The sequence below is a fragment of the Mus caroli genome, unplaced genomic scaffold (genome assembly GCF_978045245.1).
Source record: "Mus caroli unplaced genomic scaffold, Mus_caroli_1 scaffold_10, whole genome shotgun sequence".
Taxonomy (NCBI): domain Eukaryota; kingdom Metazoa; phylum Chordata; class Mammalia; order Rodentia; family Muridae; genus Mus; species Mus caroli.
The window spans coordinates 62,897,472-62,969,560 of record NW_028227265.1 but is presented as its reverse complement, the minus strand read 5'-3'; the positions used below and the strand labels follow the sequence as shown (position 1 = coordinate 62,969,560).

The 72,089-nt window shown below is 39.8% G+C and overlaps 1 protein-coding gene and 1 pseudogene across 1 annotated transcript; both read left to right on the top strand.

The window, feature by feature from the left end:
* The first annotated feature begins 6,008 nt into the window (after positions 1-6,008).
* LOC110300840 (RNA-binding protein 7 pseudogene) lies at positions 6,009-6,644 on the top strand (annotated as a pseudogene).
* Positions 6,645-21,516: 14,872 nt separating this feature from the next.
* Naf1 (nuclear assembly factor 1 ribonucleoprotein) lies at positions 21,517-50,395 on the top strand. Its single transcript, XM_021170337.3, has 8 exons — positions 21,517-22,205; positions 25,714-25,873; positions 38,830-38,923; positions 40,747-40,829; positions 43,031-43,191; positions 45,602-45,653; positions 47,599-47,701; positions 48,928-50,395. Exons 1-8 carry the CDS (start codon positions 21,658-21,660, stop codon positions 49,377-49,379), a joined length of 1,653 nt encoding a protein of 550 aa, XP_021025996.2. The 5' UTR covers positions 21,517-21,657; the 3' UTR covers positions 49,380-50,395.
* Positions 50,396-72,089: the final 21,694 nt, after the last annotated feature.

The following is a 72,089-nucleotide window of genomic DNA, read 5'->3' as shown; positions in this document are numbered from 1 at the left end:
TTAACAGCTAAGTTATAGAACCACGCTAGGTATCCAACAGCAGAGGAGTGTAGAAAGAAAACATGGAAAATATACACAGAGAATGCTTTTCAACTTTAAACAATAAAACCATATTGTTTGTAGAAAAATGGATGTGACTTGAGAAAACAAATCAAGCAATTTTAAGGCAGTCGCACAAGGACAAATACACATTTTCTCTGATTTGGGCCTCTTAGATGTCACACTGTCACATAGAAAGCATGCATCTACATTTAGAATGAAACTAAAAGTAAAACTGTCTAAGGGACAAACAATAAGGTGGCGACATTCCCATATGAAATATCCCTGCATAAAAAGGAGTAACATTCTAGTGAGTTTTGTTTTGCTTTCTTTTGGCTTTAACAGGGTCTTGCTATTGCTTGGAACTGGCCTTGAACTTATGGTCCTTCTTCTTCAGCCTCTTAAGTCGCTGAAATTGTAAGCATGTACTACGAAGCTCAGGTCTTAAAAAGGTTTTAAGCCGAGAAAGTTGAGTAGATAGTTGAAATGGAGTGCATGCAATTAGCAAAGGAGTATTTCTTAACTGGATCCTTCCCCGGTAAACAGTAAAAGTGGTTATTGGTAGGAGAGATTCTGACTTTGTATAAAGGCAAGATTCAGGGAAATGGCTCAGTGGGAAGGGAAGCCTGATGTGGATCTAGTTTGATGTTTGGAGCCCACATGGGGTATGGGAGAACTCTTCTGACTTCCACACAGGATCCACGGCATGGGCACATGACAAGCAGGCACAGGCACACACCAGGCAGCACACAATAAATTCAAGTAAAAGAATTTTAAAATCCTAAGAAGTGGGTTAGTCTCAGGATTTCAGAAGGAAAAAAAGCCTGTAGAAATGTCATTGTCTGATTTCATCAGAACACAAGATTGCATGTGGCAATAAAACTTCAGGGTTAATTAGGCCAAAGTATCTCTTTTCAAAAGGATGGACCATCTAGAGACTGCCATATCCAGGGATCCATCCCATAATCAGCCTCCAAACGATGACACCATTGCATACACTAGCAAGAGTTTGCTGAAAGGACCCTGATATAGCTGTCTCTTGTGAGACTAGGCCGGGGCCTAGCAAACACATAGTGGATGCTCACAGTCAGCTTTTGGATGGATCACAGGGCCCCCAATGGAGGAGCTAGAGAAAGTATCCAAGGAGCTAAAGAGATCTGCAACCCTGTAGGTGCAACAACATTATGAACTAACCAGTGCCCCGGAGCTCTTGACTCTAGCTGCATATGTATCAAAAGATGGCCTAGTCGGCCATCACTGGAAAGAGAGGCCCACTGGACTTGCAAAGTTTATATGCCCCAGTACAGGGGAACGCCATGGCCAAAAAATGGGAATAGGTGGGTAGGGGAGTGGGGGGGGGGAAGGTATGGGGGACTTTTGGGATAGCATTGGAAATGTAATTGAGGAAAATACGTATTAAAAAGGGGGAGGGAAAGAATTTTAAAATCCTAAGAAGTGGGTTAGTCACAGGATTTCAGAAGGAAAAAAAGCCTGTAGAAATGTCATTGTCTGATTTCATCAGAACACAAGATTGCATGTGGCAATAAAACTTCAGGGTTAATTAGGCCAAAGTATCTCTTTTCTGTGTCATTCAAGTTTTAAATTTCCAGAGATACCTGCATTAACTAATCTACTGATTGGCATTATAATTCTGAGAATAAGGGATAAATAACATTGTCACACTTGATTTTTGAAACAAGAGAAAAATACAATATTTCCTGTAAGCACTTTCACTCCCCTATGAGCAATCTCAATGAAGCAGGGTGAAAACAATTTTCTCCCATCCAGCACACAAACTACAAAATATCTGTTTTGATGGCATCTTTTCCAGATTGAAAATGGTGACAGCTGCTACATTTGCTATTTTGTGAAACCATTCAACTATTTGATTGACCTCTGTTTAACTTTCATGTGGCTTTATATAGTGCTTGGAAAAGAAAAATCACTTTTAGTAGCTCCAAGACTAAATTACAGGTAACACATGGAAACACTTGGACTACTTGAAAACTACTATTTAGGAAAAGGGGATTAACCCCAAATGTCTGAACATGAACAAAAGTCAAACACAGCAGAGTTTCTGCTTGAATTATCATGTGTCCACCTTGTGTGGGCTAAGTCCAGATGAACTCTGCCTCCTCCTACTGCCATGTTTAGTTCTCAGGTGGGTGGTAGCCAGGCTCACAGCAGCAAGTCCAGCTAAAGGATGCTATAGTGTCTGTAAACCAGAATTTATGAAGCAGGATTAGCCAAGATAGCAACAGGAGACAGGAGCAAGGCAGCCCAGCTTTGTAGGTAGTTGAGGGTTACAGAGCCAAAGACAACAAGACGTCTATAAAAATCCCGAGGGACCCGTATTCTGCTCAGGTTTTACGATGAGTTCATAAATGTAGTCTGAGGCAAAAAAAAAACCTACAATCCAATTCTTTTTACTACCTCATTCTTCTTGCCCCCTTGGAGCTTTTGAATGGGGTCTCCCTCCTTTGCTTGCATGATTGCTAATCTGTGGGTCCCATGGAACAATCTGAATCCCCGCCAAAAGCATTCAATTTTACTGACCACATTCATCTCAATTGAGTGTCTAATGTACACACAGGCAGGACTAAATCGACCTGTTCCAGAATATAAAAGAATATTTGTATTAGATTTCCAGGCTACCTTTCAAATGGCCCTTAATTTCAGCCATCTCTACACATACTCCCTCCCTCCTTCATCCCCCTCCCCCTTCCCCATCAGATCTGCCTGTTCCAGCCCCTGCCATACCCCTCTATAATATTTATTCTAATGCCCTTTCCTAACAAGATCTGTACTCTATAACCCAACCTCTGTGGGTCTACAGATGGAATCATGGTTGTTCTTGACGGCACAGCTAAAATCTGTATGTAAGTGATTATGTACCATACTTGTCTTTCTGGGTCAGGGATACCTCACTCAGAACGATTTTTTTTTCTAGGTACATACATTTATCCCCAAATTTCATTATTTTTTATGCTGAGTTATTAATACTGCATTGTGTAAATGCAGCACATTTTCTTTATCCATTCATGTGTTGAGGGATATCAAGGTTGTTTCCAGTTTCTAGCTATTAGGAATAGAGTTGGAAGAAACATGGGTGAGCAAGTGTCTCTGTGGTGGGAGGAGGCATAGCTTCCCTTGTGTATATGCCCAAGAGTGGTATAGCTGGGTTTTGAGGTAGATGGGTTCCCATCTTCCTGAGAAACTGACATATTGATTTCCATATTTGATATACAAGTTTGCACTCCCACAAGCAATGGAGGAGTGTTCCCCTTATGCCACATTCTCATCAGTATGAGCTGTCACTTGTTTTATGAATCTCAGCCATTCTAACAGGTGTAAGATGAAAACTCAAAATTTATTTTGATTCGCATTTCCCTGATGGTTAAGGATATTGAACATTTTTAAAGTGTCTTTCAGCCATTTGAGGTCTTCTGAGAATTCTGTTTAGATCTGTACATAATTTTTAAACTGGGTTCTTTGTTTTGTTAATATCTAGTTTAGTGAAATCTTTATATATTTTGTATATTAGCTCTCTATCCAATGTGCAGCTTGTAAAAATCTTTTCCTACTTTCTAATATATATCCAAATGAAATTGCCAAATGAAGGGGGAGGCAGGGGCCCAACTGGCCATCTCTTGTCACCAATAAAGCTATCAGTACAGAGATTGGAGTACATTGGGGTACATAAATGAGTTGTTAGCCTGGAAAACAACAACACCCAAACAATCCAGGCTGTTGCCAAAACTATAGATTAATCTCCATAAACTGAGATCAAGGTCCTATTGTTCAAGAGAACACCTACACAACCCATCGAACATGGAAAAGTTGAGCTGATGCCTACATAGAGATTTAACCTCTATGTGCTTGTGTTTTTGGTACATGAAATTATTTTTCAGGATACCAAAACAACAACAACAACAACAACAACAATAAAAAAAAACATAAACACCAAGCCAGGAAAGAAACCCCTGATGTAGAATGGTGTCCTGATATGCTACAAGATATGCTAGGTCAGTGCTGGCACAAAGCTTTTGGGAGTAACCAACCAGTATCTGATTTGACTCAAGACCCACTCCATTAGATAGAACCCATTCCCAACACCGCTTGGATGACCAAAGACTAGATAGCCTGGGAAACTTGAGTAAAAGCAAATGCTACTGGTGAAAGATAAAAGAAAGGCAATAAAATGAGTCCTGATAACATCCTGCTATATTCATAGATCAATGCCTTGCTCAGCCATCTTCAGAGACGCTTCCTCCTGCAGCAGATGGGAACAAATACAGAGACCCACAGCCAGATGTTACACAGAAAGTGAGAGACCTCGGAACACTCAGCCCTAAATGGGATGTCTCTATCAAATCACTCCCCTGAGAGCTCAGGGAACCTTGTAGAGGAGGTAGGAAGGTGGAGTAGCTAGATGGGCTGGAAAACACCATGAAAACAAGGTCCTGTAAATCAAAGTTCCTTTGAACTCATAGAGTCTGATGCAGCATGCACAGGGCCCACAAGAGTCTGCATTAGGTCCTTTGTGTATTTATTATGACTTTAGTGTTTAGTGTTTTTATGAGATCCTTGAGTGAACAAGTGGGTCTGTGATTCTTGTGATTTCTTCTGGGTTCTTTTCCTTCTTTTTGTTTGTTTTTTCCAATTTGGAAGGGTTCCTTTTTGTTTTATATTATATTTTATTATATATTATTATTATATTATTTACTTATATTATATATCTTATATAGAATATAATATTATTTAATTATATTATTATTTTATTATTCATTTATGTTACTATATCATTATATACTTACATTATATTATTATGTTACATATTATATTATATCATATTATTTAAAAATTGAAAGTAAAAACAACATCTAATATTAATCATATTTTGCAATTCACTTTTGGGTCCTTCCTGGAAGCAGCTAGCTGTTTGTTTGCTTCTCAATACACTCTGCAGAATTTTGCTCTTCTGTCCTCCCAGTGATGAGATTACTAGTTCTGGGAAGGAAACTCTCAATAATAATTCTGAGATCTATAGAGGATAAAGAAGCAACTTTGATATAGTGCCTCGTCTGGATAGTTAGATGTCAACTTGACACAAGCTGGACTCACTATGAGGAGGGACCCACAATTGAGAAAATGCCTTAATAATACTGGGTTGTAGGCAGGCCTGTAGGGCATTTTATTTAATTGTTTGTTTCTTTTTCGTTTTTCAATAGTGGGTTTCTCTGTGTAGCCCTGGTTGTCCTGGAACTCACTTTATAGACCCGTCTGGCCTTGAACTCACAGAGACTGGCTTGCCTCTGGCTCCTGAGGACTGGGGTTAAAGGTGTGCACCACCACTAACCAGCAGGGCATTTTCTTAATTAGTGATTGATGTGGGAGAGCCCTGCCCATTGTGTGTGTGTGTGGGGGGGGGGGGGTCACCTTGAGGCAGGTGATCCTGGGTTCTGTATTTGTTATAAAAATAAAAATAGTTGGCTGAATAAGTTGTGGGAAGCAAACCAGAGAGCAGCACTCCTCAATGGCCTCGGTATCAGTTCCCGCCTCCAGGTTCCCGCCATGTTTAAGTTCCTACCCTGACTTCCTTCAGTGATGGACTCGAATGTGGTACTGTAAGCCAAATGAATGCTTTTCTCTCGAACTTGCTTTTGTTCATGGTGTTTCATCACAGCTATAGGAACCCTAACTAAGAGAGTGTTCAAAGGACAAATAGACTCAAAACATGAATTCAAGTATAAGATGACAGTGGAGGGAAATTTTACAAAGGGGTTCCAAGAAGAATAAAAAGTGAAAAAAATATAATCGCGATACTTGGTAAATGGAGCCAAGAGGATCTAGAGTTTAAGGTCAGCCTGGCCTGCAGAGAAAGTCTATAGAGACTACAAAGCAGTATTTGTGTCCAACATGTCACAGAACCCTTTAACTTGGCACCCTACTGATTTGCCAGGAAGAGCATGATCATTCCTCCCTTCCTCCTGTGCTCCCTACATAGTAGCAAGTCTAGGATAGATTTTAGGCAGTGTGTTGGTTTGATTAAGAATGGCCTCCATAGCAGAGGTGAGGGCAGCGGTCGCACTCTGTTCGTGAGTAACCTGGAGACAAAGGTGACAGAGGAGCTCCTCTTCGAGCTCCACCAGGCTGGGCCAGTAATAATGGTGAAAATCCCAAAAGACAAAAATAGCATCCTGAAACAGTTTGCATTCATGAATTTCAAACACAAAGTGTCTGTTCCCTACGCCATGAATCTTCTCAATGGAATTAAACTTTTCGGGAGGCCTATCACAATTCCGTTTAGATCAGGAAGTAGTCATGCCTCTCAGGATGCCAGTATGTTATATCCCCAGCATCGTGTTAGAAGTTTAAGCCCTACCTCCACATCTTCTAACAGCTATGAAAGGACAGTGAGTGACGTGACTCCGACAGCACAGATGGTCCAGAGGTCCTTTTCTTCTCCAGAAGCTTATCAGTGGCAAGCTGTGGTAGATGAACAACGTTTTCAGACAGATGTCATAGGCTGGGAAATTTGGTTCTCTACATGCACTTCAGTTGGGATTTTCACCATCAGCTCAACCACATGGCCATACCTTTAATCAGCCTTCCAGTTCGCAGTGGTGCCAAGCTGCACTGTCATCACAGCATAAAAGACAGAATTCTCACCCCTACCTAGCAGATAGACACTATAGCCGTTTGCAGCGCTACTCTGACCATGGGTCTGATTATCATTACAGAGGAGGCCGAGAGGATTTCTACTATGACAACAGGAATCATGATGGCTGGAGCCATGACTACGATAACAGAAGGGACAGTAGTAGAGGTGGGAAGTGGCCCTCATCAAGCATTCCAAGGACACTGTTCTCAGGGCCATTGTAGGTCCTTTTAATTAAGTTGTTGCAGAAATATTTCTAAATCTGTACAGAGTAATCCCACAATTTTCCACTTGTCTTTGAAAAAAAATTAAACCTAGTAACAATTTGTCAGAGAACTGAGAACTGTGGTTCCTTGTGTGCTACTTTAATTAGCTAACCTCAGGGGTTCTGAAGAGGAAGGTTCATACAAAAGGATGTGTCAACATTCTGGTCATTTCAGACAGAAAGATGAACTGTATAGATTGGTTGTATTATAAAGCAAATATTTTAATTATCTCATAATTGGTGTTGCAAGAAATTTCTTGGTAATGAATCAATTTGGTGTATATAAAAGGAAACATCTAAGTTGGTAGTCTGAAATGGGTGTCTGCATTTTGTTAATAAGTGAGAAAAACAGAACTTCTCAGTCATCTGTTTATTAATAGTTTATTTAAAACAGTGTATTGGCTTTATTTGGAGATAAATCATATTTTCTAACTCAGAATTTAAGAATAATTTCTGTGGAATGCTCTTGAATTTTATCACAATTGAACATACATTACAAATCTTTACTAGTTCATTCTAAGCACTTTAAAATTCTTTCATTATATTTGATGTATGAGTAGTCATTCAGGAAGTTAAATATCTACAATGTATATTTTTACATAAAATGTACAGTGTTGGTGAAAATTCTTTTTAGAATGATGTTAATACATAGAGAAAATGGCAAAGTGTTTCACTGCAAGGATTGTAATTTTGAAATTTTGTTTAACAAAACTTCCATGTTTCAAGATCCTGTTGCTCTTTCACTGCAAAATCCTTTCTAAGAATTCATTCCATGAAAACTGTGGATCCTCTTTATACCACAGCATTTATACTATGTTCCTTTTAATATATTAAATACACAAAAAGAGAGAGAGAGAGAGAGAGAAAAGAATGGCCCCCATAGGTTTATATATTTGTGTTTTGGGGGTTGTTTTTGTTTTGTTTTGTTTTGTTTTGTTTTGTTTTGTTTTGTTTTGTTTTGTTTTTTGTTTTTCAAGACAGGGTTTCTCTGTATAGCCCTGAATGCTTAGTCACCAAGAAATGGCACTCTTTGAAAGGATTAGAAGGATTAGGAGGTGTAGCCTTGTTGGAGGAAGTATGTCATTAGGGGTGGGCTTTGAGGTTTCAAAAGTCCATGCCATGTTTAGTTTCCCTTTGTGTCTGTGGTTCAGAATGTCCCTAACAGCTACTTGCCTAGCACCATGCCTGGTATTCTTGTTGCCATGTTCCCCACCATGATGATAATTGGCTAAACCTCTAAAGCTTTAAGCAAAGCTCCAAACATTTGCTTTCTTTTATAAGAGTTGGCTTTGTATGGTATCTCTTCATGCAATAGGATGGTGACCAGGCAGCAAGTAGACTCCTGGTGGGCACATTGGGATCATACTCTAGTGAGCCATTGGAGTTGGGCATTAGGACTGGGTTTGGGTAAAATATATTTTGCCATGTACCAAACAGACAAAAAATAAACTAATGAACACTAGACACTGCTGTGGGTCACTTTGCAACCGTTTGTGCCTTTGCTTGAATTGCCCTCCACACTCCGGAAAGCGTGTTGCTGGTGAGCCTTGTGGATTCTCAGCTGTGGCTATAAGAGTATACCATGGCAGGAAGTTTCCTGTGTTTTGATTAGTAGCTGATAGGTCTGAGGACTATGCCTATGTACCCATGCCTGGTATTTGGAATGTGGAAGGCTGATGTCACATAAAAAGCAGATTTCTACAAATATATGAACACAACCTGTGAGATATCTGCATATAACAATAATAAGCAAAGGAAAATAGACTACTAGAGAAGAGAGGCATAGGAGGGGTTGGAGGGAGGGTTGCTGGGATGCAGGAAGAAAAGGGAAGAAGTAGAAAGTGATGAATTTTTTTTTAATTAAAATGTATTTTTAAAATGCAATACTGAATTTAAAAAATGGAAAAAAAAATCAGCTTTACAATTTTTTTTCTTGCACCATCCCATTAAATGTGCCTAGTGGGGAGTAATGCCTCCATCTTCCTTTGTGGGTACATATGTATATGCATGTGCATATGTATAGGTGATCATATTTGTAAGTGTGTATGGAGGCTGGGTCAATGTTGAATGTTTTCCTCAACAGTTCTTCCTTTTATTTTTTGAACCAGAGTCTCTCTCTACATCTGGAGCTTACAGATCTAGCCAAGCTGGCTAGATTTGGAGGTCCACAGATCTGTCTGTCTCTGATTTTCCAGGGCTCTAATTACAGGAACGTGCCTTTGCACCTGGCATTCACATAGGTGCTGGGTTCTTGTGCTTGCATGGCATGAACTTTACTGATGTGATCTCATTTCCAGTCTCTCTTACTTTCAGTCTCTTTTGTGTTGTTTTGGGTAGGCAAAACATATTTTAATGGAGTTTGAGAAAATAAAAGGAATGATAACTAAAATTTAAAGGAAGAAAACTAAGTTGGTGACTTGACGATTGGATTTCCAATGAGATAACATTTTAAAAACTGCCTTGCTTCCATGAAACATCAGTTCCAAATGAAATAAATGTGAAGTGTCCTCAGCATGGGCCACTTTTGGGAATCAGAGATAGCCAGGGTCACAATGGAATGACAAGTGTGGTAACAGTTGACCATGGGAGTGTCTACTGGTACGGGAAGTATTTCCACCATAAATGAAACCCTAGAAACCATACAAGTGTCCACTGGGAAGTAAAGCACTTCCACCATAAGAGAGACACTAGAAAGTGTCTGAGCAGGATTACAAACATTTGAAATGGCATTATCCAACATGGCCTCAGCAATATATGACTTTGGCTGTAGATAGGTATATCCCTTGAATTTAGTCTCACTGGTCTCTTCATACCCTACTTGGAGGAACATGTGAAATGAAACTAAGTAATAGTAAATAGAAGTACATATTTTTGGTTTCAGCCACCTTATCTACATTTCAAGTTCTCAGTAATTAAGTGTGGCTGCTGGGTTCTGCCTTCATCAGTAACAGATATATGTCTTTCCCATAAGTGAAGAGATTTTAACAGGAAATGCTAGCTTGAAATACCCTCCTTGGAGAATGTTACATTCTATTTGTTTCCTAGCATTTGTTCCTAAAGGGAAGAGGTGTTCTTATTTAGCCCTGAAAAATTCATTTTGTAGGGAGTTTTCACTTCATGACCTCTGGTCATCAGTAGCTTCTGGAGTTTCCAATAAACTCCATGTATTTGTTTTCCATCAGAGTATAGAGCAATCTAGAAATGGAACTCAGGAGTGCTTGGTGGGAAATTATCCTAATTACTGATAAAAACTAGAACACATTCTCATAATCCCAGTTACTCAGGATGCAGAAGCAGGAGGATGTCAAGTTTGATGCCAACCTGAGCAATTTACTAAGACCTTGTTTTAAATAACAAGGTAGACAGTGCCTAAAGTTGTCCTCTTGCCTCCACATGCATTCATTCTGAACATACAAATACAAGAAGACACGCACAAGAAGAGGAGGAGGAGGTGGGAGAGGAGGAGGAGGAAGAGGAAGAGGAAGAGGAAGAGGAAGAGGAAGAAGACAATCACAATGATTTGATTGGGAAACCTGATTTTGGACCTGAAGCAAAATAGCCTTTTTGAGATCAGACAGATCTCTATTTACTCACTTTACCAGTAAGAATTTTCAATGTTCCTTTGTAGTAATAGTCAGAATCTTTCCTAGCTATATAATCTTGTGGTGCTAATTAAATCTCCTTAAGTTTCAGTTTCCTTATTCATAAAATAGAGATAATAATTCTACCTATCTAATATTTATGGAGAAAGATCAATTTAATATAATGCTTAGAACAGTACCTGACACATAGAACAGCACTAGCACATATGTGCACTTGTTAGTATTATACTACAATATGGAGGGTATTTCAAAATGCAGTCTCCGTAAGGACACAGAACTTCCAGAGTTCCCAGATATATGCAGCCAATGTGTGCAGTTGTTACTCCAAGCTCACCAGTCAGCTGAGTCATTTGCTTCTCTCTGAGTGTTAGAGGAAAGTAGGTAGTTAGTGAGTTACCAATTTTTGCAAAGTTCAGTTTGTCTGTGTGTGTGTGTGTGTGTGTAGTCTCTCTCTCTCTCTCTCTCTCTCTCTCTCTCTCTCTCTCTCTCTCTCTCTCTCTCTCTCTCTCTCTCTCTCTCTCTCTGTGTGTGTGTGTGTGTCTGTGTGTCTGTGTGTCTGTGTGCATGTGTCTGTGTATACTTGCTTGGAGGTGCTCTTGGAGGCCAGAAGAGGGCATCAAATGCCCTGAAGCTGGAGTCACAGGTAGTTAACTGTGAGCTGCCTGGTGTTTTTGCTAGAAACTGAGCTCTGGTCCTCTGAAAAGTCAGCAAGGGTCCTTAATCGATGAGCCTTAAATTAGTTATTGTTCAGTCTTACAGAATGGCAACCTTTCTGTGAAAATATGACATGAAAACAACTGGAGCTTGTTGAGAGTCAGCAGGGCTTCCCAGAGGCCCAGATGACAAAAGGAAGCTAGTTCTGTGTTCTTGCCCAGGGCACACTTGGCAAGGCCAGCCTGGGGCTGGGGCCTAGAACTGAAAGGAGTTAAGGTTTTAGTTCCTGGGAACTTGACATTTCCCTCTGAGGACACAGGAGTTATCAGTTCCAAGACTGCTTGCTATGTGTCCAGGTCATAATGCTCTTGGGAGCCCTGTGTTCCCTTTGTGCATATTACTCAATTAGCCTCCTGTTGACTCCATTCCAATGACTCTGTCCCATCTTTCCCCTGAAAATTGTGTACTTAATAAACTTGCTTGCTTCCACAGGTTATGTGAGAAGACTTCCTGATCCTAAACTTGCCTATCTTCTTATCTCCTGACCATCCTAGGACCTTGTGGTTAACTAGTCTTCCCTCAGTTAAAGTAATCGAGATTATGCCTCGCAGACCTGCCCAGAGTCCCATTTCCTAGGTCATTCTAACTTCTGTTGAGTTGAGAATTAGCACTAACAATCATATCAAGTAAAATGATTGGGGGAAACATCAAGACTTGTGCTCCACTTTCCCTATTTTATTATTCAACTATTAGAAAATCTCTCATTGTCATTAAAGATAGTATAGGCTTCAATCTGAACTGTACACATGTCTACTCATGTTCTTATACACACTGAAATGAACTTGAAACAATCATTGTCATGGCCAAATGTTTCTGACTTCAAAAAAGTTAGAAATTAAAGCCACATGACATGAAAATTTTAGACAATCAGATATCAACTCTTTAGTGCTCTTGTACTTCTTTGATTAAATGCTTACTTCAGCTGAACTCTTCCAAGAATCCCATGATATACAGGTATTCTAATATGCCAGCTTCAGCCTTTTTTGATCTTCTCCTTGAGGGCTGCCTAAAAAGTTCCAATACATGCATTCATCCTTGCCCTTGTGGCCATATGTTGAAAACCCAAGGGTGTAAGGGCACAGACATAAATACTGGGTATGAATCAGCACAAAATGGCTGACAGCAGATGTCTAAGGACACCAAAGGTAATTGGAATCTGTTGTAGAACTGTTTTGTGCAGAGTAACACTTTTGTGTGGCTCTGTATAATTTTTCTGTGGTAGTTTGAATGAAAATGGCCCCATGGGCTCATAGAGGTGAGCACTGTTGGCAGGTGTGGCCTTGTTGAAGTAGGTGTTGCCTTATTGGAGGAGGTGTGTCACTAGGGGTTGACTTTGGATTCTCAAGATGCTCAAGGCAGGCCCATTTTCTTTCAGTTATCTCTTCCTGCTGCCTTCCAAGCCAGATGTAGAACTCTAAGCTCCTTGTCTAGCACCATGTCTGCCTAAACATCACTATGCTTCCTGCCATGAAGATAATGAACTAACTGCACCTCTGAACTGTAAGCCAGCCCCAATTAAATGTTTTCCTTTAAATTCTCTTTCCTTTCCAAGAGTTGTCATGGTCATGATATCTCTCCACAGCAATAAAACCCCGACAGTGACAATGATCTTGATGTCAGAGACCTTTACTTTTGCCAAGATGCCTGTGTACGTTTTTCTGAAGGTCTGGGTGTCTACTTCCTTGAAGTTTGTGTGCCAGTCTATGTGTGTGCTGTGCCTGCCTGTGTGAGGCCTGTGTGTTAACACGTGCATGGGTTCCTGCAAAAGGCTGTCTGTTGGTGAATAAAATGTTTTATTTGTCCAAGGCTCCTGTCTTAGTTAGAGTTTTATTGCTGTGAAGAGATGCCATGACCAAATTGGGGCTGGCTTACAGTTTCAGAGGTTCAGTCCATTATCATCATGGTGAGAAACATCGAAGTGTTTAGGCAGTTATGGTGATGGAAAAAAAAACAAAAAACCTGAGAGTTCTAAATCTTGATCCAAAGGCATCAGCAAGATACTGACATCTGCAGGTATTTAGGAGACTCTCTTCCCTACTTGTCTGAGCCTGAGCACAGGAGGCCTCAAAGCCCATCTACAAAGCCTCCACACTTTCTCCAACAAGGCCACACCTTCTCCAACAAGGCCAAACCTCCTAATAGTACCACTTCCTGGGGGTGGGCTGGTTAAGCATATTCAATCCACCATAGCTTGTCTCAATTCCTTCAACCTCCCAGCCTCCCAGGACTCTAGTGCTTTCCTGGCATCAAAGGATGGGCTTTACATCTCTCCTGTAAAACAAAAAATGTAAATTATGAGTTCCATAAGCTCATGAGCTTTTTAATTTACTTAATCTCTCTTTTAACAATAGCTAGGGTTATATTTAACACAAATTTATTGATTTGCTGACTGAATGAATAAATAGCAGACAGAGAAAACTAAGTGACTCAGACAAAAATCACTCAGCATTTTTGCAAGGCTGGGACTTTGGACACAGTGAGTGACTATCAGACAGTCGAACTGTTATCAGAATGGAGACCAAAGGAGAAGTGTGAGGAAGGGATGCTGAGCATTTGGAAGTGTGAGGAACTTGTTGCTAACCTAAGTACATGGGTTGGCCTACAATAAGTATACTGGCTGGTTTTGTGTGTCAACTGGACACAAGCTAGAGTTATCACAGAGTAAGTAGCCTCCCTTGGGGAAATGCCTCCATGAGGTCCAAATGTAAAGCATTTTCTCAATTAGTGACCAAGGGTGGGAGGGCTCATGGTGGGTGGTGCCATCCCTAGGCTGGTAGTCCTGGGTTCTATAAGAAAGAAAGCTGAGCAAGCCAGGGAAAGCAAGGCAGTAAGCAGCTCCTGTCTATAGCCTCTGCATCAGCTCCTGCCTCCAGGTTCCTATCCTGTGTGAGTTCCTGTCCTGACTTCCTTTGGTGATGAACAGCAATGTGGAAGTGTAATCTGAATAAACCCTTTCCTTCCCAACTTGCTTTTTGGTGATGATGTTTGTACAGGAATACAAACCCTGACTAAGACAATAAGATATTCAATTCAATACCTGGATTGTACTCACTGGCTGCGCATCCACCATAATTTTTGAGACAAATATTTTCAAGAGCCTAGAACTTACTATGTAGAATAAGGCTCGCTGGCAAGTGAGCCTCCAAGATCTGCCCTTAGCCTTATTTTTCCTCCTCAGAGAAGGCATTGCTATACATGACACTAAATGTGGTGGTTTGAATAGGTATGATCTTCATAGATTCATGTGCTTGAATGCCTGGCCACAAGGAATAATAGTATTTGGAGGAGAAGCCTTATTGGATTAGGTGTGGCATTGTTGGAGGAAGTATGACACTGTTGGGGTAGACTTTGATGTTATATATGCTCGGGGACACTCGGTGAGATGACAGTCCCCATCTGCTGCCCGTGGATCATGATGTAGAACTCTCAGCTCCTTCTCTTGTACCATGTCTGCTTGCACATTGCCATGGTTCCCATGATGATGATAATGAGACTGTAAGCCAACCCCAATTACATGCTTTCTGTAGGTGCTTGTATTCTAATGCTAATTGGGTCCCCCAAAACTATTTGCACAAGGGGGTCTGCAGATAGCTTCTGAGAACCTGCCATCAGTTAATTCTCATTGGTAAATAAAATGCCAGCAGCCAATAGCTGGGGAAGAAAGGCATAGGTGGGTTTTAGGTTTCCAGGGCTTGGGACCTTGAAGAAGTAGGAGGAAAGAGAGGCTATGCTTTAGGCCTGTGATGGAGAGAGATTATAGAGAAGCACGGAATGCGCCCTGGGCTCTGGGCCAAGAAAATGTGGCCTAGAGGGCTGACTAACTGGATTTAAGAAGAGCTAAGATGGAACATAGAAATTAGTAAGTAAGTAACTTGGAGTTATTGGTGGGAGGTGGATTCTAACACCATGCAAGGTAGGCAGTTGCCCAGCCACTGTGCTGCTTAAGGAATATTAAAATATAAAGGCTATGTGTGTCCTTCGTTTGGGAACATAAACCATAGAGGCGGGTAGTAATCCCACGACCGGATTTATTACAGTATTTATACTACAGCTTTGCTTTATAAGAGTTACCATGGAGCCGGGCGGTGGTGGCGCACGCCTTTAATCCCAGCACTTGGGAGGCAGAGGCAGGTGGATTTCTGAGTTCGAGGCCAGCCTGGTCTACAAAGTGAGTTCCAGGACAGCCAGAGCTATACAGAGAAACCCTGTCTCGAAAAACCAAAAAAAAAAAAAAAAAAAAAAGAGTTACCATGGTCATGGTGTCTCTTGACAGCAATAAAACCTGAGCTAAGACAGCCCCAATATGTGTCTGTCTGACATTTCTTTTTTCTTTCTCTTTTTCCTTCCTTCCTTCCTTCCTTCCTTCCTTCCTTCCTTCCTTCCTTCCTTCCTTCCTTCCTTCCTTCCATTCTTTCTTTTATATATAGGTTAATTTGTTTTCTTTTTTCAGCAGGTTCCAGGGATGGCACTCAGCCCTTCATGACTGTATAAGCAAGCACATCAGTGACGGAACTATTTTTCTAGCCCTGGTTTTTGTTTTTGAAATAGGGTCTCACTAAGGCTACAAGCCTTAAATAACCTTAAACTCCCTAAGGTGCTCCTGCTTCAGTTCCCCAAGTGAATGCTGGGATTATAGGCAGGAGCCCCCACTCTCAATTAAAATGTGGATTGTGATGCAGACGGTCTGGGGCAAGGCCAGAGATTGTGCCCTGTGCGCTGTGAGAAGTGTCAACCTTCTTTACATTTGAACAGGGAGAGACAGCACAGAGCAGCAAAGCAGCCTTAAGGACTGGGTAGGATTAGTTCTCCTTTCTCTTCTTTGCAATATAACTTCTCAGTCTTAACAGTGTACAGAATATTGTAATTTGTTAAATTGTTTTCCTAAATTTTATTTTCACATATGAAATAATGTATCGTTCTGAAGATTTGGCCTTTAATTTGGAATTAATTCAACTCAAGGCAAATTCTCCTCATGAAATTTTATTGGTGATTCTGTCAGATATTCAGATGACAAAAAAGTTAAGAGTTAGCCTTGGGCTAAACACTTCAGGCTAAGTTTAGCAGCTATTAGGAATAATGCAGTAGGCAGGAAGGTTCTGGAAGTACTGGAGGTAAATTCAGGACATTTTGAAACATTCAAGCACTTAGAAAAAGAACCAATTGTGAAAGAGTGACCTATTTCAAAGTCAGGCACAGGTACAGCTATTATTATCTTAAAACTCAGGCTGTCCCCATCTCAGAAAGAAGAGATTTTTACCAGCAACAGTGGCTTTCTTAGATATCACTGAAGTAATATACAGAGAATGAACAACTACAGTGTCACCTTCAGTGCTATCTAAAATATAAAAAATAAAATATAAGTTCTATATTTTTTTGTTTTTCTTTCATTCTTCTATTTAAATACCTCTTCAGGGGCTGATAAATGGCACAGTGGGGTAATTCCCTTGCTGTTAAACCCAATGAGCTGAGTTCAATTCCTAGAATCCACATGGAGGAAGACAATGAGAACTGGCTCTTTTAAGTTTTCCTCTGGCCCCTATATGTACCTGCCCATGCACGCGCGCGCAGGCACACTCACACACACACATGCAAAATAGATGTTTCAAAAAGTCTTCATAATATTTGTTTTAGGGGTGTGGTGGCGCATGCCTTTAATCCTAGCACTTGGGAGGCAGAGGCAGGCAGATTTCTGAGTTCGAGGCCAGCCTGGTCTACAGAGTGATTTCCAGGACAGCCAGGACTACACAGAGAAACCCTGTCTCGAAAAACCAAAAAAAAAAAGAAAAGAAAAGAAAAGAAAAGAAAAAAGAAAAGAAAAGAGAGAAGGGAAGGGGAAGGGGAAGGGGGAGGGGAGGGGGAAGGGGGAAGGGGAAAGGGAAGGGGAAGGGAAGGGGGAAGGGGAAGGGGAAGGGAAGGGGGAAGGGGAAGGGAAGGGGGAAGGGAGAAGGGAAGGGGGAAGGGGAAGGGAAGGGAAGGGGGAAGGGGAAGGGAAGGGAAGGGGGAAGGGGGAAGGGAAGGGAAGGGGGAAGGGAGAAGGGAAGGGGGAAGGGGAAGGGAAGGGGGAAGGGGAAGGGGGAAGGGGAAGGGGGAAGGGGAAGGGAAGGGGGAAGGGGAAGGGAAGGGGAAGGGAAGGGGGAAGGGGAAGGGAAGGGGGAAGGGGAAGGGGAAGGGAAGGGAAGGGGGAAGGGGAAGGGAAGGGGGAAGGGGAAGGGGAAGGGGAAGGGGAAGGGAAGGGAAGGGAAGGGAAGGGAAGGGAAGGGAAGGGAAGGGAAGGGAAGGGAAGGGAAGGGAAGGAAAGAAAAACTATTTTTGCCGGGCGTGGTGGCGCATGCCTTTAATCCCAGCACTCGGGAGGTGGAGGCGGAGGCGGAGGCGGAGGCGGAGGCGGAGGCAGGCAGATTTCTGAGTTCGAGGCCAGCCTGGCCTACAAAGTGAGTTCAAGGACAGCCAGGGCTATACCTGTCTCGAAAAACAAAACAAAACAAAACAAAAAATATTTGTTTATAATCTGGACAAGAAAGAAATATCTATAATAGATAAAGTTCTTAGGTCCATGAGACTTAATTTTTCAGGAGAAAAAGAAACAATAAGGGATAATAAATACAGTAACTAGTACCTAATTTCATAGGTATAACTTGAAGATATTGAACAGAGAAAAATGAGCAATAATTTAGGCAGTGACTACTGCTTGAGTACCAAGGTTGAGTGCAGAGGGTCTCTTCTGGAGTGTTTCAGTTACCTGGGAACAATGAGCAAATGGTCCCTGCTCTTATACCAGCAAAGGGAAAAGGTCAGATATGGAGAATAAGTCTGCTAGACTGAAGGACTTCTCAACCAGAATCCATGGGTCACAAGAGAGGGGGAGAGAGCAGAAGACAAAAATAAGAGAGTTAATTGCATCCATATCAAGATCAAATGGAGCTTGAAACCTAAGCTGGGCATTAAGGTTGGTTATTTTTGTTTGCTTGTTATTCAGTTCTTCCTTGTGCAGTTTTCCTGTTTTCTCAGATTAACATATTCATGGATCTCTTTAAAGGCCTAGCTCACTCAACCTAATGTAAAAGCCTGCTATAGTGCTGGTCGGGTAAGGGGTGGTCTTGGGGCTCCCTATCTATCTTGGGGGACAGTTCTCCACTTTGTTTTCTTTTCTGTTAAAGATGATCTTAGACATGGCTGGAATGCACCTGTTTTCTTCTGGTCCGACAAGATATAAAACAGAGAATGTAAGGCTAGGGTGTGGCTCAGTGGTAGAGTTCATCAGTAACCTATTAGGTCCTGCCATCACTCTCCAAAGCGGCAAGGAAGGACATGGGTGACCCAGCCCATGGGACAGATATAGTCAGATATGGTAGCTATCAGTTAGTTGAGTCTCTGTGTGGAGACCATCCTTGGGCTTGATGATCCTTTTCCCTCTTATTGTTGTATTTGATTCGGGGCAGTTACAAAATTTCGGCTTCAAAGAGAAAAGTCGGAGCTTTCCTTAGAAGGGTTAGCTTTGTTTTAAGGTTCAAAAAGGTTGCACCCGTGTGGAAGAAGTCTTGTTTTCTGGAAATCTCCGAGGCCAGCAGTATCACACTGCTAAAAGGTCTGTAGCGAGGACCTTGAAATGTGCTTGAGCCAGGTTTATGGCTACTGAGAGTATTATAGTTACTTCCCAGACTGCTCACTGCAGTTTCTTACCTTACCCAGAGTCTTCTCCATTCTCAGGTTTCCAAATCTGTGCATTTTTGTCATAAAAATGCACACTATGAAAACAAACAAACAAAAATGCCAGGTGAGATGGTGCACATCTTTAATCTCAGGGGGCAGAAACAGGTAGATTTCTGTGAGTTTGAGGCCAGCCTGATATACATACAGTTCCAGGATAGTCAGGGCTACACAGAGAAACATTGTCTTGAAAAACCAAACCAAACCAAACCAAACCAAACCAAACCAAACCAAACCAAACCAAACCAAACCAAACCAAAGGCCATAATCTGTGCTTTTAAAGTACCTTCTTCTACTACACAAATATCTCTTGTTTTCCAACTTATCTTTTTTACTGAACTATGAATTCCTTCTGAGGAGGATTGTGATTCATTAGTCTTCTTATACAAACAAGCTATACAGCAGTGCATAGCTCAAAACAATGCTAAGTAAACAATTTTGGAATGAGCAGATGAGTTCTGGAATTATCCTTGAGCTCTGCTTCTGATCCTAACTTTTTATTGATTGCCTGTCTTGTATCTTTAAATTTCCTTTGGCATTTTCAATTGACTACGATTTTTTTTTCTGAGTCAATTTTAAACAGTCATTAGCATTTTTCAACTTCTCCAGTTTTACAGGTGTCTTAGTCAGGGTTTCTATTCCTGCACAAACATCATGACCAGGAAGCAAGTTGGGGAGGAAAGAATGTATTCAGCTTACACTTCCATACTGCTGTTCATCACTAAAGGAAGTCAAGCAGGTCAGGAAGCAGGACTGGAACTCAAGCAGGTCAGGAAGCAGGAGCTGATGCAGAGGCCATGGAGGGATGTTTCTTACTGGCTTGCTTCCCCTGGCTTACTCAGCTTGCTTTCTTATAGAACCTAAGATTACTACCAGCCCAGGGATGGCACCACCCACGAGGTGCCCTCCCCACTCTATCACTAATTGAGAAAATGTTTTAAAACTGGATCCCCTGGAGGCATTTCCTCCTTTCTCTGAGATAACTCCAGCTTGTGTCCCAAAACCAGCCAGTACAATAGATAACATCAACTTCTTTGTTCTTCCCTAGGTCACACATTTTCTAGTACCTTGTTAATGTCTTAAGATTTTGAATTGTCATTTATTCTACCTCATTGACTTAACCCCTAGTTTAGACTGCAATTATCTAATTTCTGAAAAAATTATGACATTTTGCTGCCCACAGAAATATTCTAAATAACATGTTGTCTCTTCTAAAATTCAGCTGTGTATCTCTACATATCAGTCATTATCAATGATACATATTCATAAATCCATGCTTTGGTTCACTTTGCAGGGGTTTCTCTACAATGAATGCATGCTAGACAAGTCTTGCTTCTCTATACCATCTTATTTAATGTTCTATAAACTAAATGAGATAGTATTTTTGTCTGTATTCTACAGATAACTAAGATTTAGTTACACCCGGTTGCATATTTCAAGAAAAAATGATAGAAGTGGGGTTTTAGGATATGAGTATTTACTTCGGAAATTTTGCCTTAGTACCTGCCGTCCTGAATTTCTATTTCATCTGGAAGGGTTTCCAGGACACAGCCCACCAATTTTAACTTTCCATTGTTGTGCTTTTGAATAGTCTATTCTATACTTCAATTCTCTGCCGAGGATTTACCTTTTAAAACTCATGCTTTTAAAACTCATACTTGATTGATTGTAAACATTGTAATGTGTAGGGATGCCTGGCTTGCTTCTTCTTTTACTTTAACTGAGAGTCTTCCAGGGAGCTCCTACAATCAATTGTCAGTAAATAACATATATAATTTTACATAGTCCTTCATGAATATGTATGCCTACTAAGATGTTGCAATATTATTAGGTGAGGCATTGATGCATCAAATTGAAGACCCAGAAAACCAGAAAAGTTTGATCTTTTCCTAAATCTTCTTCTGTAGTCTTGGCTGTCCTGGAACTACCTCAGTAGACCAGGCTGGCATCAAAATCGCAGAGATCCACCTACCTCTGCCTCCTGAGTGCTGGGAATAAAGGCGTGTACCAACACCTGGCGACCACGCCCCAAGTCTTAAGAACTTGGTGCTTGAGTGTCTTACAATCTGACTAAAAGATCTCCAGATTAAAATGCTACATTTTAGATCACCCCACACTTCCTATGAAGCAGCATCAACTATGATATAGCACTGCCATAACATTATCAGTAAAATCCTTTACAACTCTTGTCTTTTCAATATACCGGAGAAAGAAAAGTATTGTTTTTTTCTTTCACGGTGAGAATGTAAATGTGTTTTTATTTTCATTTAACTTTCAAGATAAATTACTAAAAGTGTCATTTGAAGACGTTCTGACTCAAGATTCTCAAGTACAGAAACTAGTGCTATAGTCCTTTCTTCATTCCCATCACGCCTGGAAACCCTCGCTTTAGTGAGCAGCACAGTTCACCAGAAGCAGTGAACTCGGCGGACTTAGGACCGCGCGGAAGCCAAGTTTCCTCCATAGTTGGAATCCTTCAGCCCCTGGGAACCGGCGTCTCGTTCATGACGTCACGGCCCTCCCGGAAGTCCCGTGAATGATGCTGGGGGCGTGTCCTCAGGTCGGTCCGCGTGCGGTTACCTGAGAAACGCGCGGGCTTCAGCGCGGCCGCGTTGGCTAGTTCGGCTTCTGAGGAGACCCTCGCGCTGCTCTGCGGCCCGGGCGACGCCATGGAGGTGGTGGAGGCCGCCGCTCAGCTGCAGACGCTCAAGTTCGGTGGCTCCGGCCAGGGGTCGGCTGCATCGCCGCCACCTGAGGAGCGCCGGGAGGCCCCGCCTCCGGGGGTGCAGCCGCCGCCGCCAGCCCCGAGCTCGGATCCCGGCGGAAGACCACCGCCGCCGCTAGCCCCGAACTCGGATCCCGGCGGAAGACCACCGCCGCCGCTAGCCCCGAACTCGGATCCCGGCGGAAGACCACCGCCGCCGCTAGCCCCGAACTCGGATCCCGGCGGAAGACCACCGCCGCCGCCAGCCCCGAACTCGGATGCGGACGGAAGACCACCGCCGCCGCCAGCCCCGAACTGGGATGCGGGCGGAAGACCACCGCCACCGTTAGCCCCGAGCTTGGATGTCGGCGGAAGACCACCGCCGCCAGCCCCGAGCTCGGATGCCGGCGGAAGACCACCGCCGCCGGGCGGGGCCTGGGTCACCGGCCCGAAAGCCACGGAGCCGCCGCCAGTGCTGCAGGCCTCAGACTCATCGGACTCGGATTCGGACAGGTCGAGTGCACGAGAGCCCGGGACTGCCCGGGCCGGGGACACGGGGCCTGGGGAGCGGGGCGCGCGGGCGTGCTCTGCAGGGCGGCGCAGCCGATCTCCGTGCCACGTGCTCTCTGAGAGCTGGGACCCCGGACTCGCCGGAGTGCTCCCTACGGCCCCAGCTACTTCTAGGAGTTCCGGCTTCCTTTCCAAAAGTGATAGTCCGCAAAGTTACACGTGAAGTTAGTCACATGTTTGCAGTGTAGAAGCCTCGACGTTTGTAGATTATTTGTAAAATTACTCTGCTGTTACCATAGGAACTCAGTTTAACATGTGCGTTGGGGTTAGAAATTCTGACTCTTGTTTCAGTTCAGAATTGCTACGTTTTTCGTCGAGACTACTTTTTTGAGACCTCAGGAGTTGAGGGTCAGGAACAGGAGTACTTTAAGTTTCAAAATTCATTCTCCCCCGTTCCAGTGAGGATCTGGTGTAGCCCAGGCGGGTCTGTAGCCTGGGAGGCTGACGATGAACACCTCGGTCCTCCTGTCTCCACCCTCCCAAGTGTAGGGTTGTACAACTATCCACTACCGTTCTCTACAAGTTGCTTCTTGACAGTTAATGGTATTCTGTAGACTCTTCGTAGGGAGCTGGGTTCTATGAAATTTGCAAACCATTTTCTTGGTATTTGGGGTTCTGTGCTTTACACAGACATTTCCTCTGTGTGTGGTTCATTTGTGGAAGAAGGCCCAGAACATAGAAGGTTATCAAACTACAAATATTTGAGTAAGCATGGGGTGAGGGGGTTTCGGGAGATGGGACACTTTTAGGAAACCACTAAGAGAGGCAAGGGAGAATGGTTTCTACAAAAGGGAGAAGGTGTGAAGAGATTGGTGGAGGGAGCTAAGCCAATTATGACCAGCTTGGTTTCTTGGCAGTTCTTAAGATGGTAGTCATCTTGTAAGCAGAGCCTGCACTATTGGGGAACAGATTCAGGAGCCAGAGTTGGAAAGGAAGCATGGGATATAGTAGTGTCCTGACTAGTAGTGTTGGGAATTGACTTCTGACCCGTGTGGCAGAGGATGCTAGATACTTGAAGAAATGGGAAAAGGTACTGCTTTTTGCCTGTGTGTTAGGTAGAGAATGTTTTGTTAATAGAACCATTCATTTCAAGTGTTTGATAATCGCTCTGTGACTTTTTCTGGGGAGACATGAACAGACATCTCTTCATTTCAGTTTGTGCACCCAAGCCTAGCTCCATGGCAATGCACATATTGTGCTTCTATTCAAGAGCACGGGTGACTCAAAGGTAGCTGTATCATGGGCAAGCCCACGTAGCCCGGGTGACGGAAAAGCAGTATCGATGGAGCCCCTTGCCGTGGGGGCAGCTCTACCAGCAGTCTGGCCAGCAGTTTACTGCTTTTAGAACTTCAGGTTAGGGCCTTGTGAGTTTCACTAGTTTCTTGAGTCTTCTAGGCCCTTCTCCCTCTAGGAGCCAGGGCTTCAGTTGGGAGGAAATAGTTACACAGTGGTAGCCCAAACTAGTAGTTTTTAAGAAGTTGTGGGCAGCCTCCAGTAGCAATTTGAAAAGTGCACTGGAGAATCAGGAAGGAGAATGATTTGGTAGGTAGGGGTGACATGGCATACATGTCTTCTAGGCTGAAGTACTTGAGGCAAATGACAGTATCATTGCATAATAGTGAACATACCAGGAGTTTAGAAAGTTCCGTGCACTCCGAGCTAGAATTAGGCTTCATGCATGTAGTGGGAGGAGCAAGGTCCTCAAACTTGCCAGAAACCTGATTTTGAGGCAGTCTAAGGCTGACATACAAAGGAGCATGTGTCTTTTTTATCTTGTCCACAATATAGATATTTTGGAGGAGAATTAACATTTTTCTCTGAATATTTTCTTAGTTTTAAGTACAAACCCATATAGCTACTGTCTCAGTATTTTCCTAGTTGAATGTTATTGAAACATTTAAAACTTGTATCTGTTATAATTGAAATTTTTTTTTTGTCATATAGCATATTCTGATCATGATTCAACTCCCTTTTCTCCTCCCATATCTTCCTCACCCATCCAAGTTCACACTTTCATTCTCCATCTCTAGAAAGCAAATAGGCAAATAGAGAGCATTCTCTCTCCAGGGTCTCAGGTGGCTAAAGGTGGCTGGCTTCAGACTTGGTATGTAGCCAAGGACGACCTTGAGTTTCTGATTCTCCTCTTCTGGGAGAGCCAAGGTTTCAGCCATGTACCACCAGAGTCGGCTCAAAGTGAACATTCTTTTATTTGAAAACAGCTCTAGTACCACAATCATAAGTACTGTCTTATAAGATTATTCTTATCTCTTGTCATATTTATGTCAATTTACATCAGTTGTAAGTTTTTCCTTTAAAACAAGACGGGGAGCTCACTTGGATGAATGGTCACAAGAATGCTAAAGTAACTGTAGTGGGGTGGAGAGAAGTTAGGAGAGAGGCTGTGCTTGGTATTGATACAGCTATTACAGAAAAGGTGGGAATGGTGAGGAAGTGGAATAGGTTAGGAGACTGGACTTTCTGATTGACCAAGTAAGAAGTTTTTAAAATGATCCCAGGGTCTCACCATGACTGGAGGAAGACTGAGTAGTGAAATAAAAAAGATGTTCCAGGAAAGAAACCCATTCAATAAGAAGAATAATTTTCCCTCCTTGCTCTTAGCTTGATGGAAATATGAGGTATGTATAGTTCATACAGCCTTGATTGGTATATGCCTAGGTCTTAAAACTCTAGAACAGTAATGTCAGGACTGAAAACGGAGGCATTTATTTGTATGTGGATGAAGTTTGAGATCACTGGCATGAATGTGACTATGGGTAAAACACTTACAAATAGCACATAGAATGGGCTGAAGTAAGGAGGCAGTTGAGTCAAGCCAAAGAAGTTTTCAGAGTTGAGTGGTCACCATGGCAACTTTGAAGCCTTCCAAGGTGAGAAGAAACTCATTAAGTAGTCTCATTCATAAGTGAATCAGACAGGTACTTGGCCTAGAGTTACCATTAGTTACTGATTGTCACATGCTTGATTGTTATTTGTAGAGATTTATAACAAGGTACTGTTAGCCCAGAAAGGGCTTAGGTTTTGTATAACTTTAGTAGTTATATAGCCAATGTCAAAAATGGCCTCTCCCCACAATTATTCTTCCTCCCAGTGTTACTCTTGACTTTCTCGTGACCTTTCATCCAAATGAGTTCTGTTCTTGTTTTAAGTCAAGGATTTAAAAATAAACAAAATGATCTGGGTACTGTGATGTACATCTTTAATTCTAGCACTTAGGGGGTAGAGGCAGGCAAATCAGTCTGAGTTGGAGGCCAGCCTGGTGTACAGAGGGAGTTCCAGGACAGCCAGGGTCCAAGGAGAAACCTTGTCTCGAAAAACAGCAAACTAATATCCCACCAACAAAGTCAGTTTGAAATGTTAGTTTCCTGCTTGAAACAAGGTTTTATTTTAATCGTGATAGTACTTGACCAAGTTTTCAACTTTTCCTCTATAGTGAAACAGATTCAGATAGCTCCAGCTCCTCCTCTTCGTCGTCCACTTCATCTTCATCCTGTGGATCACTTCCTGTGTTGTCAGATGGAGATGAGGATGTCCAGATTGAGAAAGAAAATAAGAACTTTCCTCTTAAAACAAAAGATGAATTGCTTCTTAATGTAAGTAGTTACATTGATTGTTCCGAAAATGTAGTGCATGTGCCTCTGATGGGCTGCTTCTAACCCTGACACTTGATACTTAACTCTTGAAGCATGGGCTTCACTTTGGTGGCTTACTTGTTTTCAAATCTTTAGAATACCTTCTAGGCTGGATGAAGGACAGTCAGTTTTGGACCACTAGCATGCATGAAAAACCTAAAGCTCAGTGTTCATTCTCTAGCACTACCAAAACAGTGTGGAAAATACTGTACTGGCTTTTGTGTCATATTGTTTTGTGTCCTTTTCTGTCAACTTGACACAAGCTAGAATCATCAGAGAGGAAGGAGTCTTAGTTGAGGAAACTCCTCCTTGAGATCCAGCTATAAGGCATTTTTTTCAATTAATGGTCAGTTGGGGAAGAGCCAGTCGATTGTGGGTGGTGTAATCCTTGGGTGTGTGATTCTGCGCTCTATAAGAAAGTAGGCAGAGCCAGTCAAGGAAAGCAAGCTAGTAAGCAGCACCCCATCCCTAGCTTCTGTTTCAACTCCTGCCTCCAGGTTCCTGCCCTGTGTGAGTTCCTGTCCCGATTTCCTTCAGTGATGAATGGTGATGGGAAGTGTAACCCTTTCTCTCTGACTTGCGTTTTGTCATGGAAGCAGCGGAAACCCTGACTAAGACAGTTCCTTTTGGAGTTCGTGGCATTCCTTTTTTTTTGTTGTTGCTGCTCTTGGTCCACAAGTTAGAAAGTTTCTTCAAAAGTAATTGAAACCTTTGAAATTCATTCCATTTAGAGAACTGGAATGCAAAATTCACTATGTTTATTAATTGTGTTGTACGCTTTTTAGGTTACCTAGTCACTTGAAACCTTATATTCATTATTTTAAAACTCACAGTTGGAAAACAAGTAATATTGGCACCTCATTGAGATGATTGGCATAACTTTCTGTGGGATTATTTTATCTTACAGTGTGTAAATCTGTAGTTCCAAAGGATTGTCTCAAATATTAGATTCCAGGCTAAATTGCTTGTATTTGGTCTAGTCTGTGTACATGAGTTATTATCAATGCTTCTTAAAAGTTTGGTAATCAGTACCTATAATGAGTGTAAAAGACTAAATTGGTGACTAGTTTAAAATGAAATCTGAAGGCTGTGTATTTCTTGGCAGGATTCTACCAATATTACTTATTCATAGTAAAGTTTTTTGTTTTATGTAGGCTCGACAGTGTAGGCTTTTGGATTAGTGTGCCATGGTTTATTTGTTAGTAGTTCATGATGGGTTCTGGCAAACAAAAGCTCATAATCAAGTATTTTCTGAAAGTACAAGGAAACTTGGTGTCTGTTTTATCTGTATTCTGATGTCCTTTCAGAAGTTCGCAAGATTATTAAACCAGCAAGTAGGGAGATTTATCTATATGGTTTGATTTGCCTTATTGAGTCTGAATTTTTAACATTGGGAGTCCTTTGAATTAACACAAAATCTTACTCTGTGTGTGTGTGGTGGAGGTTTCTAAATAGAATACTGTAGACATTCATGAGAAATGAGACCGGCCGGGTCTTTGGCCACACAGGCTTTGTTATTTGAGGACTGAGTTTATAACTGATTTTGGTATCTCCCTGGTACCATGAAGTAGTTGACCCTGATGATCCTAATGGTAGGTTCAAGGTCAATGGTAGTAGTGATTACAGGATGAATGTGAATAGGTGCCTTTTCTTTCTTGGTTCTTTTAAGAAATTGTAACATGCCTGTAACATTTGCCAGGTACTTGATTGAAACAAAACCAACATGTCCCTACTTTTTATCTAATGGAAAGATACTAAATAGAGCAAAGACAAATTTAATTGCTAGGAGTCCTGTGAATTTTTTTCCCTTACGAGTACATTGTTGTCCTTTAAAACTTAGAACAGTGACCAGTGTGTTCCTTTTTGTGACATTTCTAAGAGATTTTTAAAAAAAGATGTAAGAGGCACTGTGGTAGTTTGATTAGGAATGGCCCCCATAGAGTCATGCGTTTGAATACTTGGCCCATAGGGAGTGCACTATTAGGGATATGGACTTGTTGGAGCAGGTGTGGCCTTGTTGGAGGAAGTGTGTCACTTTGGAGGGTGTCTTTGAGCCCCCCCTCCCCCCATAAGCTCAAACAACACCCAATGCAGAAAACAGGCTCCTCCTGTCTGCCTTTGGATCAAGATGTAAAATTCTCAACTCACACTGTCATGCTTTGTGCCATGATCATGATCAAGTAAACCTCTGCACCTGTGTAAGCCAGCCTAAATTAATGTTTTCTTTTATAAGAGTTGTCTTGGTCGTGTTGCCCCGTCTCAGCAATGAAACCCTAAGAGAGGCACTTACAGTTTTTAGTTAGTTTGGTGTTTTTAGTACATAATTTACTTATGCTTTATATTCATTGGTGCATGTATATCTGTTTGGGGGAATCAGAAGCCCTTGAACTGGAGTTACAGACAGTTGTGAGCTGCCATGTCCGTGCTGGGAATTGAATTCAGGACCTCTGGAAGAGCACCCAGTGCTCTTAACCATCTCTTCAGTCCTTATTTACTGCCCCTATTTATTTAGGTTTTTGAGGCAGGGTTTCTCTACACTCTTGACTGTCCTGGAATTTATCATGTAGACCAGGCTGGCCTCGAACTCATAGAGATCTGCCTGTCGTCTCTGCTTACTGAGTTCTCAGATTAAAAGTACACTCACATCATATCCAGCAAGTTTTTAATTTTAAAATGAATGGAATTTTTTGTTGGATATTAACATATATTTACATGAATAGCATTAAGAAGGAAAAAATACTGCTTGCTGCTTTGTTGCTAGAGGTAGTGGAAAGAGACATTATAATTTTCTGGTTTGCCTTAAGTCTCTTAACTCTGTAAGGATCTATTAATGACTCTGAAAGGATTAAAAAGTTCAAAACAGGAGAGTATCTTGAGGGGGAAAAAAAAATTAGAGAAAATGAGTAGCTGAATTCCAAGGATGTTAGGACCTCAGCATTTTTCCTGCTCTGCCTGCCTCTGTGTTCTTCTGTAAGGGTGGCAGTTTGTCCACCAATATGCATTTTTTATGAGGGATTAAAACAGCTATGTACACCTGGTTGCACAGCCTTGAACGAATAATGGAGTCAGTGGAATGCATATTGAGTTTGCTTGGACATGAGCCTCATGGTTTGTGTGGGCAAGTCTGTAGGAGGTGAGAATGTGGGAAAGTGAAAACTTGAGAGGTGTGTGGGCTAGTGATAGTGGGAGTGCCTGTGAGCCACTTGGCAGGAGGGGAGTGTGAATGTGTGTAGTGACAGTTTTGGAGTTTTGGTTTCTTAAAAAAAAAACACAGAAATATTATAATAATGTGTTTTCATTTTAATCCCAGGTGTGGGATATGGTGCTGTTAAAGATGCTCCACAGCAGGTGATTGGGATTTGCCTTGTGCTCTGGCTGGGAGTTGGGGTGGGCAGGGGAAGGGGCATGATTTTGCCAGGTACAGAAGGTATATAAATGCTAAAGCCTCTAGAGGTGGACTGGGTTATTCATTGTTGTGTGTTAAGAAGAAACAAGAAGAAACCAGACATCCTGACAGTGAAGATCAAACTTGCCCCAAGGAACTCGAGGCCCCTAATCACCAGGAAATAGCCTAAATATAACATGGCCTCCTTTCTGACCCCTGATTTCATTCAGGGATCTTTTACCTTTTCCTCTCTTTTTTCCATCTTATCTAGTATTAGGGGGTTGAAAGGGTGGAAGAAAAGCAATGAAGGGTAGAAGAAAAAAGAACTCACAAAGTAGCAACAGGCTACTTTGTGTATATGTGGAGGAGAGTGGGTATTGGGTTATTGGGATAGTTTTCTGACAAGTAAGGGATAGTGAGATCTTGGAGTGTCAGTGTTAACTGGTAGATGTAAGTACTTGGAAGTGATTGTGATGCTAAACTAACGATGGAATCAGTGTTGTGAGACTTGACTTACCAAAGAGAACAGAAAGATTTATTGTAAACTTGAGTTGGAAAGCCACGGGAATAGCCTAAGGCAGCTATTTAGGCCATTGTTTCTGTGCCTCTTGGATATTCTTTTATCTTCAATGGAAGGCATGTGATTCTGTCTTTCCATACTGCCTTCCTGTGCTCACCTTTAGATTGAACGTTAGTCATAACTTTATGGGTGCCTCTATCCCTGGCTCTAAATGTGGCATTTTCTTGTTAATTGGCTAATGTTTTGTTTCTTTTATTTTGGGCCAAAATATTAGGTTTTGTTTTTGTTTAATAAGTAGCAATCTATTCTTCTGGTAAGTGTTCCCTCTTTGCTATAACTATGTGCTGTAGGCTGTGAACTCTTAGGCAGTGTTAGCATGTCTTAGTATGGAGAGCTTGATATAAGCAGTTGATTAATTTCATATCTAATGAAATTGAGAAAAAAATTAGTTGTTTTTGCTAAATGCTCTAAACAGTTAATGACAGCTTTCAGTTTTGGGTGTTGGGAATGTCTGGATCATGGACATGCCCAGTTTAGTGCAATTTTATGTCCTATTTGCTTTTAAAGTGTTCATCTTTGAAGAGTGATCTCTTCACATTTGCAGAACATCCTCTTCCCTTCAGACTGCTTTCAAGCAAGAATGCTGCCTCTGCCTCCTTAAGTCTTTTTCCTATTGTTTGAAAACTAGAACTCAGTTATCTGGCTATAGGTTGAGCATCCTTAATGTTAACCATAGAGGAACTGAAAAAGGAACCCTAATTGGCCCTGTTATTGATGTCATAATTACAGGCTCTGATGTGTGATTTAACTCATTGCATTTCTTCAGCGAAAACCTTAGAATATGGAGAGGTTGCTGCAGAACCTGCACAAATGTTAATAACCAGCATATGCATTGTAGCCTTATGTAGCTGCGAGCAGCTGTGGAGTGGGTTCCTGGGTTCCTGAAAGGAAAGATGGGGTTTGGATGGGAAAGGTGGCAAGAGAAATAACAAGACCAAGATAAGTTTCTGATCAAGGCCTAATGTTTACTTATAAGTCTGAGCTTATAAAGGGGGGTTACCCATCCCCCACCACACCATCTCTTTGCTTTGTCAGGATCCCTGCTTTATCAGGACAGTGTCAGGAGAACAGGTTCAGCCTCTCACCTCTTGGAAACCGCAATTGTGGCAGGACAATAGACTTTACCTAGGTGGAAATACTCCACCCTAGGTGGGCTAGCAACTGTGGCAAGCCAGGTCTGAGCCAGCCTGCTGAAGGCTGGGGGAGGAGACAGCCTTAGAGTCAGGTTAAGCCCCACAGCATTGATTGTGTGTCACTGAAATAGAAAATTAAGATTCTTTTTGAAAATTTTTTCCAGAAACTTCTGCTCTTAAGTCTTCATTCAAATCAATCAAATGTAATTGAAAATGTAAATTAATAAAAACAATAGGGATGCCAATGTTTCAAGGTATGAACTAGAAATACATTTTATACCTGGTTGCTTATTTTTTTATCTGGAAATTGTGACTTCAATGCTTATGTGCAGTATTCAGTAGGGATGATCATGTATGTTCATGCATATGGTGCAGCATGACCAGAAAATGTCAAATGCTGGTCAGCTGTTGATGAGAAATTCAACTTTCTCACCAAGATTGCCTTCATTTATTTATTTATTTATTTATTTATTTATTTAGAAATGTACTTTGTATTTAGGTTGAGGACATATATTCACCCAATTTTGCTAGATCATCATGTAGCCATGTCTAAAACATCTTCACATGAAGGAAAGAAATACCTGGGCTACTTCAGGTGGTTAGAACTATTTCACACCTGCCTGATGTCTCAACTCCTGTGAAATTGTACTGTGGTCTACACTAATCATTATTAAGTTAACATGTGTTTTCCAGAGCCTGACTTATCATTTTGTCCTAAATATAGGGAAAAGCTTCTTTAAGTTTACAATTCTGGGTAGATTTGGAATTTACTACAATCTAGCCTGGATACTAATGAAACTTGTCACAGTGCCTGATATTTAGCAGTGTCTTATAGACTCAGAGGAAGATGATATTTCATTAGTATTTGATGTTATGCAGTAGTCAGAATTTTTTTAAAGGAAGAATATGTTTTTCACTGTACAGGTGATTCCATAAAGCCCATATGCAGCATGCTGGAGATGTAGCTGTGATAAAGCACCTGCTTCAACACCCACAGGGTCTGGGTTCTAGCACTATACGTAGTTATTTAAGGCAGTAAAATGAATGATTTGCTAAGCGTCCAATGAAGGTTTTTATGTACTACAGTATCCTTTCATTTCCAGTGTATGTACATGCATATGAATATAATTATATGGAACCATTCCATGTTCTTACTTTACCTGACATGTTTGTCTAGCTAAAGTGTGAGGATACATGTAAGTTGAAAGAGTAACAGAATTAGTGACAGTTTCAGAGGGGTGCTGTGTGGTAAGCAGTAGGCCTATATAGAAAGAGAAGGCAACTTGCCTTGCTGTGTCAGGTGTCAGGGCTGAACAGACTACCCAAGACAGGGTGATTCTACCCCATTGCAGTTGTAGTCTCACTCACTAGGAACTCACAGAATGACCATTTGTTCCTTTCTCATCCACACAGCTGATGTTGGTAGTTCTAAACTGATTAAAAAACAACAACAACAACAACAACAACAACAACAAAACACCTTTAAACATTTAGACATATGATGTTAGGCAGTCATAGTACCTTTTCTCTTAGTTTTATGTAAGATCTTAAATGAAATGTACAGTCTCAGGTAACAAGACATAATGCTTAGAGTTTGTTTTAAATTTTTTTTCATAGGTACCATCTTCCCAGCATTCACTTGGCTCTCCTCCCACCTTTACATGTTACATCATTTTCCATATAAATAAGGCGAACACCCCTTCCTCAGTCTTTCTCCCCTTCTTCTCTCTCTGCCACTACTTTGTCTCTCCTTCCAATAAAACCTCTTCCATGTGGAAAAAAAAGATTTTTTTTCATACTGAAGTATAATTTTAATTCAATTTTATAGTTGAGTTTTGAATCTTACGCAGAGTTTTTGTGTTTTTGTTTTTTGTTTTTGTTTGTTTGCTGTCTGCTTCTGAGGCAGCGGCTCATTATGTAGCTCTGACTGGCCTCTGGCCTTGAACTCTCAGATCTGCTTCTCCCTGAGATTAAAGGTGCCCACTTTTGAACTTTGATTTTGTTGACAGTCATTTTAGAGAAAAATAGAATGAAAAGATAATCATTGGAAAAGAAAAAAAAATACATTTCAAAGAATCATTGCCATTTTTAGGTGTAACTATTTAATGGCTGGCCTGAAACTTTTCGATATATAACAGTAATTAATAAGGGTATTATTTATGCAATCAATACACAGATGGCTGAGTTCAATAGAAATCTGTGAAGCTTCTCCTGGAGAAGTTGAAAAATTATTAATGAAATATTAAATATGGTCATAGATGCCACAAATTGTACAGATCTAATCCATTCTTTTTTTTTTTTAATATGTTTTACCAGATAATAGGAAAAATAAAAATTGAGTCATGGCTCTCAGTACTCCAGAGATTAGATCCTACTTTCCAAGCATATCTGAACAGTGAAGGCTCACCTAATAGTTTAAGGTAATTGGCATGCATTCTCCAGTAATAAGAGAAAAGTGGCCAGATAATTTATTCCATTCCCCACTTTTCTCAGTTCTGCTCAAACTAGTACCAGAAGGGAGTTCTACTTCTTTTTTCTCAGAGCACTTTGCTACTCTTACTCCAATTTTGTGAGTAAAAACACATGTAAGATTCTTTAGATAATTTTACCTTAGATATCAAATTGACTTGTTTTTCTTTTTGTTTTTCTGTAGTAAATCTTCACAAAAGAGCTAGAGAAATCCAAGTCATTGTAGTGGGTGGACATCGTTTCCTAAGGGGCCTACTTGTGCCACAGTAGCTCCTTACATTTTTGTTCTGCAAGTTTTGTTTTTAGTAGGATGCATTTTGAAAGTTGTGAGTTACTCACTTGAGTATTTTGTTGGACAGAAAACCTTGTATACCTCCCAGATGTTTACAGAGTCAGAATACAACATTCTCACAACAAATGTTTCATGACTCTCTCAGAAGTACTGTTAGGGTCTTTTTGTTTGGTTGGATTGCTTTGCTATGGGCAGTTTAGCTCTGGCCAGCCTGTCTCTCTCAATGTAGATCATGCTGGGCTAGGACTCATAAGAGAGCCACTTGTGTCTGCCTCCTGAGTGCTAGTATTAAGGGGAGGCACCATCACTTCATTCCTGCGTCTTGTGATTTTATGTCTGGCTTAGAAGTAATTTATCAAAAAATCACAGTAACTTTGTTTTTAATCTGTGTGTAGCTTCTATACTCATTACACTGCCTTTCTGATGGTGATTCCTCAGCATGTTGTAAATTGTGTTGTTAGACATTTGTGCTAAGAGATTGTGCTCAGCTTTCTGCATTACTAATGGAAAGAGTTTCCTGAGAACTTGTTAAGTGGGAAAGAACAAATTCAGAACTGATAAGATTAGTAGCAGAGTGCCTAGGCACATTAGAATCTGGGCTAAGTTTATTATTATATTTAGGTTTTGAATAATAGATTATTTTGTCATGATGAAGAATCTGCCGAATGCACGTTTTCTTAAGGGTTTTCTTTTTTGGTCACATTTGCCTCAGGAAGACCTTTGACTTAGCTGTGGAGTGTGTAGAAAACCAATGATTTGAATTTATTTAGTATATTAAATTTTAGTCATTCCTTTACCAGAGGTGCCTGGTGTATTTGATGTTCAGTTAGCCTTTGGACCGACAATTTCAATCCTTACATACTGTTATCAAATATAGAAATATGGACCGTCTAGGAATATTTTTTATTCTTAGATTTTAAGGTAGAGGACATTTTATGATACTTTTTTTAAGGTAAATGACAGCATAAGTATTTGTGTTTAGTTGTAGGTAATGTACATTTAAAACAAGTTTTTAATTTCATTTTAATTTTCGGAACCAAAGTATAGATTAGTTATAGATCTTCATTTTCCAAGTAGAGTATTTAGGTTAGCATTAAGGTGTTTCAGTAATATGGTTATATAATTTTAAAATTTTTACTCTGTCCCATGCCGGAAGTAGATAAGTGTATATATCTGTGGTGGTCTCTGTTTCTTTGGAGACTGTACAGTGAGGTTATGCAGAGGGTTTATGTGCAGTGATGAGAATGTTTAAGGATGGTCTGACTTGAGACTGGCTCTTTTCTAAATTTAATTTAATGAGTTACATTTAAACTTAATCAGTGTAGTTAGTTTCTTTCTATATGGATTTGTAAAAGTGAAAGGGGTTGTTTACAGTTTGTGTAGGGCTATCCCAGCTCATTTACATTTCTAATCTGCAGAGAAGTACCTTGTTTTCTCAGCATCCTGGATTTTGTTCATTACTTGATGGTTAGGGTCTTTCCCATTTCTCTCTCATTATCTTTTCATTAGATAATTTAGAGATCTCTTCCATTCTGTAAATCAGAATCAAAATGCCCATCAGTATGTATTACAGCTCTTTTTCCCCTATTGCTGTTTGTGTGTTCCTATTTCTTGTCACATATATACCCCTTTACCACCTACAAAAAAGGAAAACGATTGACTTCTGTTTCCTTTAATAGTGGATAATATGCCCTGAGGAGATTTACGTATTGTCTGACCAGGGCATTTGTTGTGCTACCAGGGAAGCCAGTGTTAACCTAATTGTGGTAATGCTTGCAGCTGTGGCTAGATGTGTCTATGCATCATTCTTGGCAGTAAGTTTTCTTAGGAAGCTTTTATTTTATTTTGAGGTGGTTGGGTTCAGGTGTTTTTCCTTTCTTGAGGGTTATATATTAAATTATATTTTCATTTTCTGATTTTTCCTCTGACTAAAGTGAACATTGACTTCTGAGATCTTTGCTTAGTTTGGAGGGGTAACATGGATCAGTTTATTTAATAAGTATATAATGAATGTGCTAGTCATCGTTCTGAGTGCTCCGGTGACTAGGTCCTAGTTACTGGGTTTATTTTCTCATTAGGGTTGTGGAAAAAATGAATAGAATGTTAGTGTGATTTGAAGGAGGAGAAGTGTCGAATCATCAGGTAAGAATCTGAAAACATAAAACACTAATACCGCAGAGAGTGTGCCAGTTACATTCCTGTGAAGAATCAAAGTTGGGCAGAGTGGCACACACACACTTGGGAAGCAGACGTAGGCAGATTTCTGAGTTTGAGGCCAACCTGGTCTGCATAGTGAGTTCCCACACAACCAGATCTATGTAATGAGACCCTGCCTCAAAAGAGCATAGAGGAAGGGGAGAGAACTGAGTTTGTGGGGGTGGGGTTAAGAAGGGGTGTGGGGGCCAAATACTAGGAATTTATGTTATCGAGTAATTAGTAGAGTAGCTTATAACAAGCCCAAGTGCTAATGTAGGTATCAAAATTACTATACTGTGATCTCAGTCGATACTAACATTACTAATAAGACAATTCTGAAGTTTATCTGGTAAAATAAACATGTAAGAACAAATAGAAAATAATGCCACTGGGGAAAATATTGATGAGGTCGGTAGGGAGTTAGCTCTTCCTGAGTAGACGAGCACCATAGTTGTTAATATACTGACAGTGTCACAGGTCAGTGGAACCAAACTGAGATTTTGGTAGAAATGTGCAAGGATAAATATATTGAATATGTTAAAGTCTGCTGTTCAAGTCCATCTGGAAGATTATAATCTGTGGGAATTGCCTACTAGTATTTTAGGTAAAGATAAAGCCAATTTTTGCTCTACTTTTATACAAGAATAGCATAATGAATGGACCAAATAAACAGTTTTAGCAATCCTACAACTAGAGACCTGACAACAATGCTGGTGGGTTTTTGAGCAACTCAGAAGTGTCAGATGTGTGCCAGACAACACAAGGGTCAAGGGGAGCATATTTGCTGCATATATGAAACAAGGAAAATAGCCTTAAAAGTCCATAGTTCTTAGAAAAGTCAGCAAAAGATAAATCCTCCAGAAGAAAACTGAATAAATTACATTTGTGGTTCATAAACCCATACAGATCATCAAGAAATATGTAGTCCTGCTTATCAGTCAAGTTTAAAGCAAAAATGTTTAAAAACAAGGTATACTATCTTATTCTATATCAACTGGCAGAGATTTTAGGTTTACTTCTCAGGGGCATGATGTAGGAAGTGTGAATTGATATAATGTAGGATAATATAGGAGGTCTGCTTACAACAAGAGCCACACGAAGTGATGTAAAACCATGTATGTCAAAAGATTTTTAGCGAGTAGATAAATATATTTCATGATTACTATGTTAGATTATGGCACAGCTCTACAAGACCATATAGTAGGTATAAAGTATGATTGGATCAATATTTATGCTTTGTTCTAGTAAACTATGCAGGCTGTAAAGGAGATAGGTAGTGTGCAGCAAGGATATAGAGTGAAAAGTGTCAGGTAGGTAAAGCTTGTATCTGCCTAGTGAATGTATTTGAAGGGAACACAGGCTAGTGACTAACTGGTGTGGCAAGGGTGAGGTCAGAGAGTTTGTTCTTTACTTTGTATCCTATACTACTAGAGGGTGTTTTTGTTCTTTTAACATGAACATATATTTTATAATTAGAACTTAATCTGAAAGTCTTTTTGATGTCTGATAACCATACTAACACTTTCAAAGCAGGAGGATCTTCTGTCTTTGTTGTGTTAAAGTGTAAGTGGGGGCTGGACAGATTGCTCAGCCCTTAAGAGGTTCAGTTCCCATCACGCACTTGATGAACACAAGGTCCAGGGATTCCATACCCTCTTCGGGGCTTCTTGGGGACCAAGCATACACTTGGTGTCCCCACATACTTGTAACAAAAACATACACATAAAATAATACATTTCAAAAATGGCAGGTGGTTGTTCTCTCCCTAAATGTGGTCAGTAGAAATTTGACAGTTCAAACAAAATTATTTCCTTTAACACTAGGCATGTTTTAACTCTGCTGAGGCAAATTGCTGCACTGTTGGCTGAAACCCTTGTAAGTAATCTTTGATTTAAAAAAAAGTATATCCCAGAAGGAAGTATATTTGAGACATGAATAAATAATTATTTTAAAAATGTATGTTCCCCCAGGGAAAAATGACTACCCAAGATCGTTTGCATTATACTTTGTATTATTTAGATTTTTCTCATCTTTCTCAACATTTCTCCACACATTATCCTACCAATAACCACTAAGGGTATTGACAGAGGCTTTGCACTTTCAGGTCTCCTTCAGAAAGGGACCCATTTAGTCAAGGGTCAAGAGTAGAAAGTTCTGTTTACTTAATAGGAAAGCTAACGTCAGTTTTATACTTAGATTTTGCTTTAACTTCATCTATTTCAGTATTTAGTTTCTATAGCAACTGAGGTATGGTTTACAGTTGGGTCAAAAAAGAAATCTGTAGGTGTTAAGAAACTTATTTTTTAACCTGGAAAGAGAAGGTAGGAGGTAACATCTTTTCAGCTTTTACAGGCCACATCTGTTTCCAAGAAATCTGTATTTGATTGATAGGTGTCACTGTCAGACTTTCACGCTTCACACAGTGCCAGGAGAGTTTGCTGATGTTGATTCTACTATAATTAAAGTCACATTAATTAGCTAGATTAACAAAACAGCTCAAAGAAGAGAACCTCCTGCTGTGGAGGAATGGTAGGTAGTTCTTAGTAGAACTCTTCAGATGAAATCTCTGTATTCCTTAATACAGCTTTTCTTTACAGAGGTCAGCTCTCGTCAAATGTGATTCGTAGTGTTTAAGTCTATATTCTTTGGCTAATGTACAAAGAGTCACTGAGCCACTTAAATGTCAGCTGCAACCAGCAGTCCAACTAGCTGCTTACTGCAAAGGAGACACTGAGGGACCACTTTAACCCTACTGTCCATCTTCAACAGTTTGCATTGCACTTTAAATGGAAAATATATCTCCTTTTTAAAAAAAATATTTTTGAAGCTGCTAGAAGATTAATGTTTTCCACTATATTATAGGAACTACCTTCTGTTGAAGAACTCACTGTAATTCTGCCTGAAGACATTGCACTAAAGCCTCTTGGGAAGGTTTCAAGCATTATTGAACAATTAGGTATGTAAGTAACTTATAGTAATAAAATTTATGTTCAGGAATGCACTTAATGTCAAGGTCACGGACTTGATGTATTAAATTTTTTTGAAACGTGCACTTTATCTTAGTCATTAAACTTGAAAGTATCTTATTAAATATTTAGTTAAATATTTTTTCTTATTTTTGGTTTTTTGAGAATTTTTTTAATTGTGTTTACTTTATTGGCTGTAACAAGTTCAGATGAATTTTGTGACTTAGAAACAGTACACATTTTCTATCTAATAGCTTTGTGGAGTAGTCTAATACAGGTCTGGTCCTAGAAGGCTAAGCTCAGAAGTCTAAGAATGATACAGTCTTTCTTAGGCTCATGGGGACTCCTCTCTTTGGTTTTGTTTGTTTGTTTGTTTGTTTCTAGGCACAGCCCACAAGTACCTTGTCTCTTATTTCTCTTCTTCATTCTTTTGTTTACTTGCTTGCTTTTTGCTTTTTCTTTTGAAACAGGGTCTCTCTGTATACCCCTGGCTGGCCTGGAACTCTGTAGACCAGGCTAGCCTTGAACTCAGAGATCCACCTGCCTCATACTTAAAGGTAGATTAACCCTCTTTGACCCTTCTGCACCCATCATTGCATCTGCTGGGAACTCTGCTACGTGATCAGCCAGTAGAATTAGTAGTAAGTAGTATCTTGTGTAGATAAAGGAGCCCCTTCCATCATATCTCTTCTCTTTTTTGGTTACGAAAAACCATGAGGCTCCTGCCTAAACATGTATTATGTGTAGAGAATACAGTTGCTTTCAGGAACTGCATCCTCTCTCAGTAATCCTAGATTTGGTCAGGACAGCAGTTTGCTGATTTTCTTAGAAAAATAAACAACCAAAGAATAAAGTGATTGACTCTACAAGGCCCTGGGTGATGAGGTTTTCCCTCTAACCCCATTAAATGTAGTTTAGAATTTCTGTCCTGCAACCAGTGTGTGGAGTCTTTGGCAGCTGGATATTACCATCTAATTGTGGTAGTCAACCAAGAATAACTACTAAGTCTTACAATGAGAGCCTACAGTTAGCTGAGACAACCATTGGATTTTTGAGAAAGCAACTCAATTATGAGTCTGCTTAATTTATAGAGCATGCATAGCACAGAATTCAAGTCTTACTCTTCTGATCAGTTACATAAATACCTGAGATAGACTTTTATCTTTTGACCCACTCATAAAAAATAGCTATATCCATATTTTTAATGATTAGTACTTAAAGTAATTTTGTATTTTTGATTTAAATTTGGGTTAAAGTAAATATTTTTATTTTTATAAAAATAATTCTAAAACTTATTCCAGTTACTACATTTACTACATTTCATATACTCCTTGATTTATAATTCTTTATATTTTATTACTAAGTGTATATGTGTGTGGGAGCCTCCTGAATTCCATATCATGTATTTATATTTAGAACTCAAAATTTAATTGTGAAATAAATTGAAATACAAAAGAAAATTTTGGGTTACTTTTAATTATGAGGTTCATTTCCAGTAAACATGGCATTATCTATGTAGTATAATGCTGTTTTATGTGATTGTAACTTTTCTAGAACTTGCACAGCTTGAATTTGTTCAGGGCTAATGATCAGTTAATATTTTTTGTTATTCTATTTTTTCCTCTGGTAATTGTAGTTTTTTTATATTAAAATAACTACAGCCAATCTCACTTCTCTATTTGGTAATAAAGATTTTGTTTACTAAAGAGGAATAATTACTGAGTTATGTTATGCCACCTTAAATCTTAGATTATATTTAACATTCTAGTTTATCTTCTTTTTAAACCATAATTGTTTTTTGTGTATTTTTCAGTAATAATTGAGTCTGTGACTAACATACCTCCAGTTAATGAGGATACTGTCATTTTCAAAAGTGATCGACAAGCAGCAGGGAAGGTTTGTTAAAACTCATACAAATTCTTGTTACTTTGTTTTCTAGTTTCTGGTGTTTGTCCTAAGAGTTTATTAAGTAGACAAGCCATCAAGTTATGATTCATCCTCAGTTCTTTGTGTGTGTTATAAATTGGCTTAATATGCCTTAGAATTCTTTGGCTGCATGGACCAGTAAAGTTACATGTTCATTTTACTTTACTCAGTGTTTTGTCAGATATTCAGAGGCAGAAGTTCTAAATACTGACATTGCTTCTCTTTCCACAGGTACTCAGAGCTGACTAGCATTTCCATAGTGTAGTAGTAGCTACCAGTTTTCTTTTTTAAGCGAGTGGCTTTGAAACTCTTCAGATGGAAGTATAGATGGGAGTTCATTTATTTATTTTTTTATGGGAAAAGATTTCAGCAACAAATTCAATATTGCTCTACATGTATACAAGCTAGAGGGTTATCAGTATGGATATAGTAGCCATGTCCACGGGACCCTTTTTACCCTTTTAGTGGATAACTATGCTTGTCTATGCTTAATGTGAAAACCACACACTTTGCCCAGTAAGTAAAGTAATTCTGGGCCTCTTAAATTCAAGAGCTTAAGTACTAAGTAAGTGTTCATTTTTGATTTAAACATGCTGAGTAATGTGTACCTGCTTGAAATCCTAAGTAAGAAACTTGTGTCTCTCTGCAACTTGCTGTTGGAATTTAGTTCTTCCCAGATGATCTTTTTTGTGTCAGGATATTAAAGTAAGTTACATTGAGTCAGGAAGAAGGAATTATTCCTAGGCAAACTTTCCTCCTTTTCTTGGTTTTCTGCTTTCTTCACTGTCTTAATTTTAAAACAGCTTAGAAAGGATCAAGTTTTACCAAGATCTACATAACCCTGAAGTTGTCATTGGGGTCCTCAGGTAAAAACCATAGCTATTCAGGAAATGAGACCCTAGGAATGTATGTACAGGGTTGCAGCGATTAGCATGCATTGCTGGAGTCACAGAATGTTTTTTAATGATGTAGATTATTACTATCTTATCATGTTTGTCCAGGAAGTTAAGCTCTTTGCATTACTAATGGTAAGATAGTGAGTTACTAAAGGTGTGTGTAGTATAGGATAGTCAAAATGATGGGGCTGACAGTCTTCCGTCCTGTGCAGGTTGCCTTGGAAGAAGTCTACTAGTTCCCTAAACCTTTTCGAAGCTTTTATCTTGCTATATTGTTAAATTATTGTCTTAGAATATTGTCTTCTTTTAAATTAAAAGAAACAATATTGATATTCATAGTTTTATTTCAGAATGTTTTCATTTTTTTTTATTATTTTAATTGTGACTTCTTATTTTTAGAGTATTCCTAAACTTGAAAATACACTTATCTTGCTAGGTTAGCAGTTTTGTTCTTAAGAACAAAATGAAAAATGAAGATGGATAAAATATTAAATCACAAAAGGAGAGCGCTTAGAAAATGAGGTACCCAGGGGATTGTGAAACAGGCACATTCATTGCCATTAGTAAGTTGGTAAAAATCCTGTAATCATCATGCTTTCAGCCTTGACAGTCACACTTCTTCCAAATCAAGGACTCCATGTGATTTAATCATCACGTGATATTGAGCAAATTTGCAGTTGCCTTAAACAGTACAAGTTAGTGAAGTGTGCTAGATCACAAAGGGAAGGGGGACTTTCTCTTCCTCTCATTGTAGCTGTGGAGAACAGGACTTGTGTCTCCAGCTCCTGCCTCCCTTCGCCGGGATTGCGCCCTTAACAGCATTGTTGCAGCTGCTCTGCTCCTTTCTAATCCAGGAAGCCACGGATAGCTTCACTTTCCAAAATGCCAGCATTTTATGACAACAATGTAATTGACCCTTTAGCTTGCTTTCATGTTTTCTGCCATTAAGAATCCAATTTTGGAGTGTGTTCTATAGTTTTGTATAGCATATAACTCATGAACGTTGATAGAAAAGTTTACTATTTGCATCTAGAATGTACCACCAAAATAGTTAAAATTGTCCAAAAATAAACTTGCTATTCCTTTGTTTGCAAGAAAGAAATTTATAATAAGCTATTGTGTTTGTAATCAAAATATGAAAACTTTAGGTGTAAAAAAATAATTTATCACTAACAAAATTGCCTTGTTTTTAGCACTTATCAGTATTTTTAAAAATCTTTCTACCTTTTCAAATTACTATTGAAGGATACATATCCCATGTCTTCTGTTTTCTAGATATTTGAGATATTTGGACCTGTTGCCCATCCATTTTATGTGTTACGGTTTAATTCATCAGATCACATTGAGAGTAAAGGTATCAAAATAAATGAGACTATGTATTTTGCTCCATCAATGAAAGACTTCACTCAATATATATTCACAGAAAAGCTCAAACAGTAAGTGCTTCCTTGCTGTGTAGTCTGTGTGTGTCAGTCATTTATATTTTAGGAGTGATTCTCCTTAGATGATCATTTCTTAAACTTAAATAGTAGCTCTTTTCCAGAGAACTCATTTTTCTTCTATGAACATCTTTGAGAGCTATAACTTGTTATCAGCATTAACAGGTAGAAAATATATAATTTTATGCTTTCCCCAAATAGCATGATCAGCCACTAGGATGACAGCATTTGCAGAACATAGAACCCTTATGAATTTTAGTTCATTGTTTTTTTCCCCCATTATATATTTTGTTATATAAACCACTTCAATATTAGAATTACTACATAAGGAAAATTATTTCCAATAAAGTTATGTTTAAAGAATTGTGTGTGTGTGTGGGGGGTTGTTTGTTTTTTGTTTGCTTAAGGTAGTGTGTCATATATCCCTAGCTGGACTCATTCCTGGTCTTCCTACATCTGTCTCCCACATGCTGAGTTTTCAAGTTTGTACCACAGTACCTAGCCTTATAAAAAGATACTATTTTCTCAGATACCACATAAGAAATCTTCTAGGCTATTTTAAGTTAAATTAGGTTTCTTTTTTTTTTTTTTTTTTAAAGATTTATTTATTACATGTAAGTACACTGTAGCTGTCTTCAGACACTCCAGAAGAGGGCGCCAGATCTCATTACGGGTGGTTGTGAGCCACCATGTGGTTGCTGGGATTTGAACTTCGGACCTTCGGAAGAGCAGTCGGGTGCTCTTACCCACTGAGCCATCTCACCAGCCCTAAATTAGGTTTCTAAATTTCATGTACTATTTCAAAAGTGAATATTCTGGTCTTCATAATGGACATGACATCTATAACAATCTAAAGGAGAACTATTTGGCTTCATTTATTTTTCCAGTTGTATGTGGTTAATTTTTTTATGTGAAATGCTGACAGGATAAATGAGTTAAATAGATACTGAGTCATAAAGACATTACATTTTAAATAATACTTAGGCAGTGACTTTCTTTCTTCCATAAATATTAAGATGTTACCCAGGGTATGTGCCACATATGTAATCTTTAACAGATACACACACAAAACAAACAAACAAAAAAAAAACCAAACCCAGTTTCTGAAAATGCTTATGAAATAGCTAAGTAAAAACAGATCTTTTTGTTGATTTTCAATTCTGAGAAATATGAATTGATCTTTCCTCCATGCATTTGAGTTTCTGTGGTAGACACACTAACTAAGGAACTTTACTATTGTCTTTATAAACTCCACAGGAAGGATGCTAGACATCATTTCTAGTACTGATTGTATGCAAAAGGAACACTGGTTTCATGTGAGGTGACAGGTTAATGACAGCTGACTCACATAAAAAGCAGTTTTTGATAGCACCAAATAATGTCAAAGATCTCAGTGAAAATGTCAAATTTACAAATGGTAAAGCTACATTGTGTCATTGGCACATTGATTTTAGTGGCACTGATTCTGGAGAGTCTAATTTATCTTTAAATTCTAATTTAAAGTTGTCAGGATATCTGGTCACAATAATTTGTATTACTACAGTTGAGTGAGAAAGATGCCTGAAACCATGAAATAATTAAGATTGCACATTTTAAGTGAGGTTTTAGAAATTATAATTATACTCTGATACTTACACTTTTCCATGTTTACTAATTTTGTCTGTAATGACTCATTTCATATAGTCATTTAATACACTAGTGTCCTTAAGCATATTCAGTGTTTCCCCCAAACTCACCAGTCTTTCTTTTTTACCCTTCTGTTTTGAGAATCACTCACAAAACTGAAGATATTTCTTAGGTGAGTTAAGGAAAAAGAACTTGTGCCTTTGCCTCTGCCTGTTCCTGTGACGTTCTAGAAAGAGACTTGTTCTATTGTTGTTCATGCCTGCAGCAGCAGGAGCATCTTCTCATGTGTAGGTGTGGAGCCAAGTTTTAGAGAAAGGTCAGGCATCTTCAAAGTGAAAATCAGGGCTGGTGAGATGGCTCAGTGGGTAAGAGCACCCGACTGCTCTTCCGAAGGTCAGGAGTTCAAATCCCAGCAACCACATGGTGGCTCACAACCATCTGTAACAAGATCTGACTCCCTCTTCTGGAGTGTCTGAGGACAGCTACAGTGTACTTACATATAATAAATAAATAAATAAATCTTTAAAAAAAAAAAAAACAAAGTGAAAGTCAAGTGCGGCACCTCTTACTCTGCACAGCATAACCTTCTCATTTCAGATCCCAGGTGTCCCTGTGCATGTGTATGTTTCCTGTAGGGTGCCTGCATTATTTGAGATTGATAAAGGACACGAAAAATAGTTTCAGTTTCTTTGTATTTTCATACAAAAGGAAAGACTGGGCTCATCTAATTTCTCATAGTGTTAGGTTCTATAAGCACTTAACAGAATATGATTTTTTCTAGGGACAGAGGATCGGACGCTTCTTGGAAGAATGATCAGGAACCCCCTCCAGAAGTTAGTATGAGCCTTTTTATTTAATGTTTCACAAGGCAGCGTATACCTTAATCATATACATTGTTAATGATTCTACCTTACTTAGTTTAATTATCATTTTTGTAAACTTTGTTGATAGACAAAATGTTATTACTTTAAATCAAGTTTACTCTTAAGTTTAGTGACTGCCAGTGTGGGAACTGATAGCCTTCGGCTGTGATGCAAAAGTAAGCCTCCTATTGGGGTGGGGTATTGTCAGGAGCAGATGCCAACTCTACTCCCTCAAGTTTGTATAACACAGTTAGTCTTCTAAAACGTCATCTCTTGATTTTATATTTTGTGTCTATGTCCATAGGACCTTAGTTTCATTTCCTAAGGTGGGTTAATAATTTGTTCTAGACCTGTCTGTCTTATTTGGGAATCACATATGAATGAGTCAAGGTTAGTTTCCTCCACTCCAGGAGATGGAGAATTGGGTATTCTAAAGGTTTTGTTTTATAGCTTTGGTTTAATTGAAGATTTAATTTCTGAATACTTCAAATATCTCAAACAGTGCAGAAGATCATGGTCTTTGTAAGTTTCTAACCTTTCTGAGGTATGAGTTGAGGTTATGGTCAGGAGACCTTCCAGGCATGAATCACTTAGGAGTCTCCTGTCTTGGTACCTACACAAATGTTACCTAGTGATGCTAAGAATGTATCCTCCCTCACACTTTCTGTTATACCTACAACATCCTAGTAATGAAATTGCAGATTTTAAAGTGTTGATCCTTTAAATCCCCATTTTAGGTCTCAGGATTACAGTTAGCAATTTTGACAATGTCAAGTTCTTGTGAAATTGGTTTGCTTAGATTTACTTACTTATAAAAGCAAATCCCACATGCTGTATGATTGTGGTATTTGGGGGGTACAGTGGCAGACTAGCTCTTGAAAACTGTTGGGATTTAATTTTATATAGTTATTAATGACATCTTGGAGTCTAGAAGAATTCTCTAATTTTAGACCATGGTAAAATGCTAGGCATTCATAAAAGACATAAAGATTTCTTAGAAATAAATCTTACTCATCTTTATCTATAATTCTAATGTACATATGCAAACTTTATAATGGTTTTAAATATTATATTCCATGAATGCAACATTGAATTTGTATAAGAAAGATGATTTTAGGGGATGAAAGCAAAATTTACTCAAAGCAGTCACTAAAACTTCTCCCAATTAAAAATGTTTCTCCCTCTCACTCCTGAGAAAACAGTTAACCTGATACTACAGTGTTCTGATTCTGTTCTGTTAGCGAAAAGCTTTGGTTTGCCTTACAGAGCGTATTTATTTTATGTACTCTCTTTTGACTGTGCGCTCAGTAAGTCGTCTTTGCTGCTTTCTCCTTACCCACCTGACATTCCTCTACTGTCACAGTTTGTTGTATTGTCTATTGTAAGGAGTAAAATTCGAGCTGACATGAGGCTTGTGTCTGATCTAGTGTGAGAAAGTCATAGAGTGATGTCTTTGATCTCTCTTCTGGATCTGGTGATGTGTAAAAGTAGCTTAGTCTTCATTACTGCTTTCTTTGGCTTTCTTTGTCATTCTTTAGCAGCTGGCATGATAATGAATCTAAGCAGGAAGTTGGACTTGTGGCCAGGGAATGGAATATATATATATTCCATATCTGAATATTGCTAATTTTAGGATTTTAAAGTTACCTATTTGAAGATTTCTAGGAATTAAATAGACCAAAACCAACCAATCAAAGAAGCAGAGTATCCAGCTTAATACAGTTATTAGGGCTTAAAAACAAACAAGTAACCAAATGTTTTGTTATTATTTTAGATGCTAACTCACATATTGATAGGTAGTATTAAGTTGAAATGAGCACCTTTCCTCTGGTCAGTGGGAAGCAGCAGTTTGAGCAAGTAACTACTGTCTCATTGGCAAACTGATGATAAGTGCATCTCTGCTTTTATCTGCAAGGTCTTGGACTTCAGTGACGATGAGAAAGAAAAAGAAGCCAAACAGAGAAAAAAATCTCAGATTCAAGGCCGTAAAAAACTCAAATCTGAACTGAATGAGTCAGGTGAGTATATTGCTGTTTTATAGTTATTTTTGCTCTTTATTTACAAATCTGTAAAGTACAGATTAAGGAGAAGCATCGGCTTTCTCCATTTATCTCCTGGTGCCCCGCATGCTGGAGGTATTCCACGGGATGGGCTGTGCTGAGAGCCCTGAGATGAGCTCCGTCTCACGTTGTCTTCTAGGGTAACAAATTGAGTCTGTTAGAGGCAGCTGTGCCTGCCAGCATGGTTTTCTCAAGAAGTCTTTGTGCCCAGGATTAGACTTCAGTAGTGTGGCACCCAATTCCCACTATTTATTTTGACTTTCCCTTTTATAATATTTTCATTTTAAAAATTAAGCTTTTTGAGATAATTGTAGATTTACATAGTTGTATTAAACAAGAGAGATTTATTATATGTCCTTCACCCCATTTCTTTTACTTGCAACATCTTATAAAATTGCTGTCACACACTAGGATTATTATTGAGGTAATATTTTCAAGGCTCAATATTTCTAAGACCAGAACAGAATGCTCCCTAGTCCTTTATTTGCTAGTGTTGCTATGTATGTCTTTCTCACCTCAGTTCATGATGATCATGTCTGTGTGTCTGTCTGCCTGTGCTTCTCTGCTCCTTCCTCCTCTTTCTATCTTGTATGTGCAGTTGCTGGGTTTGGGTTGCTTTGTCTGTTTTGCTGTTCTCTCTTTCTATAATATCTGGTTATTTTAGGAACGTCAGTGAAATCCTGTAGTGTATCACTCAAGGGTTAAAGTTACACATTGCTTTTGGTGCTGATCATACTCTCCTGAATAGTCATCCAACTTTCTGGAGTCCTGTCCTGGAGAGAATTGTACCATGCATCGTTTAACTACCTTTAACCATTTAGAACGTCTGGCTTGTTTGCTTTTTTTTTGGTCAGGAATAAATCTTCTATAAATATGTATGTACAGGCTTTCAAAGTAAATTTTCACTTCTCTAGGACAAATACTAGGCAGGAGTGTAGCCTTCCTGCTCAATGTTGGGTGTGGATGGGATAATGCTGTGGGGTTTCTGTGGGGTTTGAATTCAGTTATTAGTAAATTTCTTCTGTTTTGCTGGTCTTCCCTAATCCTTAAGCATAAGTTGTGCCTTTTCAATTCATTTAAAATTGAATTTTCTGTCATGTTAGTAACTTAAGGATAGAAGTCAATTTTTGGCAATGATCTTGATATGTTAAACTAAATTTTAACTTTTGTTTCTGCCTTCAAAGGTGAAGATTTTGGTGAAGTGCATCAGAATTGGAATGCTTATAGCTCTTCAGAACATTCAAAAGGATATCACAACAGGGAATTCTCAAGAGGCTTTGCGAGGGGTAGATACTCTCGAAGAAGCCATGGCAGGCCTCCACCTCAGCAGTACTATAACTCAGATCATATGGCATCTCAAGAGAGTTTGGGATTTGCACCTCAGAGACAAGATAATCCTGTCATGCCCCACTATCCTTTTCCCCCGCCCATGTTTGATATGCATAACTTTCCACTTCCGCCCCCGCCCCCACCTCCACCCCCACCCCCACCAAGCATGGGGTGGGCTGCACCTAGCATGGCCTCTCATCCTGTGCTTAACTTACCATACTCCCTGCCCCCACCACCCCTTCCTCCACCACCTCCCCCTCCCTCTCCTGGGGAAAATAATTCTTCTCATTTTGGGCCTTATTTTTAGTTGTATGCTTATATTTCAGAGAAATATGGTAAAAAAGAAAATTTAACATATATTATGGAACTAGATTATTTTTTATAAAAACATTGTAAAATACTAAATCAAATGACTCAGTCGTACATTCATATATATTTTTAATAACTCAGTTGTAATCTCATATATATTTGTAGCCTTTATGAAATGATATTGCTAGGGAAAGTTCATCTCATTCTTAGGAAACTCCAGTTCATGTAATAATTAAATGCAATGTTGACTCATGTCCTCTGCTACCCACAGCAGGCAAACAGCGTGCATAGTGATGGTTATGACACAGGGTTCATCATGGCCGCCGATACACTGAACACTGATGGAAAACTTGACCCTTCATTTATAAGTGCAAGAATTCTTTTTTTTATTTACACATTGAAGACTTTATTGAAAATATTTTTAATATAACCACTATTTTGTGTGGTTTAACTCACTTTACCAAATAAAATAGCACATCTTGAGAAGTCTAATTATATATTACTTCTTCATAACTTAAAATCATTAATCAGGTATAGGCATTTATTTAATATACATTAGAACTATGATTCAATTTTTAATTTTATTGAACTACTAAAGGCAAAAGAATAAGTTGTCTGCTCCCTCCCTGTAATAACAGGGTCTAAAATCACTTGGAGTCCTAAAAACAAGCAAACTCACATGTTTGAATTCTTCTGCTCATGAATTTGTAATTTTTTTAATACTTGCTTCTTTTACCTTTTATATATACATGGTTATCCTAGTGCAAGAATTCATTAGACTTGATTTCCTTAAGCAAGTTAGGAGTGTGAAGGAGGAAGACATTGGCTGAAGCTCTCATAATACTAGCGGGTTAGTATTCACTGTGTATTGACAGACTTGTGTTGTCTGTGTAGCTGTCAGTTATTTAGAGAGCTTTACTGTTCCACTACGTACATTAAGGCATGTGTTGGTGTATATGTGTATTCTGTGTCTATCTGACATGTGTAACGTGTAATAAAGGCATATTAAATGACTGAGTGAATTTAGAGTTTTTAATTAAATGAGTGGTTTTTTTCCCCCCGGCATTCGTGTAAATGTTAAACGTGGTTAAGGAATATTGGAGCATGAGTAGTAGACCTGCAGGGTACTCTCCGTTTATTGACTGAGGAGTCTGAGTGCTCATAAGAGGCTCTCATCTAACCAAGGCCACTGAGCTATTACAATGGCAAAGAGTTGAATCCAGATTTCTCTTCTTTCTCAGCACCGCCCTCAGTTGGTGCTTCTAACCTTTCATTCCTTGACATTCTTACAATACTTTGTATGGCACACTTATTACAAGCCTGTCAGTTCTGTTTGCATTAAGGTCTCGCTTTGCTTCCTACAGAAAGAGGCAACTACAGTATTTGTAGTAGAGCTGCAGATTTCTGTCTTGGCACCAGGAGCCTTACTTAGTCTGTGTGTAACATGTGTTGACTTTATTATGTTGGGGATTCTTCTTACCCTCTGAAGATTGCTCTTTATAGTTTACAGTATGTATTTCTGGCTTGTAGAATGTTTCTGGTTTTGATAGAGTTAAGAGTAAGATTGTGGACTGGAGAGATGGCTCAGCAGTTAAAAGCACTGACTGCTCTTCCCGAGGTCCTGAGTTCAAATCCCAGTAACCACATGATGGCTCACAACCATCTGTAATGGGATTTGATGCCATCTTCTGGTGTGCCTGAAGATAACTACAGTGTACTCACATACATAAAATAACTGAATAAACAATTCTTAAAAAAAAAAAAAAACAGAAAAGTAAGATTATATTTGGAATGGAGAGATGGCTCAGCAGTTAAGAGTGAATACTGCTATTGCGCAGGATTTAGTCTTAGTCTGCCGATATTCCAGGGCAAAGACATTACTACAGCTTTCTTGACAACTCACTTAAACTTGGGTGAGCTAGGTTTAGGTAGCAGTGGTTGTACTACAAGTGAGGAAAATTCTTAAGTTCTATATCCTCAGCATTCGAGGATGAATTGTCTTCTCGGGATGTGTCTTGTAGTCAGCTCTTCATCTTTGGGCTGGAGCCCAACTGCTAATGGTTTTGTTCTTTTCTATCTAATATGAGTGGTTAGACATAATCTGCTGTAGGTGTTATTAGGAGGTGTGGGGTCTTTGGAATGAGATTCCTCATGAGAAAAGCTACCCATCAGTGGGTGGATGCCCTGTACTGTGGCTGGAGGAGACTACAGTAGCTCTCTTCTAACCCTCTGGTGGACGATCTGGAGATAAGGTGCTGACTTTGGAGCAGAAATGGGCCAACACCAAAGAATCTGCTATGTTTTCCAGCCTGCAGAACAAAGACTTAATCTGTATTGTGGATTTTGAAGCAGTACACAGACTAACAGACCTTTTGAGAGAGATGTTGCAAGATTGTCACCCTCTCTTTAATTGTAGAGTACATTTTAAATCACCATGGCCCTACAGCTAAACTCCAACCTGAAAAGTCGTTAAATGAATTTACTGAGGGTCATGCCTTATTAGGCAGTGCAGTTCTGTAGCAGTGTACCATAGACTGGTTAATTCATATCAAACAAAATGACCTCAGTTTTGGAGTCCTGGATGCCCAGTGTCAAAGTGCCAACATCTGGCAAAGGGCCTACTTGCTGCTTTATCTAATGGTTAAAAGCAGTTGGGGAAAGTGGGGTATTTTGATTATCATAACCACTTTATGAGAGGACATTCCATTGTCTAAGCCTGTTTTTAAAGATCCCACTTACTAGTACTCCTCCAATAACAACCACGAGTTTGGGAGGGGGCAGTCGCACCATAGCAGAACATTTTAGAGTAGTGAATTAAATACCTCACGGCACTGTAATGAGATGGTTTATAACAGTCCTTATCAATGCTCAGTAGAGAAGGGACAGACAGAAGCAGCGTTTCCTCTCTTCACCACTTTGCACTACTCCTTTATCGATTTTTTGTAACCTTTATGTGTTAACTGTTTATGCTAATAAAACACCATTTGATGAGAATCTTGTCATTTTAACTGCTAGTGTGAAAGAGGGGCTACTTCATGTATATCTACAGTGGTACTCTGAAGCACTGCTGATTTGAGGAGACATGGCTCAAGCATAGTGTATCATTGATGGTTCCTTTCAACGGTAATGGCTATGTTTTAAATGGATTTATACATTTTAATATTTTAAGTGGCTTTGATATTTCTGTTTGGTCTTTAACAAAATTACAATTGTTGAGTTCCTATTATTAAACACCTTTCTGCTACACTATAGCCTGCCTCACCTCCAAATGACTTAGACAGGAAATACAAACTCAGTGATGTAACAGCCTTTGTTCTTTCCCCATCTTAGCTAAATCTCCTAAGATTTGACCACAATTTTTATATAGAGTGCTATCATCACATGCTTAGGGTGCTTAGAACTTCTTTAAAACAGTCATGCCATGTACTGCTATGACTATGTGCTAGGTACACTAGCTCAGTGGCTTCTTAAAAGCCCTTAAAATTCAAAACTTGACACTTGCAGAATGGATTAATCTACATGTTCACACAATGAGCCTTCCTAAAATACATGTTCAGACTATGCTTGTTTGTCATTAAAGGAAACCTATGAGATGTGCATGCGTACACACACACACAGGCAAAGAACTTTCAGTGAGGTTTGGGCTGAAAAAGTAAAAAATATCAAAAATCTTATTGACAAAAACCCATAAGGTATTGTTAAAGCTGAACTATGACTTAATACAGTTAGGATTCTAAAGGAAAGCATGTATCAGAATCTTTTTCAGCCATTGTAATGCCGAATACGCCACTTCTCATTTTTATGACTTTGCTCATCCTTATGTATGTGAATATAAATTAGCATATGATAACAGACAATATTCTGCGAAGTTGTGTCCTGAGATATTAAGGACACACTGTACTAGAAACCAAGGTTGGAGATTATTTCTAAGATTTCCTAGCCGATACTTGTTTTAAACTTCTAGCAATAATAACATATTTATCTACACTAGATCGAAATTCCTGTAGTGAATTAGATATGTACAACTACTTAGTGTATTGGGAGAAAAGGAACAAATGTGTATATTAGTTGGTAAACACAAAATAATAATGGAAACACAAGATGAAAAATAACATTCTTTAGTGCAAATAAAGTCTCACTGTGTGCTCTATAGACTATGCTGCTGTCCATGTGTATTATTTGAAACCTAGCATGGAAACCTTACCATGACATATCAGTTGTTCATTGCCTCTTCTCTTTTGTAAGGTTGATGAAAGGTAAATATGTTTTACACTGTAGTTCATCTCATTACTTTATCCCCTAAACAGAACAAATTGACCTTGTTTGTGTGGTAAAAGCTTTCATTTATATTGAGGATAGAGGAGCCAAATGCTTTTTTCTAACAAGAGATGTGACCCCCAAAGATAACGTAGCACAGATACAAAGGGTTAGGTCTGTTAACAGGTACTGCCCATTGAAATGTGGTAAATAGATGACGGCAGTCTCAGTGTGGTGATGGTAGAGATGGTCTAAAATGTTCTCGGTACTAATTGCCAGTCATTGGGCAGAGCCTGTTAGCATACCTCTCTAAAGCTTTTATGGTGAGCTCTGCTGAAACGGAATTGCTGGGGAACATTTGTTTTTTTTCCCCCTCCAACAGCACTTGAAGTATCTGATGATGTATCATGCAGTGTTTTGTTTCAGGCAGGATTTGGCACCATCAAACTCAATTATGGAAGCTGTTTCAGTGTATGATTCATTTGATGTAGGTAATTTTTATGCCTTGGATTTTGACTGTATAATTATTGGTATATTGGTAACAATAGAGGTTCAGATGAATTCAGTTTACAAGATATAGGTAGAAATGGTTCTAATAGAAGAAAATAGCTGAAGGCATTTATTTTGTTAATGTATTCCAATACTGTTACATTGAGCCATTCAGAACTGGCTACAAGGTTGGATAGGGTTTGATGAGAATGACCCTCATAGGCTCATGTTTGAATGAATTGCTTGGGTTCCAGTTAGTGGAACTATTTGAGTAGGATTAGGAGCCATGACCATGTTGGAGTAAGTATAACCTTGTTGGATCTTTCTCCTCGCCTCTTCCCTCCCCCTGCCTTCAGAGATAATAAGCAAACTCATGGTTAAATGCGTCCATCTATAAAAGTTGCTGGTCATGGCATCCCTTTCACAGCACTAGAGCAGTGACTAAGACAGATGTCTGTTTCAGGGATGGTGCATCCTGCTAAGAAGATAATCCATGTAGATTTTTCTAGAGGACAAAGTCTCACCTTGTTTTCAGAATTGAGAGGACAAGAAACAATCCACAAAATGTTTAGAACTGGAGTAACATAACAAAAATGTTTCTAAGTCTTACAGTGTTCAAATATTCAAAATCTTTATTGCAGTTGTGCTTGTTAGCTGTACATATTAACTTTCATTTACAATTGATGCTTTGTATTTTCCCAATTCTGTATTAACCTTCCCTCCTTCCTTGTGTTTTCTTACACTTCTCCAATCCATTTTCATGTCTATTTTCTTTTTTGCTCCCTAGCTTCACATTGGTGGGCGAGCATCTATTTTTTTGTTGTTAATTAATTAATTAATTTATTTGAGACAGGGTTTCTCTGTATAGCCCTGGCTGTCCTGGAACTCACTCTGTAGACCAGGCTGGCCTCGAACTCAGAAATCCGCCTGCCTCTGCCTCCCAAGGGCTGGGATTAAAGGTGTGCGCCGCCGCCACCACCACCCAGCTACAACCCAGTTACAAGTATCTATCTTTAGCTAAACATGGTCACCCCTGCTTCATTCCATTTTCCTGAAAAGGACCTGATTGGGGGTATGTGTGTGCTGAATACTCTGCCATGTACCTTACTATTTTCTGTATCCTTTTATTAACTGATAGCCGCATAGGCTGACTTTTCAGTGTGGCTCTTGGGAATAGTGCTTCAGTAAGCATGCATGTACAGATGTCCCCAGTACCCTGACTTTGTTCCATTTGAATCTTCCTGTAAGTGCCATTGCTAGATCACATGGTACTTGTAATCTTATTGTATTAGGGAGTTAAATTGTTTTCCATAGTAGCTGTTAATCTGCACTCTCTCCTCCCCTCACCCCCACCCACCCCACAAATTCATAAGGATTTCTTTCACCTGCTCACATTCTTGCTAGCATTTTTCACTTGTTTTGTTTTGGGTTTGTTTAGTATGCTGTTTTCTTTAAAATTTAGAAGTACCTTAACACATTGGAACGTCTCCTTGGCCCATCATTTTGCTTTCTGATGAAGCCATTTTGACTGGACTGAGATGGAACCTCAGCTTGCTTTGATTTGTTTTCATTTGGTGATTTTTCCCTAGTAGCTAAAGATGTTCGGCATGTTCGTGTATTTGTAGGCGCTTTGTAATGTTTTTGAATCTATTCATAGGTTCTTTTTTTCTCTCTTTTTATCCTCCTCCCCCCTCCCCTCATGTCATGTGCCTCCATCCCCTCCATTGCTCATCTGTGGCCCCTGAGTCCCAAGGAAACTCTCCACCACAGAGCCCCACAGTCAACTTGAGTTCTTTAGAAGTTCTGCACGTTAGTGCTCTGTGGGATGAGTGGATGGCCAAGATTCTTTTCCTTTCTGTAGGTGGCCTCTCCTCTCTTTTGCTGCATAAAAAGCTTTTAAATTCAATACAGCCCTAATGTCAATTCTTTTATCTTGTGAACTATGTTACAAGTGCTGCTTAGGTGATTTTCATACAGCATAAAAGGGACCTAATTTTGCTCTTCTATCTGTGCATACTCTGGTTTTGTAACACCCTTATTAAAGAACCTACCTTTTCTCTTAAATGTTTGCCATATTTGTTCAAGAATAATTTAAAAATATTTCTTATGGACACCTGATTATCTGTGAGACATTTTGGGAAACAATTGAGTTTTAAAACTTTTTTTCTTCTTTTTTTGTTTTTTTTTTTTTTTTTTTTTAATATATTTTTATTACATAATTTCCTCAATTACATTTCCAATACTATCCCAAAAGTCCCCCATAGCGCCCCCCACTTCCCTACCCACCCATTCCCATTCTTTTGGCCCTGGCATTCCCCTATATTGGGGCATATAAAGTTTGCAAGTCCAATGGGCCTCTCTTTCCATTGATGGCCGACTAGGCCATCTTTCAATACATATGCAGCTAGAGACAAGAGCTCCAGGGTTCCGGTTAGTACATCATGTTGTTCCAACAATAGGGTTGCAGATCCCTTTAGCTCCTTGGGTACTTTCTCTAGCTTCTCCATTGGGAGCCCTGTGATACATCCAATAGCTGACTGTGAACATCCACTCCTGTGTTTGCTAGGCCCCGGCATCGTCTCACAAGAGACAGCTATATTTGGGTCCTTTCAGCAAGATCTTGCTAGTGTATGCAATGGTGTCAGCGTTTAGAAGCTGATTATGGGACGGATCCCTGGATACAGCAGTCTCTAAATGGTCCATCCTTTCATCACAGCTACGAACTTTGTCTCTGTAGCTCCTTCCCTGGGTGTTTTGTTCCCAATTCTAAGAAGGTGCACAGTGTCCACACTTTGGTCTTCATTCTTCTTGAGTTTCATGCGTTTATCAAATTGTATCTTATATCTTGGGTATCCTAAGTTTTGGGCTAATATCCACTTATCAATGAATACATATTGTGTGAGTTCTTTTGTGATTGTGTTATTTCACTCAGGATGATGCCCTCCAGGTCCATCCATTTGGCTAGGAATTTCATAAATTCATTCTTTTTAATAGCTGAGTAGTACTCCATTGTGTAAATGTACCATAATTTCTGTATCCATTCCTCTGTTGAGGGACATCTGGGTTCTTTCCAGCTTCTGGCTATTATAAATAGGGCTGCTATGAACATAGTGGAGCATGTGTCCTTTTTACCGGTTGGGACATCTTCTGGATATATGCCCAGGAGAGGTATTGCTGGATCCTCCGGTAGTACTATGTCCAATTTTCTGAGGAACCGCCAGACTGATTTCCAGAGTGGTTGTACAAGCTTGCAATCCCACCAACAATGGAGGAGTGTTCCTCTTTCTCCACATCCTCGCCAGCATCTGCTGTCACCTGAATTTTTGATCTTAGCCATTCTGACTGGTGTGAGGTGGAATCTCAGGGTTGTTTTGATTTGCATTTCCCTGATGATTAAGGATGTTGAACATTTTTTCAGGTGCTTCTCTGCCATTCGGTATTCCTCAGGTGAGAATTCTTTGTTCAGTTCTGAGCCCCATTTTTTAATGGGGTTATTTGACTTTCTGGAGTCCACCTTCTTGAGTTCTTTATATATATTGGATATTAGTCCCTTATCTGATTTAGGATAGGTGAAGATCCTTTCCCAATCTGTTGGTGGTTTTTTTGTCTTATTGATGGTGTCTTTAGCCTTGCAGAAGCTTTGTAGTTTCATGAGGTCCCACTTGTCAATTCTCGATCTTACAGCACAAGCCATTACTGTTCTATTCAGGAATTTTTCCCCTGTGCCCATATCTTCAAGGCTTTTCCCCACTTTCTCCTCTATAAGTTTCAGTGTCTCTGGTTTTATGTGAAGTTCCTTGATCCACTTAGACTTGACCTTAGTACAAGGAGATAGGAATGGATCGATTCGCATTCTTCTACATGTTAACAACCAGTTGTGCCAGCACCATTTGTTGAAAATGCTGTCTTTCTTCCACTGGATGTTTTTAGCTCCCTTGTCGAAGATCAAGTGACCATAGGTGTGTGGGTTCATTTCTGGGTCTTCAATTCTATTCCATTGGTCTATTTGTCTGTCACTATACCAGTACCATGCAGTTTTTATCACAATTGCTCTGTAGTAGAGCTTTAGGTCCGGCATGGTGATTCCACCAGAGGTTCTTTTATCCTTGAGAAGAGTTTTTGCTATCCTAGGTTTTTTGTTATTCCAGATGAATTTGCAGATTGCACTTTCTAATTCGTTGAAGAATTGATTTGGAATTTTGATGGGGATTGCATTGAATCTGTAGATTGCTTTTGGCAAGATAGCCATTTTTACAATGTTGGTCCTGCCAATCCATGAGCATGGGAGATCTTTCCATCTTCTGAGATCTTCTATAATTTCTTTCTTCAGAGACTTGAAGTTTTTATTATACAGATCTTTCACTTCCTTAGTTAGAGTCACGCCAAGATATTTTATATTATTTGTGACTATTGAGAAGGGTGTTGTTTCCCTAATTTCTTTCTCAGCCTGTTTATTCTTTGTGTAGAGAAAGGCCATTGATTTGTTTGAGTTAATTTTATATCCAGCTACTTCACCGAAGCTGTTTATCAGGCTTAGGAGTTCTCTGGTGGAATTTTTAGGGTCACTTATATATACTATCATATCATCTGCAAAGAGTGATATTTTGACTTCATCTTTTCCAATTTGTATCCCTTTGATCTCCTTTTGTTGTCGAATTGCTCTGGCTAGGACTTCAAGTACAATGTTGAATAGGTATGGAGAAAGTGGACAGCCTTGTCTAGTCCCTGATTTTAGAGGGATTGCTTCAAGCTTCTGACCATTTACTTTGATGTTGGCTACTGGTTTGCTGTAGATTGCTTTTATCATGTTTAGGTATGGGCCTTGAATTCCTGATCTTTCCAAGACTTTTATCATGAATGGGTGTTGGATCTTGTCAAATGCTTTTTCCGCATCTAAGGAGATGACCATGTGGTTTTTGTCTTTGAGTTTGTTTATATACTGGATTACGTTGATGGATTTCCGTATATTGAACCATCCCTGCATCCCTGGGATGAAACCTACTTGGTCAGGATGGATGATTGTTTTGATGTGTTCTTGGATTCGGTTAGCAAGAACTTTATTGAGGATTTTTGCATCAATATTCATAAGGGATATTGGTCTGAAGTTTTCTATCTTTGTTGGGTCTTTTTGTGGTTTAGGTATCAGAGTAATTGTGGCTTCATAGAATGAGTTGGGTAGAGTACCTTCTGTTTCTATTTTGTGGAATAGTTTGTGAAGAACTGGGATTAGATCTTCTTTGAAGGTCTGATAGAACTCTGCACTAAACCCATCTGGTCCTGGGCTTTTTTTAGTTGGGAGACTATTAATGACTGCTTCTATTTCTTTGGGGGATATAGGGCTGTTTAGATCATTAACCTGATCTTGATTCAACTTTGGTACCTGGTATCTGTCTAGGAACTTCTCCATTTCATCCAGGTTCTCCAGTTTTGTTGAGTATAGCCTTTGGTAGAAGGATCTGATGGTGTTTTGGATGTCTTCAGGATCTGTTGTTATGTCTCCTTTTTCATTTCTGATTTTGTTAATTAGGATGCTTTCCCTTTGCCCTCTAGTGAGTCTGGCTAAGGGTTTATCTATCTTGTTGATTTTCTCAAAGAACCAGCTCCTTGATTGGTTGATTCTTTGAATAGTTTTTCTTGTTTCCACTTGGTTGATTTCACCCCTGAGTTTGATTATTTCCTGCCGTCTACTCCTCTTGGGTGAATTTGCTTCCTTTTGTTCTAGTGCTTTTAGGTGTGTTGTCAAGCTGCTAATGTGTGCTCTCTCTAGTTTCCTTTTGGAGGCACTCAGAGCTATGAGTTTTCCTCTTAGAAATGCTTTCATTGCGTCCCATAAGTTTGGGTATGTTGTGGCTTCATTTTCATTGAACTCTAAAAAGTCCTTAATTTCTTTCTTTATTCCTTCCTTGACCAAGGTATCATTGAGAAGAGTGTTGTTCAGTTTCCACGTGAAGGTTGGCTTTCTATTATTTATTTTGTTATTGAAGATCAGCCTTAGTCCATGGTGATCTGATAGGATGCATGGGACAATTTCAATATTTTTATATCTGTTGAGGCCTGTTTTGTGACCAATTATGTGGTCAATTTTGGAGAAGGTACCATGAGGTGCTGAGAAGAAGGTATATCCTTTTGTTTTAGGATAGAATGTTCTGTAGATATCTGCCAGATCCATTTGATTCATAATTTCTCTTAGTTTCACTGTGTCCCTGTTTAGTTTCTGTTTCCATGATCTGTCCATTGGTGAAAGTGGTGTGTTGAAGTCTCCCACTATTATTGTATGAGGTGCAATGTGTGCTTTGAGATTTACTAAAGTTTCTTTAATGAATGTGGCTGCCTTTGTATTTGGAGCATAGATATTCAGGATTGATAGTTCCTCTTGGAGGATTTTACCTTTGATGAGTATGAAGTGTCCCTCCCTGTCTTTTTTAATGACTTTGGGTTGGAAGTCAATCTTATCAGATATTAGAATGGCTACTCCAGCTTGTTTCTTCATGCCATTTGCTTGGAGAATTGTTTTCCAGCCTTTCATTCTGAGGTAGTGTCTATCCTTTTCTCTGAGATGAGTTTCCTGTAAGCAGCAAAATGTTGGGTCTTGTTTGTGTAGCCAGTTTGTTAGTCTATGTCTTTTTATCGGGGAGTTGAGTCCATTGATATTAAGAGATATTAAGGAAAAGAAATTGGTGTTTCCTGTTATTTTTGATGTTAAAGTTGGCATTTTGTTCTTGTGGCTGTCTTCTTTTAGGTTTGTTGAGGGATTACCTTCTTGTTGTTTCTAGGGCGTGGTTCCTGTCCTTGTATTGGTTTTTTTCTGTTATTATCCTTTGAAGGGCTGGATTCGTGGAGAGATACTGTGTGAATTTGGTTTTGTCGTGGAATACTTTGGTTTCTCCATCTATGTTAATTGAGAGTTTGGCTGGGTATAGTAGCCTGGGCTGGAATTTGTGTTCTTTTAGTGTCTGTATAACATCTGTCCAGGATCTTCTGGCTTTCATAGTTTCTGGTGAAAAGTCTGGTGTAATTCTGATAGGCTTGCCTTTATATGTTACTTGGCCTTTTTCTCTTACTGCTTTTAGTATTCTATCTTTATTTAGAGCATTTGTTGCTCTGATTATTATGTGTCGGGAGGTATTTCTTTTCTGGTCCAGTCTATTTGGAGTTCTGTAGGCTTCTTGTATGTTCATGGGCATCTCTTTCTTTAGATTTGGGAAGTTTTCTTCTATAATTTTGTTGAAGATGTTTGCTGGTCCTTTGAGTTGAAAATCTTCATTCTCATCCACTCCTATTATCCGTAGGTTTGGTCTTCTCATTATGTCCTGTATTTCTTGGATGTTTTGAGTTAGGATCTTTTTGCATTTTCCATTTTCCTTGATTGTTGTGCCGATGTTCTCTATGGAATCTTCTGCACCTGAGATTCTCTCTTCCATCTCTTGTATTCTGTTGCTGATGCTCGTATCTATGGTTCCAGATTTCTTTCCTAGGGTTTCTATCTCCAGTGTTGCCTCATTTTGGGTTTTCTTTATTGTGTCTACTTCCCTTTTTAGGTCTAGTATGGTTTTGTTCATTTCCATCATCTGTTTGGATGTGTTTTCCTGTTTTTCTGTAAGGACTTCTACCTGTTTGATTATGTTATCATGTTTTTCTTTAAGGATTTGTAACTCTTTAGCAGTGTTCTCCTGCAATTCTTTAAGGGATTTTTGTGCTTCCTCTTTATTGTCTTCTTCCTTTTTAGCAGTGTTCTCCTGCATTTCTTTAAGTGTGTTATTAACGTCCTTCTTGAAGTCCTCTATCATCATCAGGAGATATGCTTTTAAATCCGTGTCTAGCTTTTCCGGTGTGTTGGGGTGCCCTGGACTGGGTGAAGTGGGGGTGCTGGGTTCTGATGATGGTGAGTGGTCTTGGTTTCTGTTAGTAAGATTATTACGTTTACCTTTCGCCATCTGGTAATATCTGGGGTTAGTTGTTATCGTTGTCACTATTTAAAGATTGGAGCAGAAGCTGTGTTCCACTCACCAGCAGTCTCTAAATCCTGCGGCGGGGGTTGTGGGTAGCTGACGGTACCCCGGTGCTGGTCCAGCCGGAAGAGGCCTGTGGTCCTACTCAGGCCGTTTTTCTGCTTCCCTAACTAATGCAGTCTCTGGTCCCGCGTGCAATTGGATTGGAGCAGAAGCTGTGTTCCACTCTCCAGAAGTCTTAAGATCCTGTGGTGGGTGTTGTGGGTAGCTGGTGAGTGTCAGCCGACCCTGCGCCCCAGCTGCCCCGGTGCTTTTCTGACCGGAAGAGGGTTGTGGCCCTATGTAGGCCGGATTTCTCTCTCCCCAACCAGAGCAATCTCAGGTCCCGCGTGATTGGACTGGAGCAGAAGCTGTGTTCCACTCACCAGCAGTCCCAAAATCCTGCGGCGGGGGTCGTGGGTAGCTGGCGGGTGTCAGGCAACCCTGCGCTCCCGCTACCCTGGCGCTGATCCGGCCGGGTGAGGCCTGTGGCCCTACTCAGGCCAGTTTCTGCTTCCCTAACTAATGCAGTCTCAGGTCCCGCGCAATTGGATTGGAGCAGAAGCTGTGTTCCACTCACCAGCAGTCCCAAAATCCTGCGGCGGGGGTCGTGGGTAGCTGGCGGGTGTCAGGCAACCCTGCGCTCCCGCTACCCCGGCGCTGATCCAGCTGGATGAGGCCTGTGGCCCTACTCAGGCCGGTTTCTGCTTCCCTAACTAATGCAGTCTCAGGTCCCGCGCAATTGGATTGGAGCAGAAGCTGTGCTCCACTCACCAGAAGTCTTAAGATCCTGTGGCGGGTGTTGTGGGCAGTTGGCGAGTGTCAGCAGACCCTGTGCCCCAGCTGCTCAGGTGCTTTTCTGACCGGAAGAGGGTTGTGGCCCTATGTAGGCCGGATTTCTCTCTCCCCAACCAGAGCAGTCTCAGTTCCCTCGTGATTGGACTGGAGCAGAAGCTGTGTTCCACTCACCAGCAGTCCCAAAATCCTGCGGCGGGGGTCGTGGGTAGCTGGCGGGTGTCAGGCAACCCTGCGCTCCCACTACCCTGGCGCTGATCCGGCCGGGTGAGGCCTGTGGCCCTACTCAGGCCGGTTTCTGCTTCCCTAACTAATGCAGTCTCAGGTCCCGCGCAATTGGATTGGAGCAGAAGCTGTGCTCCACTCACCAGAAGTCTTAAGATCCTGTGGCGGGTGTTGTGGGCGGTTGGCGAGTGTCCTTCTTTTTTTTGTTTTGTTTTGTTTTGTTTTTCAAGTTTTAAAACTTTTTTAAAAATATTTTTTCTTAAAGAATTTTATGCAATGTGTTTTAACTGTACACACTCTCTACTTCTTCCCTCCAGCTCTGCCCAGCTCACCCACCCCCCAATTTTTAAAGGAACTAAAATTCCATGAGGGAGAGAGAGAGAGGAAGAGAGAGCAGATTGGTGCACCAGACATTAGACAGGACACAAAAAGGGAACAGAGTACTTCTGCTATAAGGCCCAGAGAGAACAAAGCATGGCACTCCTGAAATTTCTCTCTGCTTTTTGGGACATTTTTCTCTCTCATGATGCAGTTTTTATTAACTGCGGCAATCTGCCTGATTATTAATTTCCTTTTAATAAACCCTTTCTTTTCTCATGCCTAAAAATGTAGCTTCTGCGAGCCACGGCCTACCACCTGTTATAGTTCCCAGCTCCTCTTAAGCTTCACTGCTGAACCTAAGTGAACCAGTGCTCGGGTTTAACGCTGTCTCAGCTTAGCCCATACCTTCTCCAGTATGAATTTCCTTTATCCTTTAATTATTCCATGGAGCTCCAAACCAGCAGTGTCTCTTCCAAAAATCCTTTGCCATTTCTCAGCCCCACGTTGGGCGCCAAATGTTGTGTCCGGCCAGCAGATCACAGCCTGGGTTCTAGCCTGGAAAGGCATTTTGAAAACCTGGAAGAGAAGAGGGGCTAGGCGGCGAGAGAAAGAAATGCAGCTAAGACAGGCATTCTGATCAAAGCTCAATTTTACTGTTCCGACACTCAGTTATGAAGGAAGGGGGAGGGGACCCGATTCCTGCCAAATAATCTTGTGGTCCAGTAGCAGGGTAAGCACGTGTGTGGCTCTAAACACTAAAGTGCGTGGCAGAATGAATGAGCAGGAAGCTCCACCCCTGAGCAAGCAGGTTTCAGGCTGGGGGAGGGGAGACTACAGAAGAGAAGAAATGGAGGTGAGGGCAGAATGAGACCACTCTGGAGCCTATTCAGCCAAGATGCTGTGACCTCTGGGCAGAGGATGTGCCAAGTGTCACCACTTTAAAAAAAATAATAATTAGCCTTTGATATTTATTCAAGATTGAGCCTGGTTGTTCAGAAGAGTTCTGATATGTCCTCAGATCTGAACAAAAGCATCCTATCTATTAAACAGCAGGGAAAAATACTGTATGGGCAAGCAATGAGGGGTTTTTGTCTTAATGAGTCTTTTACAGGAATTTGACAAGGGGTGGAATTATTCTCACCCTATTAACCCAGAACAGCACACAAATCCATAAGCAGGTATCATCAACCTATGCCCACAGGGTTTTTGGTTTTTTTCGATTTTTGTTTTTTTTTTTTTTTTTTTTTTTTAACATTGATGGGGGTGAGGCATTGCTATTTGTGCTTTGAGTGAATGGTCAACATGTCTTATGCAAGGATATATTCTGAGTCAGGCATGAATGGTTCACAAAGTGACAAGCTATTTGTCTCCAGCTTAGTTTGTAGGAGTTAATAACATTGGGAGTTCAAAGTATAATAGGATTGATTACATTGGTTTTTGTAAAGGTCACTTCATTCTAAGCAGGATGAGTCCACAGTATGCAAGACAGAATACATAGCTGTAAAGGATCTCAAGGCATAGTGTTAACTTCGTTCTACAAACGACAAGAAGCATCTCTGAGAACAGCCATCCCCACAGACCTACAGGATTGTATGCAAAATGTGCAATTTCATAACGTATACTAAGGGAAAGCAACACAGACATTTTTGTTACCAAAGGTGTATTCAATTATGCTAGCTGACACCACTTCTGGGTAAAGATCTTTTTGTCTGAAGCTCTTTGAATTTAATATGACAATCATGGCTATCGATGTGAGCATAATTGCAAGGCCTATTATGTAACTATCATTTCTTTCTTTTTTTTTTTTTTTTTCTTTTTTTGGTTTTTCAAGACAGGGTTTCTCTGTATAGCCCTGGCTGTCCTGGAACCCACTTTGTAGACCAGGCTGGCCTCGAACTCAGAAATCCGCCTGCCTCTGCTTCCCGAGTGCTGGGATTAAAGGCATGTGCCACCACGCCCGGCTTGTAATTATCATTTCTCTCTGTAAATGTTACGTCACACGGAAAGAACAACTGTGCTGACTTGCTGTGGTCCTCATCTGAGAATTGGGGCTTAGTACTGATCTTCCTTTCTGGAGTATTTTTTTCCAGGGCCTGCCCTGTAAGTGATCTATCCATGTACTTAACCAGAAAGGGTATTTAAGAGATAGCCACTGTATCCTTATTTCTGGGCATCACTGGCTGACTGTCTCCCCTGGGAGTCTTCTTTGTGTTTCTGAGTCTAGAACTTCACATGTGCTGATTGCAGATCATTACCAGAAGCCTATTTAATGGCTGGAAGGTATTTCTAAATACTTTCATCATAAACTTATTTTTTAGCATAGAATTCAAGTCAGTTGTTTCTCACAACTTGCTTAGACCAATGAAAAGTGCTTCCACCTCCTCCTCTTCCTCCTCCTCTTCTTCTTCCTCCTTCTCTTCTTCCTCTTCCCTTCCTCCCTCCCTTTCTTGTTTTTGAATGTTTAAATTTATAAAAGTTGTACTTATTTATAGGGCATGTGATGCTATATCAATGCATTTTTACTTTGTATAATGGTTGGATTCGATTTTATCTCCTTTCAGATTCGTTTCTTCTTTATGATGAAAACATTTGGGATACTTTCTGCTACCATTTTCAGAGTATACAATGATAATAGTTATCTATAAGTACTCCAGAACTTATTGCTACTGTCTATAATCCAGTTCAAGGTGAACAACCTGTCGTTCCATCCCACCCCTTACACTTCTTCACTGCTGGCACCCAATATTCTACCCTCAGATTAGTGGTCAATAGTGTAATTTCTCACACCATGCCTGGGTTTGTTTGTTTGTTTTTGTCTAATGCAATGGACTAGGACTGGTTTTGAGAGGACTTCATCAACTATGACATAGAAATCACCACATCTTAGAAAAAGAATGTTTTTGTTTGTTTGTTTGTTTTTAACCATTCTCATCATAGTGAAAAGTTCAGATAATGTCTTAGTAACTGTTCTATTCCTATGACAAAACATCACAACCAAGGTAGCTTGTAAAAGAAAGCATTTAATTTAGTACTTGATGACAGTTTTAGAGGGTGAGTTTATGAGCATCATGGTAGCCTGCAGGCACTGGAGGCGTAGTTGACAGTTGTAAGCGTTCTGATCTAAAAGTTAGGCAGAAGCAGAGTCAGAGACAGAGTGTGCTAACTGTTGAAACTGCAAAGCCCATTCCCCACTGACACACCTACTCCAGAAAAGTCACACCTCCTCATCCTTCCTAAACAGTCTACCAACTTGGGACCAAATATTCAAACATATGAGCCCTTTGGGGCTATTCTCATCCATACCACCACAGACGATCTATAAAAAAACCAAAGCTTCCAAACTCTTTATTTGAGGAAGATAAAAGTTCAGAAGGTTTTAGTTCACCACAGTGTTGATACTCCAGTAAGACTACCCAAGCTGCTGTATTTGTAAGGACACATCTGGGACAGCTGAACTTTAATGATGCCATCAAAAGCACTGTCCTTTACAGTTGGCTAAGAATTATGGATGCTGTATGTATATATCAGGTTTCTAAGGGAGATTAGAGAATTAGATGATGCATTCCAAGAGATTTGTTTTGCCCTCCAGGTTTGATCTACTTTACAATAGCTTCAGGATGAGGAAGACTCGGGAGGCAATACACTAGATTTACTTATAAAAATATTAAAAAGAAATATTAAAGGAACAAATCTGTAAATCCCATGGAGCAAGTATTGTATAATTTGTTGTTAATGTTTCTTTTAATGAGTCCCCATAATAAATGTGGTTTAGAGAGCCTTTGAACTGTCATCTCGTTTGATTTAAAGAGTATTCGTTTTGTGATCATTGTCTGATAATAGGGTATAACTCAATGGTAGCAATTACATACAAGAGGACACCAGGTCAGGTGTTGTGTAAGGTACAGTGGGAACTATAAGAGAATGAACCGTTCTACACTGGGCAGCAATGGGAAGGTCTGACTATGAGTTCAGTACCCACCTGGCATACAAAGTTAAACTCTATATCAATAAATAAGTAAATAAATAAGTAAGTAAATAAAAGGAAACAGAAAAAGCTCATTAAATTTCTAAACAAAATTTGCTTTACAAGACAATTTGGTGTCATAATGATGACATCAATTCATGAGATAGTTTGCAAGCATGGAATCATTTGACTTTCAGAATGGTTCATTAAGCAGTTAGTAGAAAATGGTTATGAAATTCTATAGCATTTATGCCTATTGAAAACATTAAAATGATACAATTTGTACTATTTAAATACTAAAGAATACTGCAACCTACCAGCAACACCTAGCAAGGCTCTGTGTGCAATCCCTGTTATAGGTAAAAACAAAACAAAACAAAACAAAAAAAAACCCGAATAACTAAAAACTGTAACCCATGGGATGCTTATGAAAACTACTTGTTTGGTAAAAATTTGCCAGAAGTGTCCAGCTTGCCAGATACTTTAAAAATAATAATAAAAGAACCTAATCAAAATATTCCTTGAGCATGTTAAATTGTCAACAGATGATAAATGACAATGGTGCTGAGTTTGACAGGAGCCACAGAATGCTTATTCTCTTGCTCTAATAGTTTTAAACTTTATAGAGAGTAGAGTAGCAGTGACATATGTACTCATTCATGCAGTTCATTTCAATAATTCTTTTTGAAGTTGTTGATGATGCTATGAGAAATATATTCGACAGGTTTTTAATATAACCATAACTTTTTATTTTAAAGTATGCTTATTGCCCTATTATGTATTTATAATTAGATATTTTCTTTATTTACATTTCAAATGTTATCCCCTTTCCTCATTTCCCCTCCAAAAACCCACCTGTTCCACCCCCTCACCCCCACTCACTAACCCACCCACCCCCACTTCCCTGTCCTGGCATTCCCCTTACACTGGGGAATTCCCTACTCGATCCTTCACGGGACCAAGGGCCACTCCTCTCATTGATGTCCCACAAGGCCATCCTCTGATACAAATGTGGCTGCAGCCACATTTGTACTCTTTGTTTATGGTTTAGTCCCTGGGAGCTCTTGGGGTACTGGTTAGTTCATATTGTTGTTCCTCCTATGGGGCTACAAACCCCTTCACCTCCTTGGGAACTTTCTCTAGCTCATTCATTGGGGACCCTGTGCTCAGTCCAATGGATGGCTGTGAGCATCCACTTCTGTATTTGTCAGTAACTGGCAGAGCCTCTCAGGAGACAGCAAGCACTTGTCATCCACAATAGTATCTGGGTTTGGTGATTGTATATGGGATGGATCCCCAAGTGGGGCAGTCTCTGGATGGTCATTCCTTCAGTCTCTGTTCCACACTTTGTCTCTTTAACTCCTTCCATGGGTATTTTGTTTCCCCTTCTAAGAAGTATCAAAGTATCCACAGTTTGATCTTCCTTCTTCTTGAGTTTCATGTGGTCTGTGAATTGTATCTTGGGTATTCTAAACTTCTGGGCTAATATCCACTTATCAGTGAGTGCATACCATGGGTGTTCTTTTGTTTCTGGGTTACCTCACTCAGGATGATATTTTCTGGTTTCATCCATTAGCCTAAGAATTTCATAAATTCATTGGTTTTAATAGCTGAGTAGTACTCCATAGTGTAAATGTACCACATTTTTTGTATCCATTCCTCTGTTGAGGGACATCTGGGTTGTTTCATGCTTCTGGCTATTATAAATAAGGCTGTTGTGAACATAGTGGAGCATGTGCCCTTATTACATGTTGGAATATATTCTGGGTATATGCCCAGGAGTGGTATAGCTGGGTCCTCAGGTAGTACTATGTCCATTTTTCTGAGGAATGGCCAGACTGATTTCCAGAGTGGTTGTGCCAGCTTGCAATCCCACCAACAATGGAGGAGTGTTTCTCTTTTTCCACATCCTCACAAGCATCTGTTGTCAACTGAGCTTTTGATCTTAGCCATTCTGACTGGTGTGAGGTGGAATCTCATGGTTGTTTTGATTTGCATTTCCCTGATGATTGAGGATGTTGAACATTTCTTTAGGTGCTCCTCACCCATTGGGTATTCCTCACTTGAGAATTCTTTGTTTAGCTCTGTACCCCATTTTTAACAGGGTTATTTGGTTCTCGGGAGTCCAACTTCTTGAGTTCTTTATATATATTGGATATTAGCTGCCTATCGGATTTAGGGTTGGTAAAAATCTTTTCCCAATCTGCTGACTGCTGTTTTGTCCTATTGACAGTGTCATTTGCCTTACAGAAGCTTTGCAATTTCATGAGGTTCCATTTGTCAATTCTTGAACTTAGAGCATAAACTATCGGTATTCTGTTAAAATAATCATGATTACATGTGGATATAAGCAAGTACTAGCCCACGATACCCTTCATGATAAGAATTTTTCCCCCTAAAATTTCTATGAAAACCTAAATATGAAAATGGACAAAGAAACAAAGTATCAGCAAGGCCCCTTAACTATTAAGCAGAAGCAGCATCAGGAAACCAGCTTTGCCACCGAGAATCCTCACGGCCACATAGTTTCACATATAAATGGTAAGCATTTCACAAACAAATATTCAATTTCAGATAAAATCAATGAGAAAGTCTCAGAAGAAAATATCATTTATGAGACCAATGAAACTGATACTAAAATCTGATAGTATAAAAAAGGAAAATTATAGGCTTGTTTCTCTTAGGGATGTAGACTTGAACGTTCCATCGAGTATAGTGAATTAACAAGAACTAAGCTTATTTTTCAAGAGATGAAACACCATTACCTAGGGCTCACATTGTAGGTCCAGGCTGCTTCAACATGTCAGTCTTTGTAGTAAGTCTCCCTTCTCTTCCCAAACATCATCCTGTTTCCTATATTGGGAAATTGCCTCTTATATTTTATTTTTTAAGTCTTACTTTTGACCCTCTTTGCCAGCCACTGTCCCCATCTGCTTCAGCCATCCCTGTAAGTTCAGTCTTCAGTCGCTGCTACCATTCTCTTTGGTTTACTCTAATGAGGCCTTTGCTCCCACTGACTGTTCCAAAGAGAAACAACTTTGTCAAGTCCACGAATGACATTTACAAAGGCTGGAGATCTGAACTGATTTAACAAGTCTATAGAAGTGATGGGAGTGTTTAAGTGTCTCAGAGTTTTACACTCTTCCAGAGTATCAGCTGCTGTGTCCAGCTGGCTTTTCCCTGGGTCCCAGGACCCAGGTGCAGGTCATCAGGCTTGCACAGTGAGTGCCTTACTCACTGAGGCGTCTCTCCAGCCCCCATTTCTTTCTTCTGTGTATGTATCATCTCTCTTCCATATATCTCTCAAATCCAGATGTCTTTATTTAGCTTTGTAACAGAGACCTTACCATGCCCAAAATAGAACCGGAGACTTCCATTTAAAGTTTGCTTTAGTAGAAGTTTCTGCTCTTACGGTTGGGAACTCTTATCTTTTCAGTTGCTTGAGCCTCAGGCACCAGGTTCAAAACAAGGCAAAATGGAAAAAAACAAATAAATAAGACTTCTTTTTTCTTTTAAATTTTATGTTCAGATTGGAAGTGAATAGCAGTGGCTAAAGTAGAAAACTGATCTGTTTTCCAGCATCTTAGGAATGAACGTATTTCATTGAAATGTTCCCATCCACCAAAGCAAGCCACTCACGACCTGTGTTGCCTAATATTGGGTATTAAGTTAACATAGCCCAGAAGCAGGCATTCTACTGAATTAGGTAGGCCTTCATTAGACAGGCCTGCAGGCATGTCTTTGGGGACATTTTTGTGATTGCTAATTGATGAGGTTTTAGTGCACTGTGCTTAGTACCATCCCTAGGCAGAGGGACCTAGGGCTGGATGAGAAAGGTAGCAGTTGCAGTGAGCAATGGAAGTGAATGTGAGCAGGCAGGATTCCTCCATGGTATCTACTTGAAAACCTGCCCTGGCTTCCCTCAATGGACTGTAATCAGTAATAGGAAATAAACAGTTTCTTCCCCAAGTTGCTTTGTAGTTGCTCATCAAGGCAGCAGAAAACCAAACTAGAACACTAGCTTCTTCTCCCTTGATACCCACCCCTTTACACTTCACTAGAATTCATCTCTTTGTTTATTATCACATCAGTGTTAACATGTGGAAGAAAGTATTTGTCACTTGTCCCCCTGGAGAAGCAGCCAGCAGCAGTCAGCCGTGCTGTCTGTGTTGTCTAGACTTGTTGTCCAAATAAGTTTACATAAGGGGGTTTTCTGGGGAGCATTCAGAAAATAATTTCTGGGGTTTACTTTAATCCTTCCCCCACCCCCCATGGATAACTAAAAAGAAATACAAATCCTACTTATTGTACAGAGGGAAGCAGACTCAGACAGCTCCACGAATTTTTAATGTAAGGCTTTAATCTGTTTTTCTGAATATGACTTAATCTCTATAGGTTGTAGTACTGTAGAAAAAAAAATGATTCAATATACTCCTATGGAGACCAAAGGATAACCCAGTGGGGTTGGCATGCTCTTTCCTTCCCCCTTTAAGTGGGACTCTTGGATGGAAGCCAAGTTGCCAGGCCTGTGCAGCAGCTGCTCTCTGAGCTGACCTGCTGAGCTGACTCTGTCCAGAGATCATGGTGGTCAATTTCTAAGACTACAAATGTAAATATCTGGGTTAGAGGTAGCTCAAGCTCATCAATGGTGGGCTCCAAAAATCTATAC

Bases quoted from the DNA above. Each gene is read 5' to 3' on its own strand.
- Naf1 (XM_021170337.3), top strand. From the start codon at position 21,658: ATGGAGGTGGTGGAGGCCGCCGCTCAGCTGCAGACGCTCAAGTTCGGT. The intron at 22,206-25,713 runs GTCGAGTGCACG...TTTCCTCTATAG, and splicing joins TCGGACTCGGATTCGGACAG to TGAAACAGATTCAGATAGCT. The intron at 38,924-40,746 runs GTATGTAAGTAA...TGTATTTTTCAG, and splicing joins AAGCATTATTGAACAATTAG to TAATAATTGAGTCTGTGACT.